Here is a 72,089-nt window from a genome sequence, read left to right on the forward strand (position 1 = left end):
GTGGTGGCAAACAATAGTGCCTTACATAGGATTCTTATCTGCTCATCATATGCTATTTTTACATTATTGCTGAAACTTTTCCTATACTTAAAGTGGCATTCACTTTATTTCCACTCAGGGAAGATAGTGTGTAATAAGCAATCTCAATTAAGCTGAACTTAAACATGTCCAACTTTTCAATAGAGTAATAAATTGGATTTGACGGCAATTGACTTTGACATGTGCCGTCACACCTTATCAAACCAAAGGCATTTTGCTGCATGTATAATCCATTTGGAATCTGAATGGAAAACTTGCCAAGAGATTTTAAGGAAATTCAAGAACCTGTCTGAAATAATGCAGTTAGATAAATTTTCTGCTGAAAGGCGTTCTATTGTCTTTGTTACACGATGAGAAAGTAACAAGCATGAGTTTAAGAGGCCTGGAGGGAAACAGATGGCTCCCATATGGGCTTCTCTGATAGCTCAGTTGATAAAGAATCCGCCTGCAATGCAGGAGACCCCGGTTCAATTCTTGGGTCGAGAAGAGCCACTGGAGAAGTGATAGGCTACCATTCCAGTATTCTTGGGCTTCCCTTCTAGCTCAGGCAGTAAAGAATCCATCTGCAATTCAGGAGACCTGTGTTTGACCCCTGGGTTGGGAAGATCCTCTGGAGAAGGGAAAGGCTACCCTCTCCAGTATTCTGGCCTAGAGATTCCATGGACTATACAGTGCATGGGGTTGCAAAGAGTCGGACACGACTGAGTAGCTTTCACTTTCCTGTGTAAAGAGAATGAAGACTAGCGCCTGATGGTCCAGATTGCATTGATAAAAAGTAGCCTGGATTTCTAGAAGTCAAACAGTTTGCATCTACCAACAATCTTAGCAATACACAACTTGCTAACTTAGTCGTTCAGTTGTAAAGTTTATCTGTTAGAGATGGCAGTGCTTACTGATAAGCTAAACTTTGTTTCTTTGATATAAGCTTCAGTCAGTGTTTCAAGTTTTAGGATGCTTCCCCCCTCCCCTCCAAGAATGTATTGTCATTGTCACTAAGTTTCCTGAAAATCAAATCTGAGGATGTTATACATGTATGGACGTAACACGATACTATATATTCACTCTAAGGCATTTAGATTCAAAGACAGCTGGTATGACAGGGACACAGGAGAACAGAAAGTCTGAAAACAAGGGTGTTAATTGAAATTTTATGAATGGCAACTGTATATACATCAGACATTTACACCAGGCAAGATACCAAAGAATTCTCTTAGAAAGAAGTGGAGGAGGAGGGCTCCTTAGAAGAGATGGAATGGTTAGTGTTAATGCTACACTTCAAAGTAATTCTGCTGTTTAGAGGATTCCACCTTCTCCTTATCTTAACATGGAGCTGTCCATCCATAGACCTGTAGCTCTCTATCAGTATTCCTGTCCTCTCATTTTAAACTATGAATGAAGGACAAATAACCAGCTATTTGAAATGGATGAAAGAAAAATGGAACTTAGCCTGCCACACAGGAAAATGGATCTAGAGAAAACTGAAAGAATTTAGCAAAGAAAATTGTTTTATTCGTGAATACATGTGTGCATGCGCAGACATACTCACAGATCCGTGTGCTCTGGGATTCTCTGAGATATTTGATTACCTGGTGCATCTAAAAACATACATATGATACAAAACTAGGCAAAATGTTTGGAATTTAAAGCCAAAATAGTGTCTTAGAGTGCAAATAGAATCATAAAGCTCAAGGAAAAATGATAATTTAGAGGGTGTTGTTTTATGATACTGGCTCTCAGGCTAATTTGATAAATATCTACAAGTATCTTTTAGTGAAAACAATCAAACGTACTTCTTAACAGCCAACAGAACAATAAAGGAGGAGCAAAAGCGATGCTTTTTCTTCATGCACATTTTCTTACTTATCAGTGAAGTCTCACACAGATATAGCTACATGAATGTTGATAAACTATTTATAAAAAACAATTAAAATTTATTTTTATCATTATATGCACAGAAAGTTAGGCAAAGACTTTTTGAACTTTATTCATCAAGATAACATGAATAGGTTTCTTATCTTCAACTTAATAAGAGTCGGACATGACTGAAGTGACTTAGCACCCACACACTGCTAAATGCTGAGTGAGCAAATGACATTCACAAACCAAATCCGGTCATTACCTGGTTTTGTAAACAAAGTTTTATTAGAACACTGAATCTCCATTCATTTATTTTATTGTCATTTGCTGCTTTTGGAGTAGGAAATGGCCACTCAATCCAATATTTCTTTCCTGGAAAATCCCATGGACAGAGGAGCCTGGCAGATGAAAGTCCATAGGGTGGCAAAGAGTTGGATTGTACTGAATTTTCCTGCTTTTGTGCTACAGTGGCAGAGTTTAGTAGCTATAACAGATACCATATAGTTTGCCAAGCTGAAAATATTTATTATCTGGTCCTTTACCAAAAAAAAAAAAAGTTCGCTAACCCTTGAAACAGAACTGTGGTTCTCAAAATGTGGTCCCTAGACCAGTAACATTAGCATTACCTGGAAATTTCTTAGAGAGAAAATCTTGGGCCCTAGCCAAAACAAATGAATCAGAAATTTTGAGGGTAAAGCCTAGCAGTCTGTTATAACTAGTTTTGTGAGTGATTCTAATGCACACTCAAGGTGAAGAATCACTGTTTAGAACAGGGGCTGGTGAACTATGACCTTTGGGTTAAATATGGCCCTCCTCCTTTTTTTTTTTTAATATGATTCAAGCTAAGAATGGTTTTTACATTGTCTTAATGATTGAAAAAAATCACAAGAGTAATATTTTATGACTCTTGCAATGAAAGTTCCAGTATATACAAATAAAGTTGTATTAGAATACAGTCATATTCAGTTTGGTTATATATTGTCTATGGGTGCTTTTGCATTACAATGGCAGATTTGAGTAGCTGTAGCAGAGACCATATAACTTACAAAGACTAGTATATGTGCTATCTGGCACTTTATTAATAAATCTGCAAACTTCTGGCTTAAGCATTCATCAAAAGGCAATTTGTAGTATCATTGAATAGTAGGGAAATAAGGAACCTCAGGGATTGAAAATTTACCTGTTGAGGTGAACTCCCTCTGCCAAGACACTCTCAAGCACCAGTGTGAAAGCAGAGGTGTGGAAACATCTGGAAAGTGCTGAGATGTCGGAAGCCAAGTTTCTCTATCCATGTGGGCTTCTAGGCTCCTGAAAAGAACTGGGAAGAAACAAATCAGGTAGAGAAAAATAACTAAGCAAATAAGAGGTAAGGAAAAAAAGAGGGAAAAATAGCAATACCGGCATGAATTAAGATCTGTCACTTCTGATATGTGATTTTGAAGAGTGGAGGTACACTAGGTGTAAATTCTTGATTTTCATTCTCTTTTCCAAACTTTCTTGCTTCCACCAAAAAGCCTGTTAGGAGGCCAGTGGGACACATCTCAAAACTATCTGATCCTGTTTTGACTCTTAACGAGGGTCATGCAAAAAAAATTAATCATTTTTAAAGGATATGAAACTAAAAAAGAAACTAACAAACAAATGGTGTGAATTTATCCTACCCTGCCAGATCCAACTAGCAAAACCTTCTTGGTAATAAATTTACAGCATTTGAACTTAAACTCCTAAGAATTTCACATACATCCTTTGCTCATCTTGCACTTGCATATAATGGTTGCTATGGGTGACCTAGAAATGAAACCAATCACGCCACTGTAATTTAAAACTGAAACAGCTGGCAAAAATCTTTTCTCTCAGAGCATGTTGTCAGAGAAGTAAATGAAAAGGTCGGGAGACTTTTCATTTGCTTCTGTGATAACACGGACTACTTGAACTAAGGAACATATTAATGTTTCCTCTGAAGCTTTCTATTATGTGTCAGGGGCCCTATTCCAGAATATCACAGTGGAGGTGATAGAAAAAGACAGATGATAGAATGAAACAGTTGGTCCTAACACAAAATAATCAGGCATCTTTATATTTCCACTTTACATTATAACAGGAAAGCTGATTAGATTCTGTGGTTTTACCTAAAAATAAACCTGGCTCAGAGGGAAGGTTTTTGTCTATGTACACCGATTTTTATTATAAAAGAATTTCTTTTAAAGGCACAGGCACATCTTCACATGATATGGTTAGTGCTTCTCATATTAAAAGCCAAGGAGTTCCCAAAGAGAGCTCCCATATGTTACTTCATATGTTTCAAATATTATAGTAATGAATTTTGTCTTAAAAGAAATCTGCATTTGAGTTTTTTGAATGTTGACCTATTGCAAAACAAAAGTGAAACCCATACAACTATGGAAAAACACGCTTACTATTAAAAAAAAATTATAAAACTGCATTTAAATCTAGAGTACTGATTCTACTAAACAGACTCTTCTCATAGAATTAAAAATTCATGTAATAAATGGAAGGCAGTTTTAGACTATACCTTCCAGTGTCCACTCAAGCTGTGGTCTTTTGGTTAATAGTATGTTTGCATGTATTGCAAGCTAAGTCACTCAATTGTGTCCAATTCTTTGCAACCCCATGGACTGTAGCCCACCAGGCTCCTCTGTCCTTGGGATTCTCCAGGCAAGAATACTGGAGTTGGTTGTCATTTCCTTCTCCAGGGGATCTTCCCAACCCAGGGATTGAATGCACATCTCTTGAACTGGCAGGCAGATTCTTTACCATTGACCCAAATTGTATGTTTCTAGTAGTTAAAAGGAAAAAGGCAAGAAAAGAATGTTGCAATTTTAAAATTAGTATGAAGAAATCTGTATAAACAAGGTTTATACATTGAATATTAGATAAATTTCAAGTATGATAAATATGCATAAAAGATAAATCTGTAAATGCACTACACAAAAACATAGTTGAACACCTGGGAAAAGATGGAATAGGAATTCTTCCTAATTATGACTCAAAATTCAGAAGTCATAAAAATAAAAATTGATAAATATAGCTTCAAAAACAATAAAAATCTGTATCATCAAAGCACCATAACAAAAGTCAGAAGACAAATAGTAAATTCTGTATTAAAAACATTTCATGAAAAAAAAATAAAAACATTTTATGTTGCAAAGAAATAATCTCTCTCAACATGTAATGGTCATCTAGAAATTTAAAATTATAAAGTAAAAAGAGACTATCAAATATAAAGTATAAGGAAGATAAACAGACAATTCAGAGAAAAGGCAAAAAGTATACAACAAGATGCTCATCTTTTCATGATAGGAAAAATACAAGTTGAAATGATACTGAGATTCCATTCCCATCCTCATCAACGTGTTGAAAATTCTGAAGTTTGATATCACACCTGGTCAGTAGAGCAAACAGTCTTACACAGCTGGTAATTCTGTAAATGATATAACTGCCTAGAACAGTGGCTCTTAACAGGAGTGATTTTATTCTCTCATTTGGGCTTCCCAGGTGGCACAGAATGTGCCTGCCAATGTAGGAGATGTGGGTTCATTTCCTGGGTCAGGAAGATCCCCCAGAGAAGGATATGGCAGCCCACTCCACTATTCTTGACTAGAAAATTCCATGTACAGAGGAGCCTGGCAGGTTATGGTCCATGGGATCACAAAAGTCAAACATGACTGACTGCATACATACACACATACACACAGGGAACATTTGGCAATATCTGGAGACATTTTTGGTGTCACAAACATAGCACAGCAGAGTAGTGGAGACAGGGAAATGGTTACTGTGGCAAGGAGGGGAGGTGATACAATATCTAGTGTGGCCACAGATGTTGCTTATCTAAGAAAGTACAGGACAGTCTCCACAACAAACAATCTAACCCAAATGATCAATAGAGTTGATGTTGAAAAACCTTGTCGCAGATTGCAATGCCATGAAGTGAAGTTGCTCAGTCATGTCCGACTCTTTGTGACCCCATGGACTGTAGCCTACCAAGATCCTCAGTCCATGGGATTTTCCAGGCAAGAATACTGGAGTGGGTTGCCATTTCAGCATAATATTGCTCAAATATTATATAGTATAGCCTTTATACCTAGAAATTTATCCTCCAGTTTCAGACAAATTCAACAAGAGAATAAACACACAGTTATTCAGTAAGGAGTGGTATGGAATAGAAAAAAAAAGTAAACAATCACGACATTCATCATTCAGAACCAGTTAAATTGTGATGCATACATACATGACTATAAATGAATGGAGATGCTGTCTATGTTTCCCTAAAGAATTGTCTCCAAGATACCTTACTAAGCAAAAACACACACAAAATACTGATCTGTGGTTTATAATATGCTGACCTGGATATTGGAAAAAAAGAAAGAAGCATATATATTCATATCATTTCTGTTTTTATGATATGATCATTTATATCAAGGAAAGCAGGATATTTGTTTCAATTTCATCAAATGTTTTAGAAGTGAAAACCAATGAAATTTCTTTATGAATGAGAGCAATGATCAGTTATTTGCTGAAATTTGTCCCTTTAGTGCAAAATATGAAAAAGAAAAATATTTATAAAGAATTATTAATAAGTAGAGCAAAATGGTTGCTTCAGTCATGTCTGACACTCTGGACTCCTCTGTCCGTGAGATTCTCTGGGCAAGAATACTGGAACGGGTTGCCATGCCCTTCTCCTGGGGATCTTCCTGATCCAGGGATTGAAGTCACATCTCTATGTCTCTTGCTTTGGCAGGTGCGATCTTTACCACCAGCATCACCTCAGAAGCCTAGAACAAAACAGTAAAGAGGAATAAATAATAACTGAAGGAACACATCAAGTTTTTGGCTATGTTATCCACCCAAGCAAACCATAATTAGGTTTTGTTTTTGTTTTACACATACTGGGCCAGGGCCCAATTGTTGTTCCATGCATCTTAATAGGGAACTGATTTTGTCTGGATAGCTGAGTGGGAAAACTTGAAACACTACTCTAAGCAATGGTAAAATATCCAAATAAAAGGGAGGAAAAGAGGCAACTATGAATAATTCTAGGTAATATGGAATGGAATTTTAAACCTGTGAAAATCATCAATTAAAATACAGGCAAATCTTCTAATAGTAATTACATTTAACATTAGCCACAATCAGTGAGAAAATAATAGAGTGATTTTTCTTCACAGTTCCAACTTCCAAGATCCACTGCTGTGTAGTGTGTCTTCCAAGCCTTAATAAGAAATATGATGATAAATGGCCCCTGCTAATGTTTTTAAGGCAGCCAAGATTAGAAGATAGAGTTCTTGTTAATAGCTATATATTATACGGAAGAAATCTGAGCATGCAGCAAATGACAAAAGAGCTGCTATCACTTTTGAAAGATACTGTCCAAGCTGCACTTATTTTTTTTAAACTTGACTTCAATATTGTTCCAAAATAGAAAAGTTAATCTCTTCCCTCTTACTTCCAGTCCCCCAAGGTAAGCTGCCACATATCTGTGATTTTAGTTGCCTGCTCCATCAAGGGATTTAGTACTTTTTCTAGATTTTAGTTATTGAGCCAAATTTATTTATTGTAATAATTAAAATTTGGGGGCAATAAAATTAAAATAATGGCACATGTTAATTGTCCTGCCTTCAGTGACAGTGTGGAAAAATTTTATTTTATCACATTATGTTGATGTCTAGCTGACAATTACATGTGATCACATGACAAGACTAAATATAAATTCATTTGCTATACTTTTTAATGGAAAGAGACTTTAGGATTTGAGGAATCTAAAAGAGCATGTAAAATAATGATTGTTTAAAATGCTACCAACATCTTCTTACTAATCTGTAACTATGATCTACTATTGTCGTTGTCTAATAACTGAAACTATGTCTGAAAACAAATATTTTAATACCTTAGATTTATCTGTAACTAATACTGCCTAGATATTGTTCAGCTTGATTCTGCTGACACATCACAGAGGCTGTCTTTGAAACCAGCGAGAAGAAGATGGTATCTTCAAAGCAGACAGCCTACATCACATGCAGAGAGCTACTTGAACCAACAAATCCCCATTATGTCTTTTACAAATTACAATAATAGCTACTCTAAATTACCATATTAGTAGAAACAGGAAAGAAAAGATGCTAAAATATTTTAAAATGTGGGAAGATTTTCTTCTCAGCAGGAATTATGTTGCATTTCATTTAGTGCATGAAATGTGTTATTTATTTCTTTTTGATATATTTATTGATAGCAAAGCTATCCTACTGCCAGAATCTTCTACAGTAGAAGGCATCCTCTGTTGCTTAGGCATGCCGCCTGAGCTAGAAGTATCTTTTTAAACATTGTTAGACAGCCTTGGTTTCCTCTGTGAAGTCTATAGACTAACACCAAGGAGCTGACATTTAGCTAACAAATTTTCTCTGAGATGAATGATTTGAGTCAAGTGGCATAAAATGACTTCAAAGTGTTCAGAAATTGAATCCAAGAATCAAACTATGCTGAACAGCAGCCTTCTGGGCCTGTTTTATATCCATGTCAAAAGTTCAACTTTTCTTTAACTGGAAGATTTGAGACTAATGCTCTGCATGGTAATTCCTGTAGTCTTAATTATTCTATCAAGTCCAATTACAAATTGAAGTTTTCAAGGACCAGAAAGCTCTGATATTAAAAGAACAGATTAGGAGAACAACTAAATGTATAAACTATATTCTAGGAACCATGTTGCACAGAATCTTATATCAGTTACCCATAATATCTGGATTGCCTGATGATAGAAAAGTATAAAGTTAACAAACTGATCATACAATCTCTCATTTTATTTTTTAAATTTTCATCCTGTTTAGTTGAGGTAATTGTACATTCACATGAAGTTAAGAGATGTAGAGGGATCATGTATTGTTCATTTTGTTCTCTCCAATGATAAAATCCCATAAAACTGTAGTACAGAATATTGACATTGACACAATACTTTGATCTTAATCAGATATTACTAGCTAACATGCATTCATTTGTGTAATCAGCATCACAGTGATGACAAAAATCAGTTTTCTTGTCAGAAGGACCTCTTGTGCTGCCCCTTGGTAACTATATCTACCTTCTTTGACAACCCTCATCCCTAACCCCTGGCAACCACTAATCTGTTCTTCATCTGTATAATTTTGTCATTTTAGAAATGTTATATAGATGGAATCACATAATAGGTAGCCTTTGGGGATTGGCTTTTCTCACTCTGCATACATTTCTGAAGACACATCCAAGTGTCAGTGGCTTGTTCCTTTTCATTGCTGAGTAATATTCCATGATATGGATGAACTCATCTGTTTAACAATTTATCCATTGAAGGACATTTTGGTTGTTTCTAGTTTGGGGCTACTACAAGTAAAGTTTCTGTGAATATTAACATATAGGTTTCTATGTACACATTTCATTTGCCTTAGATAAATGTCCAAGAATGCAATTGCTGGATCACATGGTAATTGCACATTTAGTTTTATCAGAATTTGACAAACTATTTTCCAGAGTGTTTGTATCATTTTAAAGTTCTTTTAGCAATGTATGATCCCATTTCTCCACATTTTCTCCAGCATTTGGTGTTGTCATTTTAAAAAATTTTAGTCATTTCAATAGGTATGCAGTGATAGCTCATTGAAATTTACACTTGCATTTCTATAATATATAATGGTGTCAAACATCTGTTCATGTACTTATTAACCACCTAAACATATTAGTCTATGAAATGTCAGTTCATGTCTCTTTCTTCAATTTTCTAATTGAATTGTATATTTTTTTCATTGTTAAATTTTAGATTTGTAGATACTAGTTGTAGAAACTAGTCTTTTATCAGCTATGTGGTTTGCAAATATTTTATTCCAATATGCAGCTTATCTTTTCATCTTTTGAACAGAGAAAATGGTTCCATTCCATTTCACAGCAGAAAAGTCTTTAACTTTGATGAGATCCAATGTGTCAATTTATGAATTACACTTGTAGTTGTGAAGTCTAAAAATTATCTACCTAGTCCAAGATAATATTTTCTCTTTTTGTCCCCTAAAAGTTTCATGGTTTTACATGGTGTCTTAGTCTGCTCAAACCATCATACAAAATACCATAGACTGAGTGGTTTAGACTACAGAAATTCATTTTCTCACAGTTTTGGAGACTGGAAGTTCAAGGTCAAGGTGCCAGCAAGATTGAAGTCTTGTGAGAGCTCTCCTGTTGGCTTGCAAATGACTGCCATCTCACTGTGTGCTCACGTGGTCTTTCCTTGTTAGTGCAGGGAGGGCAAAAGCACTGTTTCATGTCTCTTTTTATAAGGACACAAATCCCATGGGATCAAAGCCCTGCCCACTGTTAGGACCTCTTTTCATTACTTCCTTGGAGGTATTATTTCCAAATACAGCCACCTTGAGAGGTAGGGCTTCAATGCTGGAGGGACACAAACATTCAGTCTATGGCAGACAGAATAAGCAGAGATCTCTGGAAGGTCTGTAATGATTGCTGTCACTTTTGTGATGTATGCGAGGGACTCTCCTAAATGTTTTATAAGCAATAAGTCATCTAATATTTTTGATTCCCTTAGGAAATTTGAGTAATATTATCACTTTCCTTTACAAGTAAGGAAAATGAAGTCTGGGGAGTCTAAGTAACTTGCTTAAGATCACTCAGGTGAAAGGGGTTGTAAGCTTTTAAACTCTATATTAGAGTGCCTCTCTGTAGTGATTTATTGGAAAGAAGAGAAAAATTTTGGCTGCTGTATTTATTTCAAATAATTTATAAAACAGCATTGATTACTTTAAATACAAATGCAAAATATGAAACATGGTGGGAATTTTTTTTTTTTTGACCCATAACCATCCTACTTTTAGTATCATCAGTAATGACACAAAATGACAAGGAAACCTGGAGCCTTTCAGGGAGGCAGTTTCTATAGGAGATCAAAAAAGCAGGCTCATTTTTCTTCTGCAGAGTCCCAAATAAACCAATAAGAGTTAAACACAATAAACTTAGTTGAACAAGAAATGAAAGCTTGCCAAGGGCAACAAATAGATTTTTAATTTTTGTGTGTGTAAAGCTTTCTTCTCCTTAGTGTCTCTCTGTGATGAATGAGGTGAACAACAGACCTTCTGTAAATTACAGGCTCTGGATAAGTTATGAGCAGAGTAACAATGCATAAACCACAACATTCTTCTTCAGCAACAACAGATTTGGTTTTATCCTAGGGAGCCTTCTGCCCAGAAAGGAAATTTGGGTCATTAAGAAGCTCATATATGCACTGTAAATTGTAGCCCTCATGTATTGGTAAGAAATTGAGTTAGAAGTTATTTACATGTGTGAAATCTTGCTACTTTTCCTTCTTCATCTCTTGCAATTTTACTTCTGGAAGAATCATAGACTGAAAGTTTCTTGTGAATTTTTGAAAGAGTGATTTTCATTTAATAAAACCACATGTGTTTGAATAACATAAAGTTTATATTTATGATGAACCTACATGTTTGGTTACTTTCTTCTTGTTAATTATTTAGATTTTATAATAACCAGAACATTAAAAAATAAATAATTGTATTATAAAAATTTTATAAATAATTTTTATAACTGATACCACATATTTTAAATTTTGTAAATCAATTTATTTATTTTAATTGGAGGCTAATTACTTTACAATATTGTAGTGTTTTTTTTTACCATTCAGTTCAGTTCAGTTCAGTCACTCGGTCATGTCCGACTCTTTGTGACCCCATGAATCACAGCACGCCAGGCCTCCCTGTTCATCACCAGCTCCCGGAGTTTACTCAAACTCATGCCCATCGAGTCGGTGATGCCATCCAGCTATCTCATCCTCTGTCGTCCCCTTCTCCTCCTGCCGCCAATCCCTCCCAGCATCAGGGTTTTTTTCCAATTAGTCAACTCTTTGCATGAGGTGGCCAAAGTATACATTCACATGAATCAGCCATGGGTGTACATTTGTCCCAGTGCACCGGCCTTTAGTGACCTTTCTCATGCATTGAACTTGGGCTGGTGATCTATTTCACATATGGTAATATACATGTTTAATGCTGTTCTCTCAGATCATCCAACCCTCACCTTCTTCCACAGAGTCCAAAAGTCTGTTCTTTACATGTGTGTCTCTTTTGCTGTCTCGCATATAGGGTCATCATTACCATCTTTCTAAATTCCATATATATGCATTAATATAATGTATTGGTGTATTTCTTTCTGACTTACTTCACTCTGTATAATAGGCTCCAGTTTCCTCCACCTCATTAGAACTGATTCAAATGCATTCTTTTTAACAGCTGAGTAATATTCCATTGTGTATATGTACCACAGCATTCTTATTCATTCATCTACCAATGGACATCTAGGTTGATTCCATGCCCTGGCTATTGTAAACAGTGCTGCAATGAATATTAGGGTACACGTGTCTCTCTCAGTTCTGGTTTCCTCAGTGTGTATGCACAGCAGTGGGATTGCTGGGTCATATGACAGTTCTATTTCCACTTTTTAAAGGAATCTCCACACTGTTCTCCACAGGGGCTGTACTAGTTTGCATTCTCATCAAAAGTGTAAGAGGGTTCCCTTTTCTCCACACACTCTCTAGCATTTATTGTTTGTAGACTTTTTGATAACAGCCATTCTGAATGGAGTGAGATGGTATGTCATTGCAGTTTTGATTTGCATTTCTCTGATAATGAGTGATGTTGAGTATCTTTTCATGTGTTTGTTATCCATCTATATGTCTTCTTTGGAGAAATGGTCTGTTTAGTTCTTTGGCCCATTTTTTGAGTGGGTCGTTTATTTTTCTGGAATTGACCTGCGTTAGCTGTTTATATATTTTTAAGATTAATTCTTTGTCAATTGCTTCATTTGCTATTATTTTATCCCATTCTGAAGGCTGTTTTTACACCTTACTTATAGTTTCCTTCATTGTGTAAAAGCTTTTAAGTTTAATTAGGTCCAATTTGTTTATTTTTGCTTTTATTTCCATTACTCTGGGAGATGGGTCATAGAGGACCCTGATGTGATTTATGTCAGAGAGTGTTTTGCCTATGTTTTCCTCTAGGAGTTTTATAATTTCTGGTCTTACATTTAGATCTTTAATCCATTTGGAGTTTTTTTGTGTGTTTTGCATTAGAAATTGTTACAGTTTCATTTTTTTACAGGTGGTTGACCAGTTTTCCCAGCACCACTTGTTAAAGAGATTGTCTTTTCTCCATTGTATATTCTTGCCTCCTTTGTCAAAGATAAGGTGTCCATTCAGTTCAGTTCAGTCACTCAGTCATGTCCGACTCTTTGCGACCCCATGAATTGCAGCATGCCAGGCCTCCTGGTCCATCACCAACTCCCAGAGTTTACCCAAACTCATGTCCATCGAGTCGGTGATGCCATCCAGCAATCTCATCCTCTGTCATCCCCTTCTCCTCCTGCCCTCAATCCCTCCCAGCATCAGGGTCTTTTCCAATGAGTCAACTCTTCGCATCAGGTGGCCAAAGTATTGGAGTTTCAGTGTCAGCATCAGTCCTTCCAATGAATGCCTAGAACTGATCTCCTTTAGGATGGACTGGTTGGATCTCCTTGCAGTCCAAGGGACTCTCAAGAGTCTTCTCCAACACCACAGTTCAAAAGCATCAATTCTTCAGCACTCAGCTTTCTTCATTCCAACTCTCATATCCATACATGACCACTGGAAAAACCATAGCCTTGACTAGATGGACCTTTGTTGGCAAAGTAATGTCTCTGCTTTTTAATATGTTATAAAGGTTGGTCATAACTTTCCTTCCAAGTGTCCATAGGTGCTTGGATTTATCTCTGGGCTTTCTTTTGTTCCATTGATCAATATTTCTATCTTCGTGCCAGTACCATACTGTCTTGATGACTGTGGTTTGTAGTATAATCTATAGTCAGGCAGGTTGATTCCTCCAGTTCTATTCTTCTTTCTCAAGTTTGCTTTGGCTGTTTGAGGTTTTTTGTATTTCCATACAAACTGTAAAACTATTTGTTCTAGTTCTGTGAAAAATACTGTTGGTAGCTTGATAGGGATTGCATTGAACCTGTAGGTTGCTTTGGGTAGTATACTCATTTTCACTATATTGATTCTTCCAATCCATGAACATTGTATATTTCTCCATCTATTTGTGTTCTTTTTTATTTCTTTCATCAGTGTTTTATAGTTTTCTATATATAGGTCTTTTGTTTCTTTAGATAGATTTATTCCTAAGTATTTTATTCTTTTTGTTGCAATGGTGAATGGAATTCTGTCCTTAATTTCTCTTTCTGTTTTCCATTGTTAGTGCATAGGAATGCAAGGGATTTCTGTGTGTTAATTTTATATTCCACAACTTTACTATATTCATTGATTAGCTATAGTGATTTTCTGGTGTTCTTTAGGGTTTTCTATGTAGAGGATCATGTCATCTGCAAACAGAGTTTTACTTCTTCTCTTCAAATCTGGATTCCATTTATTCCTTTTTCTTCTCTGATTGCTGTGGCTAAAACTTCCAAAACCATGTTAAATAGTAGTGGTGAGAGTGGGCACCCTTCTCTTGTTCCTGACTTTAGGGGAAATGCTTTCAATTTTTCACCATTGAGGATAATGTTTGCTGTGGGTTTATCATATATGGCTTTTATTATGTTGAGGTCTGTTCCTTCTATGCCTGCTTTCTGGAGGTTTTTTATTTTTTTTATCATAAATGGATGTTGAATTTTGCCAGAGGCTTTCTCTGCATCTATTGAGATAATCATATGGTTTGTATCTTTCAATTTGTTGATGTGGTGTATCACATTGATTGATTTGTGACTATTGAAGAATCCTTGCATCCCTGGGATAAATCCCACTTGATCATAATGCATGATCTTTTTAATATGTTGTTGGATTCTGTTTGCTAAAATTTTGTTGAGCATTTTTGCATCTGTGTTCATCAGCAATATTGGCCTGTAGTTTTCTTTTTTTTTTTTGTAGCATCTTTGTCTGGTTTTGGTGTTAGGGTGATGGTGGCCTCATAGAATGAGTTTGGCTGTTTACCTTCCTCTGCAATGTTCTGGAAAAGTTTGATTAGGATAGGTATTAACTTTTCTCTACATTTTTGGTAGAATTCACCTGTGAAGCCGTTTGGTCCTGGGCTTTTGTTTGTTGGTAGATTTTTTTTTTATTGCAATTTCGATTTCTGTGCTTGTGATGGGTCTGTTAAGATTTTCTATTGCTTCTTGGTTCAGTTTTGGAAGGTTATACTTTTGTAAGAATTTGTCGATTTCTTCCAAGTTGTCCATTTTATTGGCATAGTTGGTGACAGTAGTCTCTTATGATCCTTTGTATTTCTGTGTTGTCTGTTGTGTTTTCTCCATTGTCATTTCTAATTTTGTTGATTTGATTCTTCTCCCATTTTTTCTTGATGAGTCTGACTAATGGTTTGTCTATTTTATTTATCTTCTCAAGGAACCAGCTTTTAGTTTTGTTGATTTTTGCTATAGTCTCCTTTGTTTCTCTTTTCTATTTCTGCCCTAATTTTTATGATTTCTTTCTTTCTACTAACCTTGTGGTGGTTCTTCTTTTTCTAGTTGCTTTATATGTAAAATTAGGTTATTTGATTTTTCTCTTGTTTCTTGAGGTCAGCTTGTATTGCTATGAACCTTTCCCTTAACACTGCTTTTCCTGAATCCTATAGGTTTTGGGTTGTCTTATTTTCATTTTCATTCGTTTCTATGCATATTTTGATTTCTTTTTGGGTTTCTTCTGTGATTTATTATTCAAAAGCATGTTGGTTAGCCTCCATATGTTTGTATTTTTAATAGTTTTTTTTCCCCCCTGTAGTTGGCATCTAATCTTACTGCATTGTGATCAGAAAAGATGCTTGAAATTATTTCTTTTTTTTTTTTTTTAATTTACCAAGGCTAGATTTATGACCCAGGATGTGATCTATCCTGGAGAAGGTTCCGTGTGCACTGAGAAAAAGGTGAAATTCATTGTTTTTGGGTGAAATGTCTTATAGATATCAGTTAGGTCTAACTGGTCCATTGCATCATTTAAAGTTTGTGTTTCCTTGCTAATTTTCTGTTTAGTTGATCTATCCATAGGTTGAGTGGGGTATTAAAGTCTCCCACTATTATTGTGCTACTGTTAATTTACCCTTTCATACTTGATAGCATTTGTGTTACATATTGCAGTGCTCCTATGTTGGGTTCATATATATTTATAATTGTTATATCTTCTTCTTGATCCTATGATCATTATGTAGTGTTCTTCTTTGTCTCTTTTCACTGCTGTTATTTCAAAGTCTATTTTATCTGTTATGAGTATTGCTACTTCTGCTTTCTTTTGGTCTCTGTTTGCATGAAATATCTTTTTCCAGCCCTTCATTTTCAGTCTGTATATGTCCCTTGTTTTGAGGTGGGTCTCTTGTAGACAGCATATATACAGGTCTTGCTTTTGTATCCATTGAGCCAGTTTTTGTCTTTTGGTTAGGGCATTCAGTCCATTTACATTTAAGGTAATTATTTATAAGTATGATCCCGTTGCCATTTACCTTGTTGTTTTGGGTTCGAGTTTATAAACCTTTTCTGTGTTTCTTGTCTAGAGAAGAACCCTTAGCATTTGTTGACGGGATGGTGTGGTGGTGCTGAATTCTCTCAGCTTTTGCTTGTTGTAAAGCTTTTGATTTCTCCTCCATATTTGAATGAGATTCTTGCTGGGTATAGTAATCTGGATTGCACGTTTTTCTCTTTCATCACTTTAAGTATGTCCTGTCATTCCCTTCTGGCCTTAAAAGTTTCCATTGAAAGATCAGCTGTTAATCTTATGGGAATCCCCTTGTGTGTTATTTGTTGCTCTTCTCTTGCTGTTTTTAATATTTACTCTTAGTGTTTGATCTTCATTAATTTGATTAATATATGTCTTGGAGGGCTTTGCCTTGGGTTTATCCTGTTTTGGACTCTCTGGGCTTCTTGGACTTGGGTGGCTATTTCCTTCCCCATTTTAGGGAAGTCTTCAACTATTATCTCAAGTATTTTCCCATGGGCTTTCTTTCAGTCTTCTTCTTTTGGGACTCCTATGATTTGAATTTTGGGGCATTTAACATTGTCCCAGAGGTCTCTGAAATTGTCCTCATTTCTTTCAATTTTTTTTTCTTTTTTCCTCTCTGCTTCATTTATTTCCACCATTCTATCTGCCACCTCACTTATCCTATCTTCTGCCTCACTGTGGGTGGGGTTGGATTAGTGGTTTTTCAGGGTTTCTTGGTTAGGGAAGTTTGTGTCAGTGTTCTGGTAGGTGGAGCTGGATCTCTTCTCTCTGGAGTGCTATGAAGTGTCCACTAGTGAGTTTTGAAGTGTCTATGGATTGGTGTAATTTTGGGAAGCTTGTATTTTAATGCTCAGGGTTATGTTCCTGTGTTGTGGAGAATTAGTGTGGTGTGTCTTGCTCTGGAACTTGTTGGCTCTTGGGTGGAGCTTGGTTTCAGTGTAGGTATGGAGGCTTTTGGTTGAGCTCTTGTCAATTAATGTTCCCTGGAGTCAGGAGTTTTCTGGTGTTCTCAAGTTTTGGATTTAAGCCTCCTGCCTCTGAATTTCAGTCTTATTCTTACAGTAGCCTCAAAACTTCTCCATCCATACAGCACAGATAATACATATAGTTGAATTGTGAAAAGATTATCCACAGTGAGGGACACCCAGAGAGGTTCACAGAGTTACATGGAGAAGAGAAGAAGGAGGAGGGAGATAGAGGTGACCAGGAGGAGAAGAGGGGGAGTCAAAAGGGGAGAATCCAATATAGCCAGTAATCAGTTCTCTACGTGTTCTCCACAGCCCGAAATACCCAGAGAGATTACCAGAGTTAAGAAGAGAAGAGAAGGGGGAGGGAGCACATAGAGGTGACCTGGGGGAGAAAAGGGAGTGTCAAAAGGAGAGAGAGCAATCAAGCCAGTAATCACACCCCTAAGCAGAAATGGGTACTGAGGATTAGATTCTTAAAGGTACAAAATTGATAACAAATACCAAAAAGCAGAGATTAAAAATCTAGAGTAGAGTTTAATCAATCTGAAAAATACAGTATTAAAAGTACAAAACAAAATCAATCACAAAATTATAATATATATATGTATATATATATATATATATATATGAACTTTGCTTTAAAAATGAGGTCTTTTTTTTGCAAGGTAATAGTAGGTTACAAAAATTAAAATTAAAGGAGCAAATAAAGAACTTAAAAATTAAAAAAAATTTTAAAAAATGATAATAGTAAATATATATCTAGCAATTTCTCTGGAGCTGTTGAGAGCATCATGGGGTCAGTTCAGTTGTCAATAATTCCTTGTTCCAGCTTATACTTCTTCCCAATGTCTATAGGCCCCTTCCAATGCTTATTACAGGGTTTTAATCTGTTTCACCTGTCACTTCTAGAGTGGTTCCCTCATCTTTGTTTTTGTTTTGTTTTTTTTTTTTTTGGCTTCCTCTGTTTGCAAGTCTCTTCAGTGTCTAATTTCCACCCTTACACAAGGGGACGAGGGTGGTCGCTTATTTAGGCTCACTTGTTCAGTTCTGCTGTGGGGAGGGAGGAACAACGCAAAGAAATATCACTGGCATGTGTGGGGAGTGCTCACAGTATATGGACCGTACTGGGTTTGCCTCACTCACAGCATCTGTGCTTTCCCAATCTACACTGCTCAGACCCCAGGTTGCTCTGCAGGGGAACTGTCCAAAGCAGGCCCTGTGTTTCATGCACTTCCCAGGTCTAAGCTGCTCAGCTTCAGGTTCTCGGGTACTCCACAAAGGCACAGACTTGGTTGGGCATGCATTTGGTGCCCTTCCCAGGTCCGAACAGTTCAGGCAACAAGGTGCTTGGAGAGCACACTGTCCCAGGTGGCCTGTGCATCTTGATCACCTCCCTAGTCCCAGCCGCTTGGTTTCCCAGGTATCCAGTGAGAGTGCCTTCTCAAGTGCACCGTGTGTCTCCTCTGGAGAGCTGATCTCTGGCTGTGACCCTCCTGGCAGATGTCAACCATCCAGGATCCCAAGAAGACTTGGTTAACAACTGGGAGTTTCACAGAGAATGCCATCTCTGAGGCCAAGATTGCCCCTTGCCTTCCAGCTCTGACTGTCGCCCGCCTGCCTCTCTGCCTCTGGTGGGGGGATGGGCTGGTCTGCAACTGGCTAGCTGTCCTTTGATATTAGTTCAATCCTTTGTTCTGTGAGGCGGCCAGGCTGTGCCTCATGCTAGAGCTTTTCGCGGGAAAATTCTCTCTCTCTCTTTATTTTTTTCTCTCTCTAGCTATCCCACAGTTTGGGTTGCTATCTTACGTTAGCTCTCTAAGATTGTCCTCAGGGCATTCAGGTCCAGTCCTTACCCTAAGCATGCAACCCACGCCTCCCTGTTCAGCCCCTGCTCACTGGGGGCAGACAGGAGTGTCTGGGCTACTTCTCCACTGGGAGTTGCAGTTAGGAGAGTATTCTCTGTGGGTTGTTTTTTTTTTTTTCCCCTGCTGGTTATGTTTCCCTCTGAGATTCCAAAACTCCCCACAGAGCCACTGGTGAGAGGGTTTCCTTGTGTTTGGAAACTTTCTTCCTTCATGACTCTCTCCCTGGGACAGTTCTCAGTCCCTAATGCTTTTGTCTCTCTTTTTATCTTTTCTATTTTGTTCTACCTCCTTTCAAAGAGAATGGGGTGCCTTTCTGGGTGCCTGGTGTCCTCCATCAGTATTCAGAAGTTGTTTTGTGAAAGTTACTCAGCATTCAAATGATCTTTTGATGAATTTGTGGGGGAGAAATTGCCCCCGCCCCGCCCCTATTCCTCTGCCATCTTAGGACCTCCTCCCTTATGCCACATTTTATAGGCATGCTCTTCTATTTTCTTCCTGATATACATTTAAAAAACTGGTAAGGTACAAGACCTCTCTCTACACTTGGTAAAGCATAGAATTGCACTTATAAAATCTCACAAATCTAGAACCAAAGAGAACTGTATAGACTATGTAGTCCAAATTTCTCATTATGTGTTAAAAAAAAAAAAGTGGATATCTTTTCACAGATCACCCACTAGAGGCACACTATATACTGACACACAATGCTTTATCCCTGCCATGAAATTATCCTGAAGCAAAAGAAAAAGAAATTTGTACTGAGTTAGAAAGTTGTCCATAACATTTTCATAAATGACAACCGCTGTAAGTTATAGGAAAAAAAAAATAGCAGAATGTCATTACTGCAAAATTTAAAATGAAAATAACTCTAAGTAATAGTGTTAACAATTGTCACATACTAAATGTCGGTATTTAAAATCAATATCAGTGCACAGAGCAAATTGTTAGCAGCCTTTATTCCTTGGAACAAAGAAAGAAAAGAGGAAGATAGAACTGTAACTCCTTTTTCTAAATGTCTTGTGTTTTCTACAAGTGAAAATAACTAAAGAACAAAAATGAAGTAAACAGAGAAAAGGAGCAGGGAAGAGAATCAAGTTTCCATCGGTTGAGGAAACTTGACCTCAGGGGAAGCTGGAAATGGGTGTGTCCTGCTTCCCTTGAATGAAAGGCAGATGTGTGTCCCATGGGTACCACTCGGGTGGTAACCTTGGGGAGCTGTGGGGTAAATTTAACTAGAGCTATCAATGCAAAGAAATAGAGGAAAACAATAGAATGGGAAAGACTAGAGATCTCTTCAAGAAAATTAGAGATATCAAGGGAGTATTTCAGGCAAAGATGGGTGTGATAAAGGACAGAAATGGTATGGACCTAAGAGACGGAGAAGATATTAAGAAGAGGTGGCAAGAATACACAGAAAAACTGTACAAAAAAGATCTTCACGACCCAGATAATCACAATGGTGTGATCACTGACCTAGAGCCAGACATCCTGGAATGTGAAGTTAAGGGGGCCTTAGAAAGCATCACTTCGATCAAAGCTAGTGGAGGTGATGGAATTCCAGTTGATCTATTTCAAATCCTGAAAGATGATGCTGTGAAAGTGCTGCACTCGATATGCCAGCAAATTTGGAAAACTCAACAGTGGCCACAGGACTGGAAAAGGTCAGTTTTCATTCCAATCCCTAAGAAAGGCAATCCCAAAGAATGCTCAAGCTACCACACAATTGCACTCATCTCACATGCTAGTAAAGTAATGCTTAAAATTCTCCAAGCCAGGCTTCAGCGATACGTGAACCGAGAACTTCCAGATGTTCAAGCTGGTTTTAGAAAAGGCCAAGAAACCAGAGATCAAATTGCCAACATCTGCTGGATCATCGAAAAAGCAAGGGAGCTCCAGAAACACATCTATTTCTGCTTTATTGACTATGCGAAAGCCTTTGACTGTGTGGATCACAATAAACTGTGGAAAATTCTGAAGGAGATGGGAATACCAGACCACCTGACCTGCCTCTTGAGAAACCTGTATGCAGGTCAGGAAGCAACAGTTAGAACTGGACATGGAACAACAGACTGGTTCCCAATAGGAAAAGGAGTACGTTAAGGCTGTATATTGTCACCCTGCTTATTTAACTTATATGCAGAGTACATCATGAGAAACGCTGGGCTGGAAGAAGCACAAGCTGGAATCAAGATTGCCAGGAGAAATATCAATAACCTCAGATATGCAGATGACACCACCCTTATGGCAGAGAGTGAAGAGGAACTAAAAAGCCTCTTGATGAAAGTGAAAGAGGAGAGTGAAAAAGTTGGCTTAAAGCTTAACATTCAGAAAACTAAGATCATGGCATTTGGTCCCATCACCTCATAGGAAATAGATGAGGAGACAGTGGAAACAGTGTCAGACATCATTTTTTGGGGCTCCAAAATCACTGCAGATGGTGACTGCAGCCATGAAATTAAAAGATGCTTACTCCTTGGAAGGAAAGTTGTGACCAACCTAGATAGCATATTAAAAATCAGAGACATTACTTTGCCAACAAAGGTCCATCTGGTCAAGGCTATGGTTTTTTCAGTGGTCATGTGTGGATGTGAGAGTTGGACTGTGAAGAAAGCTGAGCACCAAAAAATTGATGCTTTTGAATTGTGGTATTGGAGAAAACTCTTGAGAGTCCCTTGGACTGCAAGGAGATCCAACCAGTCCATCCTAGAGATCAGTCCTGGGTGTTCATTGGAAGGACTGATGCTGAAGCTGAAATGCCAATACTTTAGCCACCTCATGTGAAGAGTTGACTCACTGGAAAAGACACTGATGCTGGGAGGAATTGGGGGCAGGAGGAGAAGGGGATGACAGAGGATGAGATGACTGGATGGCATTGCCGACTCAATGGGCATGAGTTTGAGTGAACTACGGGATTTGGTGATGGACAGGGAGGCCTGGCGTGCCGCGATTCATGGGGTCGCAAAGAGTCGGACAAGACTGAGCGACTGAACTGACTGACTGAGTATTCTGCTGGAGAAAGAAATGGCAACCCCCACTCCAGTGTTCTTGCCTGGAGAATCCTGTGGACAGAGGAGTTTGGTGGGCTGCCATCTATAGGGTCGCACAGAGTTGGAAAATGTTGAAGCGACTTAGCAGCAACAGCAGCAGCAGTATTCCACCCCTAGAAACTGCCAGTTTTATTTCCCACAGAAAACAGTGAAGCTGTCAAGTGAAAGTGTACTTCTTTGCCCTTTCACAAAATAAGCAGGAAAGTAAATGTCACCAGTTTGCCTTTGCTTAACATTTTCCTGGGTAATTGGGTACCCCTCATAGCACTTCGAAGTCCTTGTCCTGTGCCCCTAAATTAGGCTGATCCTTAAAGTCCTGCAGTTGAGCAGACTTCTGCCTATGACCTTTTCTGCTTCCTCTTGTAAATACATTAGCATTAAGGTCTGTGTGGAGGTAAGATGAAATGTTGGTTTGCCAATAACCACAATGCTTGATCACCATCTTTCTCCTTTGGTAGATTAAAAAAACCCTCATAGATATTAGTTTCTACAAATCGTTGATGGTAGTTGTAAAGGAACATAAACTCAAAATTAAGCTAGAGAAATTATAGAGTAGATTAATGCTATCAACCCTTTTTTCCTAGGTTTAATTAAAGTAGGAGACTGATAATATTGAGTTAAATTTTTAGTGAACTCTAATGTTTACTTTGAGGCTTGTCAAACTCTGGCCCACAGAGTAAATCTGGCCAGTGTATGACCTGGGAGCTGAACTGTTTTTAAAAAAATGAAAAGAATAGTATTTTGTGGCACATAGAAAGTATAAAATGTTCAGATATCAGAATCCATAAATAAAGTTTTGTCTGTACACAGACATGCTCATTCTTGTACATAGTAGATATGTTTATGGTTGCTTTTACACCATCATCAGTAGCAGAGTCGACTAAGAGTTGGAACTATATGACCCATGAATCCTAAAGTAATTATTGTCCGGCACTTTGCAGAAAAAGTTTGTGGCCCCAAATTTATTTTATAACAGACTGTTTACCCCAATAGTACTTGAAACTTATTATTCAAAAGTTGTTTATTCCTCCTTTACACTGATTCAAATGAGCAGATGGGTATTATCTTTTGTTCTTGTGAAGAATTCATAGGTGTGTCTAGGGATGAAATATTAGGAAACTTGATTTAATGCTGACATCTCAGCCATATTCTCCCATCACATGTAAGCTTAGTAAAACTGATGTCTCCATCAGTCTGTCCCAAATATCTCATTTTCTGTTTGATTCAACCTTGAAAAGAGAAAAAAAAATGAGTATTGGTTATTAGTTTGCCAACCTCTAGCATAAGTGAATATTTGACTTAGCATCTTAAAATATTCTAACACTCAGAAATCCACACTCAAACATCATTTTCCATAGAAATTCTGAATTGCAAATAAATTCATTACAAAGTATCAGAGACAGACAAGTTAAAATTTTCTAATGCACTGAAAATCTTCTCCTATTTCCTCTGTCTCTGAAGAGGATTAAACTTCAAGAAAAGTCAATTCAACAAATACTCATTGAGGATTCAGTAGATGCAAGGCATCATACTAGGGGGCTGCAGTAAATTAAAAGCAAAATAAACATTGTCATAAGGTACTTGCAATCTAATTGGAAAAGAAAGTGGTTAAAAATTGCATTAATGTTATTATATGAGATAGTATAATTAGTGCCACTGGAAAGAATAAAACAGAATTCTATAGCATTTCAAAGGAAAGTGGGACCACATAGAATTAGCTGAATTAGGAAGGGTTTTATGGGTGGGATACTCATATATATATATATATATATATATATATATATAATTAAAGATTTTTATAGGAAGAAAATGAAGGCTGGGAAATTTTGAAAATGAAGAGCTGAATTATGGAAAAAAGAACATGTGTGAAAATATCTTCCCATATTCTTTTCTAATTGATAATCACAAATATTTTAGCTATGAACTCTAGTCTTTCTGATAGAGTGACACTCTCCTTTTTCATTCTGTTCTCCTACTCTGCTGTGCAGCTGTCTATGCAGTGGGAAGTGATGAAGCCTCACTTCTCTATTGATGGTTCTTCAGGATTGCCAAAGTTGGCATTTATTAACTGACTGTGACAGTGTCTGTTTCCAGTAATAGGACATGACTGTGGCCATAGAGAAGAGGTTACATTTGGGGAAAAAATTGAGTTCTTAAACAGGATAATTATAAAAGCTGTTGATACATTATCCTATTAAGTTCAGGATGTTGTGAAGGATGTTTCTCCTTATTAAAATGGAGAATAGACTGAAACGAAGTCTTCTTTGTTAGCTCAGCTGGTAAAGACTCCATCTGTAATATAGGGGACCCTGGTTCAGTTCCTGGGTCTGGAAAATCCCCTGGAGAAGGGACAGGCTACCCACTCCAGTATTCATGGGCTTCCCTGGTGGCTCAGATGGTAAAGAATCTGTCTGCAATGTGGGAGACCTGGGTTCAATCCCTGGGTAGGGAAGATCCCATGGAGGAAGGCATGGCAGCCCACTCCAGTATTCTTGCCTGGAGAATCCCTATGGACAGAGGAGCCTGGAGGGACTACAGTCCATAGAGTCAGACATGACTGAAGAGACAGCTCACACGCACAGTCAGCTTGAGATGTAACTGAAAGCTAGGGTGTGCTCCACGGGGGATGGAGGGAAGTGAACTTCCCTGGTTTCTGTCTTGTGTTAAGTTACATTTTTCCATATCACCAGGAGGGCCAGCCCTGTTTTCTGAAGTGAGAGGCAGCTCAGTTAATCTTCCTTATGATGCACTCTGGAAGAGGCTGAGCACTTTTTTAACACACACTTGATACTGCATAACTGACGGCCCTTCAATATTCCTTTGGGGCTCCTACTGTTCAGAGGGACAGCCCACTAAATGCAAGCAAGTGTCAGATATTAACGCTGAATTAAAACTGCAGGTAAGATCGGGGACACTGGCACATTCCTGTCCGTGGGCTTGACAGGAAATTTATTTTGCTGTAGCTGAAAAGTAATTAACCTCCACTGTGAGAGAATTCTATTACTAGCAGCTACTCTGCCATGCGAAGTGCACTACATGGAAATGTTACAGGCTATCAAGCAGAAATGGCAGATTTGTCTGCATTTTAAACTGAATTTCCATTACCCTATTCTCTTCTCTGTATCTCTCCTTCCCTATTGCCTTTTCTCTTGCTTTTACTGAAGCTGGAAATTGAGACACACATGGAACTTGAGAGAAAGGTGCAAAGCAAGAGTACCTATAAGGATTTTGTAAGACCCATTTTTGCCCCGTTACTTGATTTCATTTTAAAATAAATATTGTTCATTAGTATAGTGAAAAATATGCAGCACTATGCAAAATACTCAACCAAGAATAATTTTACTATAGATATGTAAGAGAAAATTCTACTCATTTTCTGTTCTTCAATGTTATAGGTACATACATGCATATACAGGTTTATGCATAATCTCAATAAAGAATAGATTTGAGAGTAAATACTGCCTGGAGTCTATATATGGTCATTTCTGTTATAACACTTACTTTGGAAGTGCAAATTTATTCTGAAGTGTTTGATATATTGAGCATAATGCAGTTTTCATCTTTGCTTATGTCTGATTTTGTCAGCAAGAAATGCTAAGTAAAGGCAGAAGACTGCCCTCAGCTGAATGAAAACCCCCAGGAATATACTACCAGACTCACATGGGCACACTCCTCAGTGATCTACCAACCACCTCAGTCTATCCTACATGCTATGAACCATACCCAAACACACCTACTGGTGGACAACTCTCCTTCTGACTCCAGGACACACTGCTTCCTGGACTCCACACTACATCACAGGCTGCAGTCCCTCAAAATGTCACATCATGTCACTTTTCAGGTAAAGTGTCATATTTATTATAGTACTGTGTGTGCGTCAGTCGCTCAGTCACGTCCGACTCTTTGTGACCCCATGGACTATAACCTGCCAGGCTCCTCTGTCCATGGGATTTTCTAGGCAAGAATACTGGAGCTGGCTGCCTTGGCCTTCATAAACTTCTTAATCACTTAACATGCTACTGTTTATATTAGATCACTACTTGTCTTTTCTCAAGTCACTGATGAACTTTTTGAGTGTTGTCACCTCATTTAGCAGAAGCCCCATAGTGTTTTTTTTTTTTTTTAGCTGCACTAATTTTGCGTAGCACAGTTTAGGAGTTTAGGAACCCACGCTGCATTAAAGCAGAACTGACTAAACTTCTCTGTTTCTGTTAGTATGATGATGAATGTATAGGGCTCTTCTTTTATCAATAATGAATGTTTCAGAGTTTGCTGTGCATTTATCACATAAGTACTGCTATACAGAGACCAGTTGTACTTTAAGCTACTACATCAGAATGAGAGAAAATCTCTTCTCCTAGAAAACGATTGTTAGGGTAGAAAGCAAAGCAAATGGCTTAAACCACTATTACTGATTTTCAGAAATAATAAAAGTCATCATTCATGGAGGACTTCCCAGGTACTTGGCAGATGGCTGCACCCTTCTGCATGGATCCCCATGCCAACAAACATGACGAAGCAGAGGTAGCCCCTGTGTTTGACGAACGAGGAGACCAAGGCTTCATGAACCCAGGGAGCTTTAATGGTTCTGAACTATTCAGCGCAGAGCAGAGGATTCTGAAGAAGAATGTCAACTTGAAACGGAAGTTCTGCCATCTCCAGTGTCTTTCTCTTTGGATTCAGATGTGTCAAAGGCAATTAGAAATACCACTTAGAGATTATTAGATCCAACTTTCTCATTTTAAAAATGAGAAAATTTAGGTATGTGGATTTGTGTAACTTAGGCTATCATAGGTTGTCCCTTGTCAAAGCTAGAATTTAGAGCTCAGGCCAACTGATTGGCCATTTCTCCAAGCCATTAGGGCTGGAGTTGTGAAATGTCAGGATGAAGGAAGGATTAGTTCCTGAGAAACAATTCAGTCTCATAACTGCTATATTATCATCAGGCCAGTGCTTTGTTTTCTTACACTTCATGAGTAAAATAGCATGCACAGTTATGAACTCCGTACAATAAATAATAGAGTGAGGAGCAACTATATCACGTTTGTATATTTCCAGAAATGAGATGGGAAAAAAATCAACTCCCAAATACCGGGTCTTTCTTCTTCAAACAAGATCTGAATGCGGGGTATTTTATGCTAATTGCCACTTATAACCTACTATCCTGTGAATTGAACTTTACAAACACAAAAGCCAATATAAATTTTTTCCTGACAGAGAATACACTAGGCTCCAGAGAGCAGAGAGTGTCATACGTTTTCCTGGGATCTGTCACTGTTCATGGTCATTAAAGAAGGCAGGTGGGATAAACAAATTTTTGTTATTTGACCGTCACAAGAAGGTCAAGATGGAAAACAAAATCACCTCTCTTTTTTTTAGTCTTGAAATAGCTAAGTGTTCTATCTACCTTCACTCTAGGAAAATGCCATGAACTGGTGGCAGTAGCTGTGGTTCTGTCTAATTTAGATGCCAAAAAAGCAAAGCATTCACCGAAAATTACAGGGGATGTAAATTTTAAGAATTACAGACTAATAGTTCCCTTCTTCACCTTCCTTGCCTAACAGCCATGTGTGAATGACAGCCAGGCATTAGCAGCATGCCACCCTCCTTCTCAGGAAGAGGCATGTTTCAGATATGAAGTGACTTTGGCTTAATGCTGGGCTATAGGGTGTTGGGGATTTCTTTTTCTTTTTCCTTAAAAACAAATTGGCATTTCAAAGTGACAGGACATTTTAGGATTCCAGATTACTGTTATTAATGAAAAATGTTTAAATACCTTTACAGTAGAGATTTTGAATTATAATCTATTTGGTAAAGATTTCCACTTCCTTTTCTCTTAAAAAAAAGTTTTTGAGAAGAAATAATTGAAATTTACAATCCACTAATGCAGAATTATTCAGAAGCCTTTTATTCTCCTTTTACTAATCCTCTGTGCTAAGAGAAAGAGAGAGAGGAGAGGGAAACCGATCTGTGTATTGGACCATATTGATCACTTTAATGGTCTCTGATTCAACACTCAAGCTTCTCCCTCACCTAGGTTGCAACGTGTAAATTGTTTGTCAAGAGTTTACCTGAAGAGCATATGGAACAAGTTAGATTCAAAGAACTTTTATCAAAATGAAAATTTGTGTCTATGGGGTAAACTAATGACAATGTGTTTGAAATAAATGAATTCTCAGCAATTTTTAAAAATTGAATTTAAAGTCAAGTTAGTTCTAAAAAAATGGAGGAGTGCTGAAGATACATTTCATCTTACTCTATACAACTTTGCAGAGGGTATCTGTAACAGGAAAGTAAAGCCAGAGATCCAGTTGTTTCTGGATCTCTGGATCCAAAAACATCGATTTTACTCTTGAAGAAGTAGGAGAAAAACTTTTCATTTTCTTTCAGAGATTACAGTGTCTCTCCTCAGGCAAATACTTCCAGCAATACAAAAAATTAAGAACATTTTTAATTGATTAAACTTGCAGACAGAAGTCATCTCTGACAAGTGATGGAAAGTAAACATGTAACATTCAAATCTTGAACAAGGTTTAAATCAGCAGAAGGAAGTTAAAAAGAGATACAGGGAGCTAATTCCCTTTAATTCATGACCACTGGCTTAGGTCTGGAAGAAAGTTGGAATAAAATCAATATATATTTAGAGAGACTACATTGACAAATGTTGTGTAAAAATTTCTCTAATCATAAAATATTAAAATGCAAATATACTAATTTACAGAAGAAATTTTACATAGGAGTAGATAAAAAATCAGCAAGCAGATTTCTTTTCAATGAAGGTATAATATATATTAGGAGGAATAGGTAGGGACAAATTACACAGGAAGATATCTAAGAAACAGATTTTTTTAAAGGATGATTTAGAATGAGTCTTTCTCCCTCCCCTCCCCCCAGCCCCCCAGAGAGGGGCGTGGATAAACAGAATAGTAAGGAAGTCTTTTGTGAAAAATATGTCAGGAGAAAGAAGAAAGATGGGAACTCAAATAAGAACATCTGTTCTGCAAAACCATTTGAAAAACAACCAAGTATTAACGTGAACGAAAATGTGCTCAGCATGAAACGAACCACAAGTAATGTGGTGGCAGGGAGGCGAGAAGAGTGACATAAGGAACTTGCGCCCCACTGAGAGATAACTTCTGAGTGTCCGAAGCCAAGTCACCCGCTCAGCTAATGTGAGGGGAAGTGCCTGCAACATCCAGGCAAATTGCCCGTGAAGTGGCTAAAGTTGCCATTGAATCAAGATCTCGAGATGCAGAAGACGCATTAAAACAAGAGATTGAAAATAAAATTTTAGGTTTTTTTTTTACTTCAGACACCAGATATATTTATAACATTGAGAAAGATTTTCTTTAATGGATAATCTTTTTAAAGATAGAGGTAGATTTTCTAATTATGAATATTCAGTTGTGAATGTGTAATTTTAAGTTGTATATTATTTTCAGATATCCCCTTTTTTTTGCATACTTCAGAGAAAATTTTGAACAACTGGAGAGTATAACTGAATGCTTTAAATTTCCTTGTAAAGTTGCATATTTAGAATTGGGGTACCAGGAGATTCCATGGTGCTTGCCTTTCTGCTTAAATGTACCCTCTGTGCAAAAAGCCTTTCAAGAATTCGTGGTGTTTGTTCCTGAAAATGCTGGATTTTTGAATCTGGGATAATAAGAATATTACCAAATTTGCCTCTGTTGCCAAAAGACACATAGTCAGGAAGCACCTTTCACCATCTCTTTTAATTCAGGACAGTTTTGAAATATTTTTGGTGTAGAATTTAGTTTGAGTGTTCAAGGAAACAGTGAAAGGACAAAAATGTTAACTTAGTTGTTTTCACAAATATAATTTCTTTTAAAACTGAAAAAAAAAATCTACATAAAGTTGACATGTCTGGGGATTGTTATCTCTGGTACTCCATCTCCCCCCAAAGGATGGAAAATTCCTCAAAGAGCATTGCTTCCTCTTTAAACTTGCACGTTTAGAACTGCGGGACCAGGACATTTCATGGTTTTTGCCTCCCTATTTAAATGTGCTGTCTGCAATAGCCCACTCACTATTTGCAGTGTTCATTTGTAGTGTTTATTTCTTGAGCTGAGTGATGTGCTAATGTGTTTGCTTTTTCTCATGCTTTACATTGTGCATATATGTTATATCAGCACTATTGATATATGATTCATGTACAGGTAAGCTATTTTAAAATGATGCCTATTCTCAATCTTCATTAACTTCTAAGTATTGTTCCTTCTTCTTTCTTCTCTGTATCCCCTGTCTCCTACGTTCATTAAAAAAGACCTTTAAAGAAAGATAATTTATAAAGGGAAAGCCACGCCACTATACAATCTTCATCCATGCTAACTTACATTCAGACTAATCTCTTCTTAATGTGCTTGTATTGATTGCGTCTAAAGACAATAAAAATACAACTTGCATAGTAGTTTACTTCATAAGGTAACAGTGACAACCCAATCTAATGGATTTTTGTTAAGTCAAATGAATCCTATACATGACAAAGCAAAATCATGGATTTCACTGCAATGAAGAAAAGAAAATTTAAAGAACTGCGGGGCTTCCCTGGTGGCTCAGATAGTAAAGAATCTGACTGCAAGACCTGGGTTCGATCCCTGGGTCAGGAAGATACCCTGGAGAAGGAAATGGGTATCCGCTCCAGTATTCTTGCCTGGAAAATTCCATGGACAGAGGAGCCTGGCTAGCTATAGACCATGGGGTCGCAAAGAGTCTGACACCACTGAGCAGCTAACATTTTCACTTTTCTCAAGTCTTTGTTAATGGAACTTAAAAAACAGGAACACTTACTGTTAAGGGCTTTTTGTTATTGACTGCTGGGATTCTGGTGGTCCTCAATGTACCATTTTAGCAGATCGCACTGACAAAGCCATCACCGAAGCTTGGGTTCCCTGCAAAACAGAACCTGAAGCAAAACGCATGTGTGTGACCTCATTGCTGGAAAGGGAGCTGGAGTGGAGCAAAGTGGGGAAGGAGCAAGGCCAAATCACTGATGAAGTATTGAGGGGGCATTACTACACGCCACGTTTTCTCACAGCCACCTTCCCAGTAAGTTTCACAGTCAAAAATGGACGCAGACGTTCTGATTCTCTAGCCCACAAACAAGTAAAAACTTAACAAATACTAGCCGTTACTGCCTTTTCCCTCTCCAACCTCCTCTTCCTCCTTCCCCTGCTCCTCACTGTTATTTTATTTAAAATTGAAAGAAGTAGTGTGCTCCATGCTTATGTAATATATGTTACTAAATCCAGTTGTTCCAGATTAGAAAATGTATTAGTTGGTGTATGTTAAAAAGAAAAGAGCCTGGGTTTTAAACTCAGTTGCTCATGCTTTGTAACATTCTAACCATCTGAACTTAAAGTCTAACTTTACCCCAATAATTACAACTTTTTGAACTTCAGTTTCTGCATCTGAGAATAATATTTATTTTAGATCACTTGTGTGGGTTCATGCCTACCAGAGGTCTTATGTTTAGTAAATGTTAATTTTCCTCTTTGTCCTCCCCAAAGCCATTTAGGAATAATCAAGAACTGGATACAGAGGATTTGACCACTGTGATTAAATATAATAAGATCTTTGTATGGGTGGTATTTGACCAGTGTCTGCTGAGATGGATGATTTGTTAAAATCATTCCAATTAATATATTGAGATACACCAGAGCTAAAACAATTGTGCACTAGTTCTGAAAAGGCTGTAAAATTAAGAAAAAAAATACATAAAATAATTTGGAATAATTTATTCATTCAGAAAACATTATAAATCAATATGGGAAATGTGGAATATGAAAAAGAAGAAAATGTGATGCTTGCTTTTAAGCAAATGGTTAGGATAAAGCAAAAATTGTGATATCATATAATATTTGTTAATTTTTCTATGTCCTAAAGTATACTATGTTATTGAATATTTCATTTTCTTGGCATATAGTGACAGATAAGTCAAACTATTAACCTATAAAAATAATTTTTACTGATGCAATAGAAAGATTTAGAAGTCGCTACAATTTTCTCTAAATGTTGTTGCCATTTAATTATTATTTTTGTGGCCCTGGTGCAAGCTAAAGATTTTTCACAATTTCTATCATAAGATTTTTCTGGAGTAATCATAGTTTAAAATATGCATCACTTATATAAAAGAGGTAAAGTGAATTGTGCCATCTTGAATCATATTGGTTTTATTCTGAAAGGTAGCTCTCAATAGTTTTCCGAGAATAGAAGTGTTATGTAAAACAACATAAACCATAAATCTGAGTTTCCCTAGTGGGGAAACTAGCACCCTATGTGTGCTCAGTCATGTCCAACTCTTTGCAACCCTATGGCTTGTAGCCCGCCAGACTCCTGTGTCCATGGGGTTTACTTAGCAAAAACAGTGGAGTAGGTTGCCATTTTTCCCTCCAGGGGATCTTCCCGACTGAGGAATCAAACCTGCATCTCCTGTGTCTCCTGTATTGGCAAGGGGATTCTCTACGCTGAGCCACTTGGGAAACCCACTGGAGGCTCAGTGTTCTTTTCTAAGAACACCCTTGCCAGTGTAGGACATGTGGGCTTGACCCTTGGGTTGGGAGTTTTCCTGGAGAAGGAAATGGCAACCTACTCCAGTATACTTACAGGAGAAATTCCATTAACAGAGGAGCCTGGCAGGCTGCAGTCCACGTGGGTCACGAAAGACTCAAACACAATTAATCAACTAAGCAAAAGCAACAAACCATAAGTCACGGTGAGCCCATACTGAAGCTCCCATAGAATATAATGGTTTGCACTTACAACTCAGGATTTTATCTGAAGCATTATGGAGGAAAAAGGAAGACAACTGAGCAAAATTAGTCCAGAAGTATGTATTTTTTCACCTTGTCATTAGATTTTTCCAAAACCTAAGACTATGTTTCTAAAATTTAAGAAAACTTTGAAAATATTTTGTGGGTTTAATAATTAAACAATAATTTTCTTTGAAGGAATTTAAAAGTATAATTCTTCACCCTTATCTCTTCTCTCCTCTGTCCTGCTTTCTTCTTTCCCTCTCAGTCACCATACTTTTAGCTCAAAGATATTTGCTTGTAGGTAAATTTCTTTCCCACTTTCTCTCAGAGGACATTTGGTTATTTAATAATGTCTCTCTTATGGAATTTTTTTTTCCATTTTTCTTCTTTTATTCTGTAAAATAGCCTATATTATCCAAAGAAATATTAAAGTAGCCCAGATGAGTTTTCTGGCCATCATGCTGTAGGAATTTTTAAATAGCTAGAATCACTCTCTTTTAACAAATAGTTTTTTAAAAAGTATAATATTTAAATATTTTAATAAAATGTTCTTATTAAAATTCATCATCCCAGTGTGATCACAGATAGTGTCTTGTTTAGAAAACAATTGTACTATGTTGCCTCAACACTCAGATGAAGAGTGAAACAAACTTTGCTAACCAGATGTTTTCTTCGTAGAAGACCAAAAGTCAAAAACATCTGAATATTTCCCTTTTCATTAAGATATTCTGGCACTGTCCACGAATAGTCAAAATCTTTCTTTTACCACTTGAATTGTCATTTAAGTATCAGCAGGAGTACACTTTCTTAGATGATTCTCTTAAAATTGCTAAAATAGTCTACTGGTTATAGGAAGCTCAACATTAAGTCATGAATGACTCACCGATGCTCTTCATCCAGTTTGAGTCACTAGTCAATTACCATATTCATCCTTCTGCCCAACTGGGTAGGAATCCAGCTTTTAACTGGAATTAAAGATGAAATTCCTGCACCATAAGGCTCATTATCTGAGTCTGAAACACCTGCTATGAGAGAATAAAAAGCGATCTTGTAACGGATCATTTAATAATTGAGTTAGACAGGAAAAAACAAATGGTCTTTTGTTGGTACTTGATATTATCACTCATCTTTTCACAAAGTGGCAGTTAACACATAGGGAGAGAGTTTCTTATTGAAAGGAAAAGTGTCAAATTCAATCTGATGTCTAGTATTTCAGTAGTTTTTACTTGATCCCAAGTATTTCGACCAGTCCCCTTGGCTGCGTTCATTCAAGATTTCATGATTTATTTTCTTAAATGTCATTACAGAGCCGACTTACCAATAATAGATGCAATGTTAGGCTAAGGTGAAAGAGATACAGTGAATTCAGACCGTCAGTAACATTCAGAAGCAAATGGTCCAAGTTCAGATATTCCTGGGGAACCCTGAGGCTTCATGAACTACAGTTAGTAGGATTCTCTGAAATGGTCATTAGATATCTCCATGGTCCAGTTGTAGCATTATTGTTATACAGCTCTCCTTTTGTTTCAGCTGTAATCTCTATCTAATATACTATCAGGCAACAAGCTCTGGCAGTGAGCAAAGGGGGCACTATTTTTGTGCCAGACCTGAGAGTCAGGCTTCAGGATGAATGGGGATCAAATGGCTGCAACGGTTATTTTGAAAATAATGCAGTTACATCACAGCCCAATGTGGTTCTGTCCTCAGCTAAATATCCCATTGTATTGACATGGAATTCAGGTTTAAAAGGAAAACTGGAAATAAAAGGCAAAGTTGAGTGCTGTAGTAGATTAATCTTAAAACATTAAGAAAAATGTGGAGACTTGAAAAGTAAGTGATCTTGTTAATGAAAATGAGCAAAAGAACAGGACTTATCAAAACAAAAACAAAATAAAAATTTGGTCTGCATTAAACAAAGCACAGCAACGAATGGAAAGCCTTGAATGTTTGAATTGATTAAAACTTACAGAAAGTAGCTGATTCAACTGCAGAAACTATATGTTATTGTGGTTAACTTTTAATTAGGTCAGATTTTCTCTGCAAATATTTTCTTTCTAAAATATAATACTTAATGACTCTTAACAGAAATATATAGAGTAGACTGATTATATTAACACATCTCAAGAGTTCAGATAAATTTGTGTATGAGTGTTTGTTGAGAGATGCTTCATTAGCAAGGAAAAATAAGGAGATAAATGAAGCTAGAAAATTCATTTTTATTATGTCCATTCTTCTAAGCAATGACATTGGCAGATGTTCCATCAAAGCCTTGAGTTCTGGAAATCCTCTCAGCTTTGGCCCTTTGTAGTGAGTGGGAGATGCCAGACTGTCTGGGACAGCTGCACTGGAATCATGTTCTGAGTCGTCACATGATGGATAGGATTCCTCTGTGTGTGTGTGTGTGTGTGTGTGTGTGTGTTTGTGTGGTGTGCACTTAGTTCACAGTCATGTACAACTCTTTGCAGCCCTGTAGACTGTAGCCCACTAGTTTCCTCTGTCCGTGGAATTTCTCAAGCAAGAATATTAGAGTGGGGTTCCATTTCCTACTCCAGGGGATCTTCCTGACTCATGGGTTGAACCCACATCTCTTGCATCTCCTGCATTGGTGGGCAGATTCTTTACCACTAGCGCCACCTGAGAAGTCCAAATAGGATTCCTGTTTGTCTTCAAAGAGAGAGTTTACTAGTCAGAACAACAAAAATGTTTAGTGCATGTAGCAACTTTATTTTTCTTGTAATGAATTTGATGACAGTGATCTTACACTGGTTTCATAAAAATTTTGTGAACATGAAATATGAGTCAGCATCCACTACAAAACACTAGCAAAATCAAAGGTCAGGACTGCTAAACTAAGAGCAAGACTTTTAATAATGTTGAATTTACCTGTGGCTAGTTAGCTTCTTCCAGAATACCATTGTTGTATATTAATATACATTTGCTCCCATCAGAAATTGTGTGAACAGAAAACAAAGGAAATTTTCCTGTACACATTGAGGTTTTCATGTGTTTAATAGTTAAGGCATTAATAAATATAAATTTTTCATGAATTTATTAACAAACTTGAAAGCCTGTGACTGGTGAAAATTTATAATTCAGCTGACACATGCATTTAAATACTGCCCATTTGAAGACAGGTGTGTAGGGTTAAGTCTTCTCTCTAAAACATTTCCTTATATTTCCTGAAAATATGCAGTGATGGTTAAAAATTTTAATACTAATACTGCTACTAACAAAATCACCAAGTGATGTTTATTTCCTTTGTAATTCTTCTAGTGCTTAGATTAAATCTCATTAAAGATGCAGAGTTTTATATTAAAAAAAAGGAAATTTTGAAACTAAATTTTGAAACTAACTAAATGTCGAAAGTATACTTCTCAGTTCCTCTTTGATGTTATAGAGCTCTCCCGGTGGCTCAGACAGTAAGAATCTGCCTGCAATGCAGGAGACCTGGGTTCAATCCCCAGATCATGAAGATTCCCTGGAGAAGGGAATGGTTACCCATTCTAGTATTCTTGCCTGAAAAATTCCATGGACAGAGGAGCCTGGTGGGCTAAATGCCACGGGGTCGCCAAGAGTCAGACATGACTGAGTGGCTAACACTTTCACTTTCATGGTGATATAATTTATCTTAATGAATTTTATATGTTTTTTGAGAAAGATAACAGGGTACCATACTGGTGAGGCTAACTTCTAGGACTAATGATGAAATTGGAAATGTCTGAAAAATTACATAGTATTTCATCTGGAATTTATGAGTATTTTCTCATGTTATTAAATGATCTTAAACAGATTTGTGTGGGCTGCATACATGTTTGGTATATGGATATGTCATGTTTAATTCAGTAATATCCCTATGTTATGTTTCTTTACCTCATTTCTCATATTTATTATTTTAATACAGCCCTACTGAATGTATTCAACTGTCAAAAATATTTAAGGTGCAAACAGCAATTCTTATAAAATATATGAAATTCTTCCTCTTAGGAAAGGGAGATGTTTTCAGGTTTCTGAAGAGGTTCACCAGATTACAGGTGGTGTTGTGTATTACAGTACAAGTCAAATTTGGCTTGGCTTACAGCCCTATCAGAAGTAAATTCTAAGACATTCCACTGCCTGTTATCACCTTCTTTCTCCACCTGGTGTGTGAACTAACATTCACTCAGACAAGCAAGATATTATCAATGCCTTTAGATTCACCTGAAACCCATAATATTTGGGAATATTTAAGACTATTACTAACAAATACATAGCTTTTTTTTTTAAGATTTTAGGCAGTGACTACTGTTATATTTCTCTTAGCTAATAAAGAGAGCAGCTGGGATTGTTGAAACATTCTTTGATGCTGAGTCTGAGCAACATTAAGGTATTAAGGTTCTGTCATTGGAACCTTATGAATACAGTTCCATTTCTAGTGTCTGAGATCTTATTTCAGCTTTCTTTTATGATATGAAAGTTTCCTGGTTGCAGATTTTTTTTTTTTAGTAAAGTAATAATATTGCCTTTGATCTTGGCTTTGTATTGTAGGCTCCATTCCCAAGATGTATTTTATTTCATTTTATAAACATCTAGTGATAGTTATTTCCTTTATTTTTCAGAACCTACCTCTGGTGGACCAAAATTTTATGTGTATGATAATACAGGAATCTGAAAAAAAAATCCAAGATGCATACTATATAATTTTTATTTTATTTAGGGCATGCATTACATTTGCTATCTAGGAAAAATACTCTTATACATTTATCTGTGTTTCCCTTCTTGAAATAAGTATTTTAACTTAATACCTTTCATCTTTTATATGTTGCATTTTGACAAGGAATCAAAAATACCTATCAGACATCATTTAATTAATCCTTATTATCACCTTCTGTAAGTCTGGATTTAGGTAATTTTGACATAAATAATTTTAAAATATAGAGAATTTCTAACTATATAAAACATTTACTACTTAACATGTAGCACACAAGATTATTTTTTATCAAGTAGAGAATTTTATTTTTCTGGCCATGATAATTTTTCTCACTGTAGCATCACTTTTAAAAGCACAGTAACTGCCATCAGGCAGCCTCTGTAATAAAGACCAGTTGTTATGATCCTGAGGAGGTTATACCTCTTGTAACACAGTTTCCTCATTTGTAAAATGTGCATGATATAATGACTACTCATACAGTTTGTTGTTAGAATGATCAAAAGACCATGTAAATTAGTTCAGTTCAGTTCAGTCACTCAGTTACAACTCTTTGCAACCCCATGAGCTATAGCACGCCAGGCCTCCCTGTCCATCACCAACTCCTGGAGTTAATCCAAACTCATGTCTATTGAGTCAGTGATGCCATCCAACAATCTCACCCTCTGTTATCCCGTTCTCCTCCTGCCCTAAATTTTTCCCAGCATCAGAGTCTTTCTAAATGAATCTGCTCTTCACATCAGGTGGTCAAAGTATTGGAGTTTCAGCTTTAACATCAGTCCTTCCAATGAACATCCAAGAATGATCTACTTTAGGATGGACTGGTCGGATCTTGCAGTCCAAGGACTCTCAAGAGTCTTCTCCAATACCACAGTTCAAAAACATCAATTCTTCAGTGCTCAGCTTTCTTATAAAGAATTCACATATCCATATATGACTACTGGGAAAACCATAGCCTTGACTAGATGGACCTTTGTTGACAAAGTAAAGTCTACTTTTTAATATGCTATCTAGGTTGGTCATAACTTTCCTTCCAAGGATTAAGCGTCTTTTAACTTCATGTGTGCAGTCACCATCTGCAGTGACTTTGGAGCTCAAAAAATTAAAGTCAGCCACTATTTCCACTATTTCCCCATCTATTTGCCATGAAATGATGGGACCAGATGCCATGATTCAGTTTTCTGAATGTTGAGCTTTAAGCCAACTTTTTCACTATCCTCTTTCACTTTCATCAAGAGGCTCTTTAGTTCTTCATTTTCTGCTATCAGGGTGGTGTCATCTGCATATCTGAAGTTATTGATATTTCTCCTGGCAATCGTGATTCCAGCTTGTGTTTATTCCAGTCCAGTGTTTCTCATGATGTACTCTGAGAGTACATCAGAGTACTGTTAAATACTCTGGGTGTATTAAAGTTAAATAAATTAAATCAGCAGGGTGACAATATACAGCCTTGACATACTCCTTTCCCTATTTAGAAACAGTCTGTTGTTCCATGTCCAGTTCTAACTGTTGATTCCTGACCTGCATATACGTTTCTCAAGAGACAGTTCAGGTGGTCTGGTATTCCCATCTCCGTCAGAATTTTCCACAGTTTATTGTGATCCACACAGTCAAAGGCTTTCATGTAGTCAATAAAGCAGAAATAGATGTTTTTCTGGAACTCCATTGTTTTTTCAATGATCCAGCGGATGTTGGCAATTTGATCTCCGGTTCCTCTGCCTTTTCTAAAACCAGCTTGAACATCTGGAAGTTCATGGTTCATGTATTGCTGAAGCCTGGCTAGGAGAATTTTGAGCATTACTTTACTAGTGTGTGAGATGAATGCAATTGTGCAGTAGTTTGAGCATTCTTTGGCATTGCTTTTCTTTGGGATTGGAATGAAAACTGACCTTTTCCAGTCCTGTGGGCACTGCTGAGTTTTCCAAATTTGCTGGCATATTGAGTGCAGCACTTTCACAGCATCATCTTTTAGAATTTGAAATAGCTCAACTTGAATTCCATCACCTCCACTAGCTTTGTTCATACTGATGCTTTCTAAGGCCCACTTGACTTCACATTCCAGGATGTCTGGCTCTAGGTGAGTGATCACACCACCATGATTATCTGGGTCATGAAGATCTTTTTTGTACAGTTCTTCTGTGTATTCTTGCCACCTCTTCTTAACATCTTCTGCTTCTGTTAGGTCCATACCATTTCTATCCTTTATCGAGCCCATCTCTGCATGAGATGTTCCCTTGGTATCTCTAATTTTCTTGAAGAGATCTCTAGTCTTCCCATTCTGTTGTTTTCCTCTATTTCTTTGCACTGATAATTGAGGAAGGCTTTCTTATCTCTCTTTGCTATTCTTTGGAACTCTGCATTCAAATGGGAATATCTTTCCTTTTCTCCTTTGCTTTTCACTTCTCTTCTTTTCACAGCTACTTGTAAGGCCTCCTCAGACAGCCAGTTTGCTTTTTTGCATTTCTTTTCCTTGGGGATGCTCTTGCTCCCTTTCTCCTGTACAATGTCGTGAACCTCTGTTCATAGTTTATCAAGCATTCTATCAGATCTAGTCCCTTAAATCTATTTCTCAATTCCACTGTATAATCATAAGGGATTTGATTTAGGTCATACCTGAATGGTCTAGTGGGTTTTCCCCACTTTCTTCAATTTAAGTCTGTATTTGGAAGTAAAGATTTCATGATCTGAGCCACAGTCAGCTCCTCATCTTGTTTTTGCTGACTGTATAAAGCTTCTCCATCTTTGGCTGCAAAGAATATAATCAATCTGATTTTGGTGTTGGTCATCTGGTGATGTCCATGTGTAGAGTCTTCTCTTGTGTTGTTGGAAGAGGGTGTTTGCTATGATCAGTGTGTTCTCTTGACAAAACTCTGTTAGCCTTTGCCCTGCTTCATTCTGTACTCCAAGGCCAAATGTGCCTGTTACTCCAGGTGTTTCTTTACTTCCTACTTTTGCATTTTGGACTCTTTTGTTGACTAATGGCTACTCCATTTCTTCTGAGGAATTCTTGCCCACAGTAGTAAATAGAATGGTCATCTGAGTGAAATTCACCCATTCCAGGCCATTTTAGTTTGCTGATTCCTATAATGTCAACGTTCACTCTTGCCATCTCCTGTTTGACCAGTTCCAATTTGCCTTGATTCATGGACCTAATATTCCAGGTTCCTATGCAGTGTTGCTCTTTACAGCATCGGACCTTGCTTCCTTCACCAGTCCCATCGACAACTGTGTGTTGTTTTTGCTTTGGCTCCATCCCTTCATTCTTTCTGGAGTTATTTCTCCACTAATCTCCAGTAACATATTGGGCAGCTACTGATCTTGGGAGTTCCTCTTTCAATATCCTATCATTTTGCCTTTTCATGCTGTTCATGGGGTTCTCAAGGCAAGAGTACTGAAGTGGTTTGCCATTCCCTTCTCCAGTGGATCACATTCTGTCAGACCTCTCCACCATGACTCATCTGTCTTGGGTGGCCCCACATGTCATGGCTTAGTTTCATTGAGTTAGACAAGAGGCTGTGGTCCATGTGATCAGATTGGCTAGTTTTCTGTGATTGTGGTTTCAGTCTCTCTGCCCTCTGATGCCCTCTCTTAGTGCTTACTGTCTTACTTGGGTTTGTCTTACCTTGGACATGCGGTATCTTCTCATAGCCACTGCTCCTGACCTTGGACGTAAATTAGTTAGCATGGTCCTAATCAAACAAGTTGATGAAATATATTTAGTATTATTTTGGTGCAAAAGTAATTGTGGTTTTGCCTTGTGTTGAACTTTGAAATTTGATATTGGAATAAATTCTTAGATGAATGCTGCTATATTATACATCATTTTAATGTGCATTTCTCACTTTATGTATTTGCTAATGATTTATTACTTTCTATTTATTTCATATTGATTTTAAACTATAGAAATGATGTTAGACAAAAAAGAAATTTGAGTGATAATTTTATTAGGGTTCAAAATTGGTCATAAAGCAGTTGAGACAACTTGACATCAACAAAGCATTTGGCCCAGGAACTGCTAATGGACAGTGTAGTGGTACAGTGCAGTGCAGTGGTGATTCAAGAAGTTTTGCAAAGGAGGCTAGAGCCTTCAATATGAGGAGAGTAGCAGCTAGCCATTGGAAGTTGACAATGCCCAATTGAAAGAATTCATCAAAGCTGATCCCTCACAACTGCACAAGAAGTTGTTTACGAACTCAACGTCCCTCATTCCATATTCATTCAGCATTGGAGGCAGATAGGAAAGCTTAAAAGTCTCAGTAAGTGAGTGCCTCATGAGCTGACTGAAAATGTAAAAAAACAAAAACAAAAAAACCCGTCTTTTTGAAGTGCTGTCTTCTGTTATTTTACTGAACAATAATTAACCATTTCTCAATCAGATTGTGATGTGTTATGAAAAGTGGATTTTATACAACAACCAGTGATGATCAGCTTAGTGGTTGGGCTGAGAAGAAGCTCCAAAGCACTTCCCAAAGCCAAAACTTGCACCCCAAAATGGTCATGGTCACTGTTTGGTGATCTGCTGCCAGTCTAATCCACTACAACTTTCTGAATCCTGGTGAAACCATTACATCTGAGAAGTATGCTCAGAAAATCAATGAGATATACCAAAAACTGCAATGCCTGCAGCTAGTATTGGTTAACAGAAAGGGCCCAATTGCCCAATTCTTTTCCATGACAATACCTGACCACACATTGCACAACCTGCACTTCAAAAGTTGGATGATTTGGACTAAAAAGTTTTGCCTCATCCACCATATTCATCTGACCTCTCACCCACAAACTGCCAATTTTTTAAGCATCTCAACAATTTTTTGCAGAGGAAATGCTTCCACAATCAACAAGAGGCAGAAACTGCTTTCCAAACAATAAACACATTTCTTGGCAAAAATGTGTTGATCATAATGTTTCCTATTTTGATTAATAAAGATATGTTTAAGCTTAGTTACAATGATTTAAATTTCATGGTCTGAAATGACAATTACTTTTATACCAACTTAATATTACATTTGCCAGATAAGCTTTATAAAGAATTAAAAAGAAATATTCTGTTTTAAACTTTCAATGTGTATAAATAACTATAATTAGGAGATCTAATGAAGTATATATTTTATATTATTATTATTGCAATTATTATCTTAAGCATGTGCAAATGTTCTATGGTTTTGTGTTATGATAGTAGAATGAAATATAAGGATATTTCAAATTATACTGCAGATTTTCCTAATTTAGACTAGTCTATAAGTAGTAAATGACTTAAAAACCAAGCCCCAATTTTCTTCTCTGAATAGAATTGCCACCTAACAGATTCACTTGAAGCTTTAGTTATCATTTAGAAACATGATCTGAATTAAGATTCTCTGTGTCATTCACTGGCCTAACTCATGCTTCTCATAGAACTATCTCAATCAATACTAATTGAGGGCTCACAGTATGTATGGTTCTGGATGAACAATTTTAATTTAAAAGGTAGAAATGCATTACATACCTGTGGCATTTAGCTCAACTTGAAGTAGTTTTTGATAATTAGACTTAATCAGAACAATTTTAGTTCTCATTTTATGCGTTTGGTCAAACTTTGCTTGGTGATTTATTCATTCATTCATTCTGAAAACTATGATTAGTGCCATTATGAGTCAAGCACTGTACTAATACTAGGGACTACAGGGACGATTTTATCACAACCCCCACTCTTTAGAGGCTCAAAATCTCATGGTAGAATCAGTCCAGGAAACATTTATACTGCTATGATAAGTGCATAAAATTCCTTTAGAGAATGAGAGAAAGATCTTTTAAGTCTATCTGAAAGAGCCACAGAAGACTTGCAGGATGAAGCAGCTTTAAGAAAAATTAAATTACTTTATCAATTTTCATATTAAGAATTAATTCCATTAGAGACATTTTTGAAAATTAAATTAAGATGAAATATTGAGTTAAGCATCCATGATTCCACCACTCAAGGATAATTATTGCCAGTGTGTTGGTGAATATCCTTATTGTCAGCAAAATCTGTGAATATACACACATACAAGTGTAACATATGTGTATGCATACACACATGCATATATATATTTCAAATAACATGATCATGAAAGCAGATACAGTTATGCTATCTTTAGTGTTTCCTACCTTGTGTTCTTGCTTAATTGTTTTTCCTGGTTATATTTGCAGATAAATATTCACTTAAATAGATTTTCTAATGAATGACAGGAATTCTGTGATACAAATGTACTGCAATATGTTTAATTACTGTGAGAAAAATGTGAGATACTTTTCTCAAAACATAATATGCATGAATGAAAATCCAACAGAAATAACATGAAGTTGAGTTTGATCAAACGTGTGCTTGAACCACAATCAGTGTTCAGTGGGATAAAAAACACACATTTTGATGTAAGGGATGTGGGATCAGAGAAAATGGCAATGATGCAAACCATGTTGCAAAACTAGAAACAAAACCTACACTGGTTTATGGTAGGATCACCAAGAATCACAAATTATGTATAAATGTGTCACAGAGTAATCCATTTCCTCAGGGAGTTTAGCACAAAAAAATCAACTAAGTCTTAAGAATTCACTTGAGAAATCAAATTTTAAAATGTTCTGGCTTTATAAACTATCTTAATAATTTGTAAATAAGCTATAAGATCAGAAGAGGGTTTAGACCCCTTTCACTACATTGTAAACATTTTCTCAATCTAGATTAAAGAACAAGGTGGTAACCATCTTCAAGTCAAGTGACTCAAACAGTATAGCAAAACTTTCATTTAAACTTGCTATGAGCGTATTCTGTACAAGCAAACAGTTAAACAACTGTCCAAATATTTATGATAAGATACTCCTCAAATGTGATTGCTTGCCTCAACTATAAGGAAAATGTTCCATCTTTCCAATAGCTTTAGTTAAGTACTGGTGAGAATCTCTGAATATTCATTGAATTTTCTCTCTGATAAGTGAAATTTTGCATCTTGATTTTCACTTTCCAAGAACATGATACTGAAAGTTGTCTGCAGACAGAAAGTCAGGACTGGATTCTTCTGGAATATTTAATCCTAATATGCACTTACTTTTAAATCGAACAATTCTGTGCAAGGGGAATCCACTTGACTGGTACATCTTACTGCAGGTGGATTTGGAAGAGACCTAATTTGGGTCCAGGATTAGCTGGATGTGTTAGAAGGAACAATTCTCTAGATTGCTGATTCTGATGTTAATAACCCAGATGTTAGTAAAAGCTGCCAGCTGGGAACACAATGACCAAATTCACTGCATATGTACTCTAATGATGATGAGTGAATCATTTGACCAAAACTAGCATTTTTGGCTTAACTGACTACTAAGGCTTATAACCTTGTTGCCTCTGCTTAAGACACAATGTAGAAATTTAACAAAATGGATGCTATTTAAAAACCCACTGTCTGCTTGCTAGTTTTGTGTATCTGGAATATATTTTGCCTTTGTATTTTGATTGTTTCATAAGAGACATAAGTTATGCACAGTTTATTTCACATGTTCCATCATAGAAAATAAGGAAATACATGGTGATCCAGCTCGCAACTGTACTCCTACCCGTCTATGAACAGAGATGCTTTTCGAAGTCATTTGAATCAGGTATAAAAGGGCCAAGATTTGAAATGATGGTGTTTTGCCTGTCTTAGCCTGTGCTCCATTATAACACAGCTATAAGGAACTAGACAGAGAAGTTAAAGATATGATGAAATAAAGCTTCATCAGCAAGCAAAAATGAAGTGAAACAAACGTAATATTATTTCCTACATTAGCACTCTTTCCATTCATGGACTGATGAATATAACATTAAAGGGAATTTAGCTCAATATGATTGTCGTTACTACACAGCTGATTTGATTGCACTGTATACAGTCTAAAACTATATCTGCCAGACTTGGGTGTTTTTTTCTTTTTTGTGGTCTGAGTTGACTACACTGTCCTATATTTTCCTGCTAACATGTTTTCCATCATGTATATAATATCCATGAGGAAGATATTTAAAATTAAACCACTGAAGTCTGTGTAGGATTCAATAGCCAATTTATTTGTTCTTCTCTTTTGAGACTGGCAGAAGAGAAAGGAAATCTAGAAAATTAGAATAATTTCTCAAATTTAATAGCACATGAATACTTTTCTCAATAGCCTATCTAAATCATTGTAAGCAAAATGTGAGCTAAACACTAAGTATATCATCAACTTCTCAAATCTATTGATTTATATAGAGATAAAAATAGAGAAATTTTTTAGTTAAGCATATTTTATAAATTCTCATCTTTGTGCACAGCATGAAAACATTTCAGAGTTTCTCAGATTGATGAAGAGAAATGCCTCATTAAATGACATAGAGCCCCATGCAGTATTACAAAAACAGCATGGACTGTGTTATAAAATGTTATTCCTTAGATCCAGCAAAGAGAAATTTCTGTGTAGAAACTAGGGAATGTGTTCAAAAACTGAAAAAGGATAGAAAACCTCTTATTTTAAAATAGACCCCAAAAGTTTCTTTACATACACTTAGTATTTCATTATGTAAACTAGTAATAAAACAATAGGATATATGTAACACAATAGGGCTAACATATATTTCTTTTTGACTTCAAATATGGTGTTTACTCTAGGTTTTGAGTAGATGCCAATTATCAAGCTAAAGAAGTTCTTTTCTACTCCTGTTTTTCTAAGAGGTTTTATTATTTGTGTTTGGTGGTTTTTCTGCACCCTTTAAAATAAGTAAAGGAATTTTCTCCTTTACTCTGTTAAAAACATGAATTACATTATTAAATTTTCTGAGTTTAAATAATCTTTGCAGTTCAAGGGTTAAATTTTACTTGGCCATAATATCTTTAAATACACAACTTGGATGTGACTTTTAATATTTAGGTGGTTTTTGGCAACTCTGACACAAGTGAATTTGAGCTACATTTTTCATTTTGCATTCTTGCCATGTCCTGTTTTGTTATTAAAGTAAGAAAATCTTAGTATACAAAGTTTAGAAGTCCTGAGGTTCTGCCTAGATTTTAGACAATTTGTTGAAGATTTGCTAAAATTTACCTACATATCTTCAAATTTTTATGCTTTGGGGGGAAAGATTTTTAAAAACTATTGATAAAAATTATAAAGAAGTTAGACATTACTATGTATTTTATATTTATTATTCAGTCAATTTTGGAATTCTATTTTCCATAAAATTGCCCTGGAAGTAATTTATCTATGTATTATTATCCACAATTCTATTGGGATTTGTCAATCACTACAGTCTCTGAATTTAGATGCTATTTAAAATTTTACTAGTTTATTTATTGATTAATTAATTGATTTACTGGTTGCTATTTGAGAACTCTGAAAAAATAATCAGAAGCATGTAGATTGAAGAAGGACACCAAAATTTGATGTGACACTGGACCAACACTGAGTTTATCATCAGTGTTCTCAGATATATGGATGTGAGAGCTGTGATAGAGTTAGAGCCTTGAGAGAAACCTTTTAGTTCTTACTCAGGGGATGGTAAAGGGAACTTCTAAGTGCGGAAAAAGTAGAGGTAAACACTCTGTTTTGGTTTTTTCTCACTCTTTGTTCTCTGTTGTTTTACATCCCAGGCCCAAAGCAATTTTATGGTGACAACTGTGACAGCAGTAAGGGTGATTCTGCAGGATCCCAAACTCTGAGGGTATGGAAACTGCTTCTATATGATGAAGCTGTAATTCCAGGAGGGCAGGGCAGACCCTCATTGCTTTTTATTTGCTACTCTGTTCTGTCACGTGGCCTTGGGCATGACACAATTGTGCAAGTGAACAATTTCTAGCTGGAGGAATTTCAGGGAAAAAAAGAATAACAGGGAAACAAATGATCAGAATGACAGCATAACTGCAGAAAGTTAATGACGCATAAAGCTGTTGATGGACTTCTCGGTTCACTCCAATCTATACCTCCTTGGACTTAAATCTAGTTTAGATATTAAAGACCCTAAGACTGAACTAATATGCAGACTTTATGCAGACGTCTGATGAACCACTTAGTGTACATACATGGGACAAATCGGAACAGCATCGCCGAACTATGAAAACTGAACTGATTTTGCAATCACTGCACAGAAAGGGGTTAGAATCTGTAGCTTGATGCCTGACAAACCATCCTGATTTACAGGTTAATTGCCCATAAATAAAAAAATTGTCAACATTAGTCATAAGACTGATACAGCACCTGATTCTTGTAATGTAGTTCTCAGAATGACCAGGCTACAATCCAAAATTACTTGGGATGAGAAGAATCATGAAGATCTCAATTTTCAGTGGAAAAAAAAATCAACAGTTCCCCAAAATAAGATGACATAAATGATGGAATTAATCAAATAATTTTTAGAGCAGTAATTATAGAAAAGTTAATGTGCCAGACTTTTGACTCAATATGCAAGGAGTTAAAGTCTAATGACAAAATTAGAGGGAAGAATCCACACAAGAGCACCCTAATCTCTGGAACCAATGAAGATCTCAGAGGTTTCACCAAATCACCCTCAGATCTGATATTTCACTAGACTCATTGAAAGTCAGGTCAATCCTACTCTTAAAGATTAGAAGTACAGATTGTCCCTATCAAAGAAAAGACCTACTGAAGATTTTTAGCACAGGAGAAATGTCTTGGATCTGTATTCTGGACCCATAACTATGTTATATTTAGCTTGAATTGGAGAGGGAAGGAGAAGGTAGGGAAACATGTTGATTAGGGCATGAACTAGTACAGATAAAACAAGAATATTTACTTGCTTATTTCTAAATATGTAACAATATGTGAATGTAGTTTATCTGAGTTAATTTCTCTGCTTTTAAAATTAATTTTAGTTAATTATCCTGCATTTGCCTATTAGCATAATTTGATCTAATTGCATGTTTAATGTAAATAGCTCTAATCATATAATTTGTATGTGTTAAGGACATAATTAGATGATGCACAATTATAGTTTTAATGATGTCATAAAATCTTTATAAGGCATGGTTAAACATAAACTTACCACAAAGCAGGGACATGCCTCTTGAGGTCAAAGACTGTGGGAAGTGGGAGGGACTATACATTGTGTAGTTCAATTTACTCATTTAACGAGTAGTATTTTACTAAAGAGCACAAAATGGGCATTTTTTAGCATCATCTTAAACTCATTTTTTATCTCTATACACTAAGTGAGATTCAGTTAAAAAAAATAAAAGGGAATAAGACCTTCACTGCCCTAGTCCTTTGAAAAGAAAAGGATTTCTTGGGATAAAGAATAGATTGATGTATGGGATGCTTCTCAGCTCATTTAATTAATTTATTCATTCATTCATCTGACATTTACCAGAAATCCACATACTCCCTGCCCTTAACCCAGGTCTTCTTGACCACAGAGCATTAGATCTGAAATGATATATTGAATTGCCTCTCATGAATAAGACTAAATCTACAGTAATAAAAGGGGAAATATACATAAATCGCACAACATGTTGCAGAATATTCTATAATAAAGAACTAACTGGTGTAGAGGAATGAAAAATTAAATGTGCTTTTAGGAATTTGGAAAGGTCTTATAGAGGGATGATAAGTGAGTTACATCATAAAGGGGAAGCAGGAATTTAACAACTAGAGAAGAGAGGCAATTCTGTCAGAAGTAACAATTTTTCAAAGGTAAATTATTATTACAAAACCTTGTGTGCCTGAGCACCAAATTAGGATTTGTGTGAAGAAAATGATGATGTTGGACACTTAGTTCAGGGCTACAGTATGAGACACCATTTACCATACTAAGAGTTATAGTTCCATCTTATAGACAATGAAAAATTGATAAGGACTTTTTAATCTAGAAGGTTATGTGATATGAATTGGATTTTAGATGACAACTCTGGGGACAGAGTGAGAGTAGCTTAGAGAAATGATGTGAATTACAAAGAAATGAGAGAAGGCTTTTAATAATTAGCTTAAATAAAATAATGGAAGTAAGCTGAAGATGTAGAAATGGAAATGAAAATGAATATGTAAACGATGTGCATGTTCCAGTGATATTAGCGTGAGAATGTCATAAATACAGATAGAGATCAAATATAGTATGAAGATAGAAAAAGATAAAATTATGGATTATTAGCTCAATGAATGGGCAATAGTAATGGGAAGGAGCAGAGAAGTATCACCATTAGACTGGATAGATGGAAGTAATTCAAGCTAAGAACTAGGGCAACAAAAACAGACTTGGGGATGAAAATTATTTCATTTCACATGTGTTGAAAATGTGATCCAGATAAGAATATATCTTTCTTCAACTACATTTTTCACACTTCAGTCATTTTAACATAATTTTCACAATCTTTGTCAGTCTCATCATTTGTAATGTAACTTACTAAATGCTTATCTTTAAATTGATTCCATTTTTATCTACATACACTTATTTTAAGAAAACCTAGTACCTGTGTCATAAATCGAAACAAATGCCCATATGTGGGCAAACAAACCTGTGCCCATATGCTCATTGTCCAGTAGGACCCACTCTGATTGGTTAATTCACTCTCCGGCTCTGGGCATGGACTTAATATGCATAACTTATACATCACTCTCAAATAATAAAAAGTTCTCCCATCACTTTAAATCAAATATTCTGTTCAATAATAATATCCAGTTCAGTGTAATTATCAATACTGGCAATTCAGATAGTAAAGAATCCGCCTGCAATGTGGGAAACCTGGGTCTGACCCCTGGGTTGGGAAGATCTCCTGGAGAAGGGAATGACTACTCACCCCAGTATTCTTGCCTGGAGAATTCCATGGACAGAGGAGCCTGGTGAGCTCCAGTTCATGGGGCTGCAAAGAGTCAGATATGACTAAGCAACTAACACTACCTCCTCACCTCATAGCCTTTATTTTAATTTTAACCCCCTTCTCAGTTTGAACCAGCTGCTTGCAATAAGGCTGCCACAGGAAAAGTGATCAGATTATTCTTTCTCTTAAAATCCACTCATACACTTCTTCCTAGCTTGCTAATTGTAGTTCTGACATATCAGCATTGAACATGGGGAGAGAAATAAGAGACAATGAGCAGGGCAATCTCATTTAACCTTCCAGTGGTATACTGCATTTGGCATTTTATTTCTTGGAGGAGAAGGAGCTTTGCAATTTCCACATATATCATCCTCTTGGCAGATGAGCCTCCAATATTTTCTGGACAACCAGTAGTGAGTAGACCACACAGCATCTGTCTACAGAGCTATTCTTTCTCTTTCAAATGCCTTTCTTTGAAAGAACAATTCTGTACTGTGTCTTTTCCATGTGTGGTCTTTAACTGCCCCTCTAATATGCTGGTATGTTTTGCTTCAGTCAGACTGTTACCTTTTAAATAAATTCAAAAATAATTATCACAGGTTTTCAAAAGAATTACATTACCTATCCTTCCTTTCTTGGTCTCTTTACCAATCTCATTTATAGGTTGGAAATAAATAGTCATCTAAAGATTACAACAATAGTTTTCAATCAATTCCTTTGAAAATCTACCCTAAAGGGTCTGGCATACCCTTATGAAATATGAAAGTAGATGGTGCATACTGTCCTTGGATCTCAGATGAAATAAAAAAATTGCATTTAAATACTTATTAATAATACATTTTTATGTGTTTTGCTGTTGGAATATATTAGTGCATTTAAGCTAAGTGACACTTGCTATTTCAAGGTCTGCTTTTCACCACACATTTTGGAAACTGAGCTCCTATATATCCATATAATCATTTGCTAAGCACATCAAGTTGGAGAAAAGTAGATTCTTCATCAGTTCTTCTCCAATTACTACTGTTATTCAGTACAACAGTAAGCTAATCATAAAGTCTTCGAATGCTAAATAGAAGTGATTTATTTAACTCAGAATTTGTCTTTATTTTTAGAGGGGAAGTAAAAGAAATCTAATATTATTTCTTGATTTTTGAGTTTAAACATCTGTTCTTACATACTTTAGAGGGACCAACACATTAGGTTTGAAACAAGGCCTTACATTTCTAAGCAATAATTTATTTTCTTCCCTACAAAGCTTCAATAGTTGCAAGATTCTTTTGGTCCCAGTGTAAGAAAATGATGGTTGTCTTTAGCAATACCTCCATGTTCCTTACTGATGCTGCTATTGAGAGTATTTGCCACTTGATTAAGTTGCCAGGAATGCACACAATCATGAAGTATGGCTATCAAAGATGTGATTAAATGTACAAGATTCATTGTACATGTATACAAGATTCTTATGGTGTCCATTATGATAAGAAAACCTCAACAACACATTCCTAACATCAAATCTATAGCTCCGCCTGACTTATTTGAGTCTGACAGAAGAAAATAGTACAGTTGATTAAATTTATATTTACCAAAAGGTCTGGTAAATTGAAGGTTAGATACAGTTCAACTAAAAACATATAATTATTACCAGTATCAACAGACTAGAAACAGCAGCCAAAAGTCTATTAAATTGCACATCCAGGCAAGTATTCAAAAAAGATATACATATATACATGAGACAAGAGACAACTCTACACACGGATATCACCAGATAGTCAACATGGAAAACAGATTATATTCTTTGCAGCCGAAGATGGAGAAGCTATAAACAGTCAGCAAAAAAAGACCGGGAGCTGACTGTGGCTGAGATCATGAACTCATTGCAAAATTCAGACTTAAATTGAAGAAAGAAGGGGAAAAGTCACTAAGCCATTCAGGTATGATATAAACCAAATCCCTTTTGATGATACAGTATAAGTGACAAATATGTTCAAAGGATTAGATCTGATAGAGTGCCTGAAGAATGGGGACAGAGATTCATAACACTGTATAGGAGGCAGTGATCAAAACCATCCCCAAGAAAAGAAAATGCAAAAGAGGCAAAATGGTTGTTGACAAGGCCTTACAAATAGCTGAGAAAACAAGAAAAGTGAAAGGCAAAGGAGAAAAAGAAAGTTATATCCATATGAATGTGGAGTTCAGAAGAATTCCAAGGAGAGATAATAGGGCCTTCTTAAGTGAACAAAGAAAAGAAATAGAGGAAAACAACAGAATGGGAAAGACTAGAGATCTCTTCAAGGAAATTAGAGATACCAAAGGAATATTTCATGTGAAGATGGGCACAGTAACAAAAGCAGAAGATACCAAGAAGAGGTGGCAAGAATACAGAAAAGAACTATACAAAAAAGGTCTTAATGAGCCAGATAACCCCCATGGTGTGATCATTCACCTAGAGCCAGACTTCAGGGAGTGTGAGGTCTAGTGGGCCTTTGGCAGATTTCCTCCCTCTAGTGGAGGTGATGGAATTCCAGTTGAGCTATTTCAGGTCCTTAAAAATGATACTGTTAAAATGCTATACTCAATATTCCAGCAAATTTGGAAAACTCAGCAATGGCCACAGGACTGGAACATGTCAGTTTTCATTCCAAATCCAAAGAAGGCCAATGCCAAAGAAGGTTCAAACTACCACATATTGCACTCATTTCACAAGTTAGCAAGGTAACACTCAAAATCCTTCAAGCTAGGATTCAACATTACATGAACTGAGAAATTTCACATGTACAAGCTGGATTTAGAAAAAGCAGAAGAACCAGAGATCAAATTGCCAATATCCATTGGATCATAGAAAAATCAAGGCAGTTTAAGAAAAATATCTGCTTCATTGATTACACTAGAGCCTTTGACTGTGTGGAACACAACAAACTGAAAATTTCTTAAAATATATGTGAATATCAGGCCACCTTACCTGCCTTTTGAGAAACCTGCATGCACAGCAAGAAGCAACAGTTAGAACCACAAATGGAACAACAGACTGATTCCAAACTGGGAAAGGAGTATGTCAAGATTGTATAATGTCACCCTGCTTATTTAACTCCTATGCAGAGTACATCATGCGAAATGTTGGTCTGGATGAAGCTCAAGTTGGAATCAAGATTGCTGGAGAAATGTCAAAAACCTCAGATGTGCAGATGATACCATCCTAATGACAGAAATCAAATACCAACTAAAGAGTCTCTTGATAAAGGTTAAATAGGAGAGTGAAAAAGCTGGCTTAAAACTCAAGAGTCAAAAAGCCAAGATCATGGTTTCCATTCTCACCACTTCATGGCAAATAGATGGTGAAACAATGGAAACATTGACAGACTTTATTTTCTTGGGCTCTAAAATCACTGCAGATGGTGACTGTGTCATGAATTAAAAGATGCTTGCTCCTTGGAAGAAAAACTATTACAAACCTACACATAGAGTGTTAAAAAACAGAGACATCACTGTGCAAACAAAGGTACATCTAGTCAAAGCTATGGTTGTTACAGTAGTCATGTATGGATGTGAGAGCTGGACAATAAAAAAGGCTGAGTGTGGAAGAATTGATCCTTTGAACTGTGGTTCTGAAGAAGAGTCTTGAGAGTTCCTTGGACTGCAAGGAGATCAAACTACTCAATCCTAAAGGAAATCAACCCTGAATATTCTTTGGAAGGGCTGAAGCTGAAGCTCCAATACTTTGGCCACCTGTAGGAGAGCTGACTCATTGGAAAAGACCCTGAAGCTGGGAAAGATTGAGGGCAGGGGGAGAAGTGGGAGTCAGAGAATGAGGTAGTTAGATGGCATCATTGGCTTAATGTACATGAGTTTGGGTAAACTCTGGGAGACAGTGAAAAACAGGGAACCCTGGAATGCTGCTGTCCATGTGGTCACAAGTCAGACACACCTGAGTGACTGAACAAGGAACAGCAAATATTCTAAAAAGAAAAAAATATTTTCTTTCTTTGAGTCATTTGATATATATGTAACCAATATATGTATATATATACATACCTAATGGAATGCTATTCAGCCTCAAAAAGAAGGAAATTCTTACATATGCTACGACATAGATGAACCTCAGAGACATTATGCTAAGTGAAAAAAACGAGACAGAAAGTGACAAATTTTGTATGAATTCACTCTGTGAGGGTTTCTAGAGTAGTCCAACTTATAGAGATAAAAAATAGAATAGTGGTTGTTAGAGGAATGGGGAAGGGGATTTAGAAGTTATTTTTAAAGGGAAAAAAATTCAGTCATGCAAGCTGAAAATAGTTATGGGGATGAATAGTGGTGACAGTTGCAGATATGAATGTACTTAATGCCACTGAATGTTACCCCTAAAAATGGTTAAAATCACACAATTTATGTTGTGTATATTTTAGTACAATTTTAAAAAGTGAAAGGTGGACAAGCATAGTGTCTGGAAATTAATAAGATGGAGCCATTCAGCATGAAACCCCATGCTCTCATGCCCTCTCGCCCCATGATTTGCAAACCATGACTTGGCACAGTGCTGAGATCAATTACAGCACTGCGTATGCATGTTACAAGGTACTCACTTGGTCACAGGTTACTTTGTACCATTTCCCTGTAAGAGTTTCACCATGAAAGCCCTGGCTGCTGCTGCATTGGGGCTACACTGGAGTGACATCATGGTTATGTTATATGAGGTTATGTTATGGCTTCATTATGGCTATGTTATGGTTACGTTAAGGCTGCTCTGTCAGCCAGGAGAGAGGTTGTGTTATGGTTGCCATGCCAGCTAGGAGAGAATAAATGAGTCTGCAGTTCCTATAGCTCTTTTTTTTTTAATTTTTTTTTATTTTTATTAGTTGGAGGCTAATTACTTTACAATATTGTAGTGATTTTTGTCATACATTGACATGAATCAGCCATGGATTTACATGTATTCCCCATCCCAATCCCCCCTCGCACCTCCCTCTCCACCTGATCCCTCTGGACATTTCTCCAAAGAAGACATACAGATGGCTAACAAATGCATGAAAAGATGCTCAACATCACTCATTATCAGAGAAATGCAAATCAAAACCACAATGAGGTACCATTACACACCAGTCAGGATGGTTGCTATCCAAAAGTCTACAAGCAATAAATGCTGGAGAGGGTGTGGAGAAAAGGGAACCCTCTTACACTCTTGGTGGGAATGCAAACTAGTACAGCCGCTATGGAGAACAGTGTGGAGATTTCTTAAAAAACTGGAAATAGAACTGCCATATGACCCAGCAATCCCACTTCTGGGCATACACACCAAGGAAGCCAGATCTGAAAGAGACACATGCACCCCAATGTTCATCGCAGCACTGTTTATAATAGCCAGGACATGGAGGCAACCTAGATGCCCATCAGCAGACGAATGGATAAGGAAGCTGTGGTACATATACACCATGGAATATTACTCAGCCTATAGCTCTTCGAGTCTTCTTCTAGCCTCTCAGATTGCCCCTTGCCTACCCTGGGTTCAGCAAACAATGCAGATTCTGTGAACAGGATCAGTAAGACAACTGTCATAGTTGGCAGGATCAGCAAGACACATAGTAAAGGTGGTAACCTCTAAATGTTGGTCAGGATCAGAATAATGATGTCCTGTTACTGAGAGGAGCCTGTTTTCAAGCTCTAAGAAATGAAAAGGCTAGACAGAATAGGATGGAATTAAGTGTTGAAGTATTATTGAGGTTCCATTTACCTACAGACAGTCAGTGATGTGATAAAGTGTTAGTTGCTAGTTGTATGTAACTCTTTGCACCCTATGGATTGTAGCCCACCAGGCTCCTCTGTCCATGTAATTCTCTAGGCAAGAATACTGGAGGGGGTTGCCATTTCCTTCTCCAGGGGATCTTCTTGACTCAGGGATGGAAGCTGGCTCTCCTGCATCTGAACCACCAGGGGAAGTCCCAGTGGTATGATAGCTGCTCTTAAAAATAGCAGTATGATAGATGTTCTTAAAAATAGTTTTCTATTTCTTCCTTCTCCATGTTGTTGTTCAGTTGTTCACGTCGCTAAGTCATGTCTGAGTCTTTGTGACCCCATGAACTGCAGCACCTCAGGTTTCCCTGTTCACTATCTTCCAGAGTTTGCTCAAACTCATGTCCATCAGGTTGGTGATGCCATCCAACAATCTCATCCTCTTTTGTCCTCTTCTCCTCCTTCCCTCAATCATTTCCAGCATCTGGATCTTTTCCAATGAGGTGGTTCTTCACATCAGATGACCAAAGTATTGGAGCTTCAGCTTCCCCAAGCATGCATGTTATTCCCTATATGGGATAACCTTTGATAGAAAGACCAGTCATGCTGAAACGTTATTTCTGAGAATGATTTCAGCATTAACATAATGTGTATTTGGAAAATTCACTTTCCATTCACCTTGCATGACATCTTTATCAACTCTCCATCCTTGCTTTTTTACTTCCCCAAACAAGTTTGGACATGAGAATTTAAACCGCTTAGCTCTGGTGGTAAACATGTTGTGTGGCTTATCCAACAGTCATTCTTCTTCTTTTTCTTCTTTTGTATGTATGTTCATGCTGGTTTAAGTTGGCAGCAATATTTTTAGGAAAGGCATTACCTCTTCAAGTGGTAGGGGATACACTTTGAGCTAAGCAGTTAGAGTTGACCTATTCACCTTTACCAGTGGTTCATTTTGAGGTGAGCATATGACCCAATTTTCACCAATGAGAGTAAAGGGAAGTCTTCTGGGTGACTACTGAAGAATATTTTCCTTTCTGCTAAACAATGAAGTACGATAAACCATCTCTTGTCTCTCTCTTCTTCTTTCTGTGGTTGCTGGTATGTGAGAATGTGATATCCAGAGTTGAGACAGACCTGCTGTGACCTCAGTAGGACACACTTCTGATACACTGAAAAATGCAGAGCAGAGAAATGATATAAGAGAAACAGCTAGGTTCACATTAACATCAATGAATTCCTACATACTCTGGAATTGTCTCACTTGGGGATTCTTGAAATGTAGGGAAATGGCCGTTGTATTGCTTAAGGCACTTTCCATTAAGCATTTGTTTAACTCAAATTTTATCTTAAGTGACACACTTCTTGCTTTTATTTATTTCAAATGTTCAATACTTATACTAGTGGACATTAAGGAAGAGAATAAAATAAAGCCTGGTAGTGGGCTCAAGGGAGCAAAGGTGGGTGGCTCATGTTTAACTGTTACTCTATACATTTTTCATTAATAAATACATATTTGTGTTTGATTAATTAGCTATAAAACAAGGAAGAAAAGAGAAAATCAGTATTCTCTTATCTTTTGATATCTTGTTTTCTGAATTGTGTTTATAGACTCCTTCCAAGTTTATGGAAAGTTGTCATTCTTCAATTTGTAGGTTGTTTTTTTTTTAATTAACTTTATCATCTACATAATTTAAAAAAATACTTAATTCTAATGAAAATAGGATTTCCAAAATGTAAAATTTTTCACTTGCTTCTCTCTTTTTTGGGTATTAAATGCAGTCACAATTCTCACTTAAAACATTTTTCTCTTTTAAGTAGAAAGAATGAAGATGTATTATGGATGTTGAAATCCTGTTAATTTCACCAGTGATTGCTGTGTAGCTGCAGATAAGTGATTACTTTTTAATAAACTGAGATGAGACTCTTAATCATTAATAAAATTTGTCAGGTGTGGCAGAATCCCAGATGCTTGTATAATTCCTCTCATCTCCCTGCTTAAGTAAAGTCACCTGGGAAATATGGTTAATTGTTTGAAGCATGAAAATATGTCTAAGTGCAAAGTTGTGAAAAAATATAGCAATACTTTAATATGCAGACTTGCATTCAATAACTGTAGAATGAATAAGAGAAAATAAAAATAAAATATGAAGAAAATAAAAATATCAGATCTAGGATTTGTTAAGATATAAAATGGCATTGGTGTTTGAAAATGATAAAAAAGTAAAAGAATCAGATGATCCACAGATGAAAGTGAAACAAGATGGCTTGCATAGGACCCTGGGCAGAAGACAACACTCTGTTGTGATCTAAAGGGGCAGGTATATTGAACTAAACTGAATGTATTTTGGTACATTAATCTGGAATGTCTTCTCCTCCAACAGGTGATTTAAAAAAAAAAATGTGGCAGCAGATCACACAAAGCGCAGGATTTTAGAATGTTTTCTCAGTCATATTAAATTCAGAAGAAATAGAACTCAACTCATTTACAAAGCAGTTTCCTATAAGCAGTTTGGCTCAGTTTATCCCTTTATTGAATAACCCTTCAGCACCAAGAATAAACTATGCTTAAATGACATTTAATTCTACTTATTAAAATATTACCATGAAATTCTTTTCTTTGTTTCACATGAATGTCTCATTAAGTATTTGAATACTCAAACATTTACTCAAATAAATATGAATATATACAATAAATATGTAGTTTAAAGGCTGTAGAAGGAAATATATTTTCTACATATTTTTTAAGATTTCTTCTCTCTTTTCCATTCTCCTTATCCTAGTATCTCAGTACTTGGTATGGTGACTTTTATTAGTTTCTTTATGTTTTTTATTGAACAGTAGTTGATTAATAACAGTGTTTCTTCCATAGAAGAAATCAGAAGATTTAAATTAGCTGACTGACTTTTTTAACAGAAATTCATGGACACATAGAAAAATGCAGCCCTATGCAACAGTTAGTTGTTTAACCAGTCTGTTGCTAAGTTTCAAATATGAATTAATACATTTTTAAATGTAGGAAAATTTGTCAGGCACACAAACTCATCTCCTAATATTTCAGTCTAGAAAACCCTGATAATAAGTCATAGTTGTTGAAAATCAACAGAGTAGTTGCTAAATGTAAAAGCTGTTGATGGGTTTTATGGCTATTTTCTAATGCCATTCCCTATGTACTCAGGGGAGCCAAGTTAAACATTTTGTAATGTTAATCTTAATAAACTGTGGCATTTCAAGCTGTACAAGAAGAATTAAGGCTGAACCTACATGTATAATTCACTACTATATTCCTATTTTTAAAAGAATCAATTTCTGTGTATAAAGTGATGTTTATACCACATTAAACTTTCAGGACATTTGCTCAGCGGGCCTTAATAACTTGGCTGGCAGTGTTTTCTATAGCAGAAGATGATAATATTGACCTGTGAAGTCATAGAAGTATTCTGTATAATAACAGCTAAAATTATTTCTAAATCTTTAAGACTCATAAAATCTTATATCAATAACCAAGTTAAGCTATACTTTCATTTTTAGTGTCTAATATTAATTTCTCCCTGAACTGTTTTGTTGGCATGATTTGAAAAATATTCTTTATATTACAGTAGATTTGAGAGAAGCTTATTTTGATTTAATAAAAACCACATAAATAGAAACATCAAAACATCAGTGAATCAAAACCTCAACGTGTATCTATGCATTTGTGTGCATTTTAATAAAGCAATTTGTCAGCATTGAGCATGTAGAACTAAGGTTAAAAATACCTTATATTTTATCAATCCTTGGGTTTTTCTTGCTAGGATAGTAATAAACATGGATGGCTGGTTTAAAGTGAATGAAAGCAATATTAATTTTAAGAAAGGTTTCTTTATACGCATTTTCAGTAAACTGTTTCATTTTACTGATCATACGCTTTATGCACTATCAGTATAACTCATCATGCCTGGTTTCATCAGCAATTATAAAATGTCATCTTCTAAGATGTGATAAACTCAGCAGGTTAAAATGGATTCAGTTCACTAAAGCCCTTGACTGTAACTTTAAGTAAAACTTTTCCATTGAATAGGTTTAAAAATGCATTCACAAAGGAAAAGGGATCAACTGCTGCCACTGCTGTCGTGGCTAAGTGGCACCTGACTCTTCCGACTCCATGGAGCTCTACAGGTTCCTCTGTCCACGGGGTTTCCCAGATAAGAATACTGGATTGGGTTGCCATTTTCTTCTCCAGGGGATCTTCCTGACTCAGGGATTGAACCCACGTCTCCTACGTTGCAGGCAAAAAGTCTTTACTGCTGAGCCAATGGGAAGCCCATATAAAAGTTTGAGGACCTGTTGTTCTGCCCTATTAATATTATCAAATGTAAATAGGGAATATAATATAAAATGTTTATCAGAATATTATATTAAGATGTATAGTATAAAGATACTGTAATCTTTTAAATTGTAGAATGGGTCATGAAAGTATAATCTCTAATGAGATTTCATGCTCTCATAACAATAAGCACAGTGCTAGGCATATAATAGGCCTTCTCTGGTAGCTCAGGCAGTAAAGTGTCTGCCTGCAACACGGGAGACCTGGGTTTGATCCCTGGGTCGGGAAGATCCCCTGTAGAAGGAAACGGCAACCCACTCTAGTACTCTTGCATGGAAAATTCCATGGATGGAGAAGCCTGGTAGGCTACAGTCCATGGGATAGCAAAGAGTCGGACACGATTGAGCAACTACACTGGTTCACTAATTAGGCGTATAATAAGTATCAACATGGAAAAGTTGTTAGGAAATAATAAAATGATTCTAATTTCTAGACTTGTATCAGAACTTCCACTGCTTCCCTTGAAAACTTCTTATTCTAAGATAGTCATTTTAGATGATCATTTTAAAAGTTTCCTATGTTCCAAGATTAGATGACAGTGTACTTCCTTCACATTTTTCATCAGTTTAAGTTATCAAGTACAGAGATACCCAAGAATATTTTTGAAGTTGGACATTTAAAAAGAATCATATCTAAACAGAAAAAAAAGAAGCAGACTTTTTACATTTTGTAATTGGTGGTGAGATATTTTTCAAATCTACCTTATCATTTTGGATTTACCTCAAGGGTAGTTGTATGTTAATATTCTCCTGTGCATATTGTTTCTTCAACCAACCAGATGTGTTTACCAGTATTGCCAACTGAGCAACAAATAGATTTAAGAAAGCTGGGAAGAAATCTGAGGGTAAACTTTTAAAAGCATAATATTTAATTTATTTAGTACAGTTCACACTTAGAATTTGTAATGCTTTTATTTGCAATAACATGGAAATCATCTAATTATAGAAGCAATTGTCTTTGCATTGTGGGAAAAAAATTAGTTCTGATTCCACAAAATCCTGGACATCCTCCTGTGATATGCAAATAGTTACTTAGCAGGAAACATTGCCCAATGAAATTATCATAATGCATTAATGATCTGATACAAGAATGTCCCATAGAACAGAATCTACAATTTTAGATTCAGAAAAGACTTTTGAAATAATTTTGTTAAATCCCCTCATTTTTCAGATGAGAAACCAGGAGTCCAGAAATATTAGAGAATGTGTCACATCTAGTTAAGAGTCAGACTTAGACTGAAGTTCAGATTTCCTCATTTTCTAAATATTCTTTTCATCAACGTGTAAATTTTCACTGGACATGTTATAATGGTTAGCCTGTTTCTCTTGGTGGAAATTCTCTAATGTGTGTTAAAACTCATGTGAAGGAAATCAATATGATCTTATAGCATGATATGGCTCTTTAAATTAGTTTTCCAGAAGCCATTCAGGTTAGTTTGGGGGCTAACAGGGAAAATAAAAGGCTGAACTTTAGAGATTTATCTTTATAGATGTATGAGTTGAAAATGATTAGATTAACCTCTCAGTCTTTATGCAATTTCTGCTTCCTAAGTTTTCACCTTGCACAAAATTTCCTTTAAAGGAGTTTAATACCTAATTTGAGATTTAAGAACAGGGGTAAACTTACTGTGGTAGGATATGCACAGTAGTTAATAGCACAGTAACATGTTAGGTTTTAAATCTGAAATTGGAATGAAAGGGAGGGCTGCCAGAGATCAGGTGATAAGCTCAAAAGAGGAAGAAATGTGATTATCCTACCACCCAGGGCCTCACGTTTTCATGTGGATAAGTTTGCCCAACCTGTAAGAACAGCTTTGCTCAATGATGCCGAGAGAAGCAAGCTGAGAATTACCAGCTGTCTCTTGAGTGGACATGGCTCAATAGTGCCTAATCCAAGGGGAATTGATTAGGCTGACTGCCCTGTCCAAGGAGGGGATTGAGAGGATTGTAGCTGTGAGGAAAACCTGGGGAGAGGCATTTAGGAGAAAGAGCGGAGGTGAATTTGGTCCATGTATTGTTTGGTACAGCAACAGTTCAGGGCAAAATTTGTTATTTTGCAAGTTTTGGATATGGGAAATAAGGAGTTCAAAGTAACTTTTTGGAAATACAGAAAAATGTCCAAGTTTCTTAGGGGACAAATTTTCACCTATTTGGATTTTGCATAATAAGCCACCAAAATGGAATGCATTTCTAATGGAGTCTCAGGGTCGTTTGGGTGCAATGGGGCTCCCCAACAGTGTTGGCTACCATTTGGGGTCTAGTTTAGCTCACTCTACTCTGGGAATCTCTGCTCATGAATATCTATTTTCTGATATCTATAAGTGGAAATATATTCTTTACTACAGGATGATTCTAAATAAATAAAGTTTGAGTGAGGGAATTCACTCAAGAATGCCTCCTGTTCATTCCAGTTCAAGAAACAGATATTAATAAGCAACATGCTAGACCAGATGTTATATGGACTACAATTCAGAAGCTGAAGTTAAGATACAGGCAAACTGTCATCTAAACCAAATGATCTATTTTTAATAGCACTGCAGTGAATATTGGGCTACATGTGTCATTTTGAATTATGATTTTCTCAGGTTGTATGCCCAGTAGTGGGATTGCTGGTTCATATGGTAGTTCTATTTTCAGTATTTTAAAGAATCTCCATACTGTTCTCCATAAAGGCTATATCACTTTATATTCCCACCAACAGTGCAACAGGGCACTTTTCTTCACATCCTCTCTAGCATTTACTGTTTGTAGATTTTTTTGATGATGGCCATCCTGACCAGTGTGAGATGATACCTCACTGTAGTTTTGATTTGCATTTCTTTAGTAAATAGTGATGTTGTACATCTTTTCTTGGACCTCTTGACCATCTGTATGTCTTTGGAGAGATGTCTATTTTGGTCTTCTGCCCATTTTTTTGATGGGGTTGTTTGTTTCTTTGACATTGAGCTGCAAGAGCTGTTTGTATACTTTGAAGATTAATACTTTGTTGCTTCACTTGTAAATAATGATCTCACATTCTAAGGGTTATCTTTTTATCTTGTTTATGGTTTTGTGCTGTGCAAAAGCTTTCAACTTTAACCTGCTGTATAGCATAAGGAGCTCAGCTAGGTACTCTGTGATAACCTAGATGGGTTGGGGATGGGGTGGGAGGGAGGCCCAAGAGGCAGGTGATATATGTATACATATAGCTGAAACACTTCATGTATATACTTCAGCAGAAACTAACACACATTGTAAAGCAATTGTACTCCAGTAAATAAAAAATGAAATGAAATGAAATAAATGATCTGGGTATGGATTTTCCTATAAGATTCAAGGTGAATGAGCCTCTCCACAGAGTCCTCTCAACCTAATGACATATTTCTTCCCAGTGGCAGCTTCCTATTTTATGTGAACCCATTTTGATTGGTACCTTTGCTCTGCTTCTGATATATATTCATTTAATATCCTAAATAGTCATATCTGCCCTGTTCTGAAGCATTATTTAATTTTGTATCCCTACTCTGATGGTGTTTGAATCTGAAAGATAAATGTCTTTCTCTTTCCTTTTCTCCCTCAACATTTTTTCTCTTTTTTAAAATCAAAATCTACTCTTAAAGACCATGGAATACTCTCTCCTTAATGGGTTTTGGCCAGGATGATCCTAACTTGTCTCAATGGCGTGAGGTAGGGACATTGTTATGTAAAAGAAAGAGAGGGATCTATGAGAGATCCAGTTTAGCCAGGGTAGTGCCTATTTGTACTCTCTTGCTTTGTTGTGGGGGGCTTTACCCCCAAGTGGTAAAGAACCCACCTGTAAGTGCAGGAGATGCAAGAGACATAGGTTTGATCCCAGGGCTGGGAAGATCTCCTGGAGCAGAGCACAGCAGCCCACTCCCTTATTCTTGCCTGGGAAATCCCATGAACAGAGGAGCCTGGTGGCCTGCAGTCCATGAGACTGCAAAGAGTTGGACATGACTAAAGTGACTTACACACACATGCACGCACTGTGGTGACCAGGAAAGTACCGGAAAAGTAAAATTGCCCTGAGAATGCTGGTGAGGGATGGATTTGGGAGGATGGAGTTTGGTAGACATGGAAATGCACTGCTATGTTCCCCTTTCAAAAGAATTTTCTGCCTAGTTGTGGATTGTGTAGTTTCCATTTCTCAGCTTTCTCAGGGTCTGCCTAAGGTTCAGAGAGCTACTTTCTTGAGGCCAAGGCTTTCCTGGGAACCCTGGCTTCAGTGACTGAGTGAAGCAGACATATAAAGGTAGAGTCAAGTACCTTAATACAATTTACTGTGCTGTGTACCTTCCTCTCAATGATAAAAAGTGTAAAAACAAAATTAGCCTTCCCAATGCCATTTCTATCATGTAACAGCTTTTCCTAAGTGTGTGGGTGTGTGCTAATCACTCAGTCATGTCCAACTCTTTGTGACCCCGTGGGCCTGTCAGGATCCTCTGCCTATAGAATTCTCTAGGCAAGAATACTGGGGTGGGTTGCCATTTCCTTCTCCAGTTTCCCACGTACTTGAACAAAAACATATTGGACACTTTGTACCAAATTGTAATGGCCAAAATTAAAATTTTAGGGATAGTGCTAAATTAAAATTTCCTCATGAAACTCAGTGGTAAAGAACCAGCCTGCCAATGCAGGAGACACAGACTTGATCCTTCGATAAGGAAGATCCTCTGGAGAAGGTAATGGCAATTCACTCCAGTATTCTTGCCTGGAAAATCCCATGGACAGTGGAGCCTGGTGGGCTATAGTCCATGGGATCTTTAACATGAGTTCTGAAAAAAGCACTTCACAGTAGGTCTGACAACTCCATTGTGTGATCAGAACCCAAGATTCTTTTCTTCTGCTTTACTCTAAAAGAATCTTGGGTTCTGATCACACAATGGAGTTGTCAGACCTACTGTGAAGTGCTTTTTTCAGAACTCATGTTATATGGGAGATTTAGGCTTGCATCTATATGAGTCACTGTTATGCCTGGATTCTGTTGCTAGTCTCTGAATGAATTTCTAACTGATAGTTACTTTAGGCTGGTGACTGAAACAATAATTATTTGATTAAAGTGTTTAGTGTTGAATTCAAAGTCCATGTAGAATATTTGATTTATACCTTAGTTTTCAGCTCTATATGAATATCATCATTGATAATCATTAAAAATATTTTTTCTCAATAGAAGCTACATTCATGCCTTGTCTTAGCTTATCCATGGCAATTCTGGACTTTGGGTAAAAGAGTTAATACTTACTTTGAGGTACATCTTCAGAAACATAAAAATCTTAACATGTAAAATATTTCATGACTGGTTCAGATAATTTTCCTTTGGTTTTAATTAGATTTAGAGATACTAAAAATCATAATAGCTTAAAGTGTCTTCAGTGGTCACTCATCCTTTATAATTAATCTCACACAAGAGAAAATTTTCATTAATTTTAAGTGTCTAATTAGTCATTTATCTACCACCAGGGATTTGTAGCTACATGCTGATTTAGTTAGATTGACTTTAAAATTTTTCATTTATCTTCTTTTTCTCTTTTATACAAATGTTATTTCATAAAGATGAAATTTTGTTTCAATATCTCTATCATTCTGTTTAGAATCTACATCATTTGATTAGATTTCTTTCTCAAATAAACACCAAACGATTCATCATAATATGTTCCAGGAATCAAAAATTAACCATCCAACTTCAAAATTAATTTTGAGAAACAAATTAAGATTTGAAGGCATATGATTTATTTAATTATATGCCATTGTCAATATCAAGGTAGCTATACTATGGAAACTCTAGAAAATAAAATATTTAAAAATAAGCCTCCCTTAGCCTAGATGTCTCAGGCTCTCATATAGGTCCAAGAACTTTCTCTCCCTTGCTTGCCTTTCAAGATCAAACATAATGATGGCTAAAAACTATTCAAATAAATAAAATCTTGAACCCCCTCCCAATAAAAGTGTCCTACTCTCCCACCTTGTTGAAGAATATTATTTCTTAAACATCTGTTATCTCAATGTAAAATATACTTATCACATTAAAACATAAGGGTGTTTTCATTATTGTTTCTATATCAAAAAAGGCTAATATAGTTTCTAGTGTTTCTATTACATTCTAGCTCTTATCTGAACTTAAGACTAGTGCCATCTATTTGACCTTAGAAAGAAGTATTCTCTCAAAAATTGTCATTATTTTAGACTTATATAATCTCATTAATAACGTACTTCTCACATATTTCCTCTTACTTCTGAAGAACTGATAGTGGACTTACATAGTGATATCTTCAATAAAATGTCTTAGTAAGAAGTGTAGATTCTACCACATTGTATGTATTTGACATACTGCATCTTTCAAACACATTCATAGTGAATTGTAGCTATGATATAAGGAAGTGCTTTCTATTATCTGTATCAGTCAGCAGAATGCCTCTTCTGACAATTTTTGTTTGCCTCTTAAAATATCAGGGCAAATGTAATGACAATTGTGACCTTAAATCTGATATATGTCAATTCACTGTAACTGTAATCTAATATAAATACATTTAAAAAGCAAATCTGATATGGGTAAACCTGTCTTTTCTCTTCTTAAAAAGAAAAGTTTCCATTATTCTGGCTACCAGTCCAATGAGGAACTGTGTTTATTTATGGATTCACTGTGACTGTTTCTTAGTGGATGATAGTTCTGTTAGAGATTTAGAAGCTTATTATTTGTTTCAAATTTTAAAATTTAGTAACAATATAACTAAATAACTAACATGTAATTTAAATAATCATAAAATTCTTTTACTTTATCTTTTTGCTCTTTAGTACAAAGGAATAATATTTATTTTAAAAACAGCATTTTCATCTTTTAAATTTTATCATGAAAAGTGTCAAATATATAAAAATAGAGAAAGAGAATAGCAAACCTCTATATACCCATTGCTGTTCAGTCACTAAGTCGTATATGACTCTTTGAAATCCCGTGGACTACAACAGGCCAGGTTTCCCTGTGCTATACTCTCTCTCAGAGTTTGCGTAAGCTTATGTCCGTTGAGTCAGTGATAGCATCCACCCATCTCATCCTTTGCCACTGCCTTCTCCTCCTGCCCTCAATCTTTCCCAGCATCAGGGTCTTTTCCAATGAGTCATCTCTTTGCATCTGGTGGCCAAAGTATTGGAGCTTCAGCATCAATCCTTCTAATGAATATTCAGGACTGATTTCCTTTAGGATGGATTGGTTTAATCTCCTTGCAGTCCAAGGGACTCTCAAGAGTCTTCTCCAGCATCCCATTCAAAAACATCAGTTGTTTGGCACTTATCCATCTTTATGCTCCAACTCTCACATCCATACATGACTACTGGAAAAACCATAATTTTAACTGTATGAAACTTTGTTGGCAAAGTAATGTCTCTGCTTTTTAATATGCTGTCTAGGTTTTCCATACCTTTCCTTCCAAGGAGCAAGTGCCTTTTAATTTAATGACTGCAGTAACCATTTCATGGCTACAGTGATTTTGGAGCCCAAGTAAAGAAAATCTATCACTATTTCCAATTTTTTCCCTATCTCTTTACCATGAAGTGATGGGACTGGCAGCCATGATCTTAGTTTTCTGAATATTGAGTTTTAAGCCAGCTTTTTCACTCTTTTCTCACTTTCATCAAGAGGCTCTTTAGTTCCTCTTCACTTTCTTCCATTACAGTGGTATCTTCTGCATACCTGAAATTGTTGATATTTCTCCTGGCAATCTTGACTCCAGTTTGTGATTCATCCAGACCCACATTTTGCATCACATACTCTGCATATAAGTTAAATAAGCAGGGTGATAATATACAGTCTTGATGTACTCCTTTCCCAGTTTTGAAAAAGTCCATTTTTCCATTCTAGTTCTAACTGTTGCTTCTTGACCTACATACAAGTTTCTCAAGAGGCAGATAAGAGGGTCTGGTATTCCCATCTCTTTAAGAATTTTTCACAATTTGTTGTGATCCACAGAGTCAAAGGCTTTAGTGTAGTCAAGGAAGAAGAAGTAGATGTTTTTCTGGAATTCTCTTGCTTTTTCTATGATCCAATGGATGTTGGCAACTCAAACTCTGGCTCCTTTGCCTTTTCTAAACCCCTCTTCTGTATCTGGAAGTTATTGGTTCACATACTGTTGATGCCTAGCCTAAAGGATTTTGATCGTTACTTCGCTAGCATGTGAAATGAGTGCAATTGTGCAGTACTTTGAGCATTCTTTGGCACTGGAATGAAAACTGACCCTTTCCAGTCCTGTGGCCACTACTGAGTTTTCTAAATTTGCTGGCATATTGGCACTTTAACAGCATCATCTTTTAGGATTTGAAATAGCTTGACTGGAATTCCATCATGTCCACTAGCTTTGTTCATAGTAATGCTTCCTAAGTCCAACTTGGCTTTATAACTGTAGTATATAATAAGTTTTATATACTGAACAAATAATCAGTATATAAAATACCCCAAATTGGCTCACATGTTTTACATTTTTTAATCAGTTAATGATTGAAGGAAACTCAATTATTACAGTTAAGACTCTTTTAGCATGCACATTTCCTCGCCATCTCTTTGATTTTTTCCTTGCAATTTACTTTTATTTAAGAAACTAGGTTATTTGTTATACAGAGTCTCATATGATCACTAGTTTGCTCACTGCATCTCCCTGTTATAGTTTCCATGTTCTTATGTTTATGAACACTTGCAAGAATATTGAGGAAGAAAACATCATAGCTGGTGTTATGTACATTCATCAAAAAGCACATTGTATATTAGCAACCTTTATTAACAATTGCTATGATTTATTTAGAATGTGTCTCAAAATGATAATATTCAAATTCAGTTATTTCTTGTTTATTTGTTTGTTGGAATACTTGAGTATGGAGAAACTTCTCCTGAGGAACTATTTGATTACCCTGAAGTAGAATATGTATTTTAAAAGGTGTAATGAATTCTAGTTCCTATATCACACATTTTTATTTTTTATTTTATTTTTTTTCATTTATTTTTATTAGTTGGAGGCTAATTACTTTACAATATCATAGTGGTTTTTGTCATACATTGACATGAATCAGCCATGGATTTATATGTATTCTCCATCCCCATCCCCCCTCCCACCTCCCTCTCCATCCCATCCCTCTGGGTCTTCCCAGTGCACCAACCCTGAGCACTTGTCTCATGCATCCCATCTGGGCTGGTGATCTGTTTTACCCTAGATAATATACATGTTTCGATGCTGTTCTCTTGAAACATCCCACCCTCGCCTTCTCCCACAGAGTCCAAAAGTCTGTTCTATACGTCTGTGTCTCTTTTTTTTGTTTTGCATATAGGGTTATCATTACCATCTTTCTAAATTCCATATATATGAAGTTCGTATATACACACATTTTAAAAATAGTAGTTTGCTTCCCTGGCATTCCTTATTAGTGATAAAAAAAAAGATTCAAAACCACTTATATTTCATTTTATTTAGTATTATAATTATATCATGGAGTAAGCTATATTGTGATTTATTACCATTATAATTCTTACTGATATGCATGCTCAATTAATCTCTTCTTTGGCCATCAGCAATCACTTCACGTTCGGTCCTACACTCTTTGAACACAATGTGTGATACCGATAGTCTGAGAGCTCAGCTGTCTTTTGTGATAGCAAGATATTTCAGGCTTACCTCTTATATTTTTCACTCCAGATTTTAACTCCTCTGATTCCTTAGACTATGTAAAAAACGTGTATGCTTGTGAAAAAAAATCAAATTACATGATAAGATCTAGATATCATAGTAGCGTGACTGTTTAGAGGAATATGAATTCATTTTCTTTTCGGCCACTAAAGATTTTGTCATCCCTTCTCTTTTATATTATATATATACTCACATGCATTTGCTTTTAAATATTTTCCTTTCTTCCTTCCTTCTCCCAACTTTTTTCCATTCTTTTCTCAATTACTATTCTATCTAGGCTTTATCTATCTGCCACGAGATAAAGATATAAGCTTACCCTTCCCCCCAAATTTTCTAGCACCAGTTCTTGAATCATTCTTTTTCCCTCAATGTTTTGAAATTGTACCTTAGTAATATGCCAAATGTTTTCATGATCACATCTCTTTTAGCATTTTATATTTAATTATATTAATTGATGCTCCTTTTCTAATATCTCAATTTTTTGAAAATTTAATTCTACTTTAACAGTTTATAGTACCACTACATTCTCATTGTTATTATTTTTAAAATATTTCATTGTTTACCATTACCTATTTATCCTTCCAAGTGAAATTTAACATTAATTTCTAATGTTAATAAATTAATTTGGTATTTTGATGAATATTGTAAGTGGATTTAGAGATAAAATTAGAGATGAAAACAGTAAACCCAGTTAGAGATAATTGGAATCCAAAGAAAGAGAAAATTTTCATCCATAAGAATACTATATCTTTCTATTTGTTATTATACAAATTATTAAATGACTTTTTAAAAAGTATTTTAATCGTTATCCTTAAGAAATGTATATTTTCATTGCTAATGAAGATAATTTATTTCTATTATGCTTTCTAATAGTTATTAGTATATCAGAAGGATATTTTTTGATACATTTATTTTGTAAACAAGTATGTTACATGTGGGAGGTGTGCCCTCAAAACTATTGAAACATTCATGAAATCTAAGTGTAAGTTCAAATAGCAATTTTCTGCACCTACTGCTTAACATATTGTAACATTATAAGCAACTAAATTTCCTGCTCAGCTGTGCCAAGACTTAAATAAGAATACAAGGCTCTTAGACTATTTGCATTTCTGCTCAGATTCTGTTTTAACCCCATGTCGAACACTTACAGAGGAGCAGAATTTTAAAATACAAGGAAGGAAGTAACCATTGATTTCTAAGCTGTTGTTCATTCAACTATTAAATTAATAGGGATGAGTTGTCAGCTTGTCAGGAGTTCCACCACATGGTCTATGCTTTCATATTGAAGACTTGTGATTCCAGATAGATGTGAAAGTACTTTAACCATGTCAGATCTGCCTGCCTTTTCTAAAATTTAATACTGTTTATAGTGTACACAGACTGGTCACTATGAAGTTTCTAAAGACAGCTTCTAAAATCTTTAATTTTAGGGGAAGTATAGCTATACCTAAAAGGAAAGTTATCAAATTGATTGCTAATATCTGATACTCATATAAATATTTTATGTTGTAAAGTAAAAATGTATAAAACTATAAACGTGTATAGGACACGTTTTAGAAATAACTTCTTCATCTTTTGCCTTTTTGAAACCTTAAAACACATTGGGACTAGACAGAACAGATAGGATTTTCATCACGACGAATCATTCATTCAGCATATATTTACTGAAAACACACCTGATGCTCTACTATAAACGGAATGTGAGGGCTCAAGATAAAAGGCATAATCCTTCTATTCTCAGAGTTTACAGTCTACTGGGGAAAAAAAAAGACACGTAAATTGATAATGTTGGACATACCAAATTTGGGTTTTCTTTCTCAGAAA

This window comes from Odocoileus virginianus, chromosome 1 (assembly GCF_023699985.2).
Source record: "Odocoileus virginianus isolate 20LAN1187 ecotype Illinois chromosome 1, Ovbor_1.2, whole genome shotgun sequence".
In the NCBI taxonomy this organism is placed as follows: Eukaryota; Metazoa; Chordata; class Mammalia; order Artiodactyla; family Cervidae; genus Odocoileus; species Odocoileus virginianus.